Below are 72,089 nucleotides of genomic sequence, written 5' to 3'. Positions count from 1 at the left end.
GCTTGCTTAAGTAAAATAATGTAAATTATCAGCTGACATGACGGTGAGCAACTAAAAAAACTTAACTCAGTCAAATGATGAATTCCTTGAAAATGATCAACACAATGCATTTTGAACGTGATATGATAATGCGTGAAACACCACAGATTCGATTTGTTTTTATTTGATAATATAACAGTACAAAAACTAACACACGAATTGCACATTTTTTACCATTAAAAATGTAACAAAGTAATGACAGAGACACATACAGAGAAAAACAAAAAGATTTTACATAGCATCATAAATGCCTCGTATGCTTTCTGGAAACCCAGTGCTTGAGTCTCATCTGTATTTCTCAGCAAGAACAGCAGCAAACGCTGACAGGTACTTGTCCATGGCGGCGTGAGCCACCGGTGTGAATTCATCCCCCAAGTAACAGGCAAGGCTGACGAGCATACTGTGCGACAGCAGCTGCAGGAGAAACACAAAAGATTGGTAAAAAGTGAACAACATACTTACATAATTTATAGTATGTGTCAGTTTTCTGAAAATCATGAACCCACACACTGCCATTTGTCGTCCTCAGTGTGTTATTGTTAATATAGTGATGTAGTATTGTGTAATTTGCACAGAAAGCATGTCTGATAATTTTAAGTGCCAAACAATGCATTAAAAATATCGTCTCCTCCTCACCCTCTCGCCTCACAACGGCTAGTTTCACAGCTTGTAATTCCCCAAACATCCACAATTGTCATATATGTATAATACAATACCGTATACTTATACACATTGTCATTTTGTTCACTTATAATTTTTTTTTAACCATTTTTCAGATTTCCCGACTGGTTCACATACTGCCTTTTTGCACCCCATTTCAATATTCCTGGAGGAACCCATTTAATCAAATGTATTATTTATTTTAATTAGTGCTGTCAAAAGATTAAAAAAAACATTTTTCCATTTTTTTCCCTCCTCCATAAAACAAACTAGTTGATTTGTCATCTGAACAGGCTGGAAAAACAAAACAGCAGCAGACTTACAGTTAGTAAATCTGTTGTTTTCTTTTTAGTTCAGTTAAACTCTATTATAGAATTACTGAAAAAATCCCTACATACTAATAGGATTATCTTTTGCATGCAGAATTAAAATGCACAAATAAATACAATTTCATACATTGCAGTCACCTGTACGCCTTATAGCATACAACAAAGAAATTGCACAAGTATATATATTAACCCTGTAGCAAGTGCATCATATTTGATACATGAGTTTCTGGCAATTATTTTGTGGTTCAGGCTTTACTGGATTAGTAGATATACTTAATAGGAAAATCTGAATAACAAAAAACTGATTATCTCTGATTAAAAGATTAAAAGTAAATTTAAAAAAAATCCAATGCAAGAAGGGGATGGAAGGGCTGTAAATAGGTCTGAGGTGTTTAGGCACCTTAAAGTTTCCGGGGTCTACCCGAAGCTGGTAGGCGTGCAGAGTCTGCAGGGGAGCCAGGGTGACAGTTAGCTGACTGATGTCTTGGGCCCCCTCAGCTATAGCCAGGACTATCTTCTTCCCGTGAGAAAGCAGGTGGGAGGAGTTAGGACTGATGTCTAGATGGGAAAAATATGTCTTGGTGCCCGGATAAGAGGCAAACATCCTTAAGAAGGGAAAAGTGAAATTATTTCCATGCTGATATGATAGGAGCAACAGAGTAAGTGCTACATGTTGACTGTCTTTGGTCACCAACTATCATTTGTGTGAACTCGAGGCCCACAAGTTTCTAAAATGATCTCGGATCATTGCCAACACCTTGAAATCCCTATTAGAGATTTCAGGAATTATGGAACGCCAGGACTGCCATAATGAATTAATTAAATACACCATTAAATAATTAATTAAATGTGGCAATAATTAATTAAAATTGGAATTAATTAATTAAATAAATAGTTATGACACATGTAATTAATTAATTATTGACACATTTAATTAATTATTTATGTATTTCACGTTTTAATTAATTATTGACACATTTAATTAATTAATTATTGACATATTTAATTAATTATTTATGTATTTCACATTTTAATTAATTATTGACACATTTAATTAATTATTGACACATTTAATTAATTATTTAATGATATATTTATTTATTTCATTTTGGCAGTCTTGGCGCCTGGCTCTCATCATGAAATAATTTTATCTGTCAGCCTCACCCATCAAACTCAGGGGGCGGGGTTAACGCTGATCGAGTCAAAACCATTGCTTTGGCCTGGTGGCCATTGTTTCTAGCACACAACAACCGGCATGTGGAAGCTAACAGAACTGAGCTTTGAAAAACCCTGTTTGTGTGTTACCAAATACCGTTTTAATATTTTTTTAGCCGAGAATGTAGTGGTTTAATCTTCATGTGTCTGGTCGGTTTGTCAAGATACAGCCTCTTTGCAAAAGTGTTTCGATGATTTCGGAGATGTCTGCCCAGTCTCACGGCAAAGCGTGGGATAGACCCGCTCGCCTCGCAAGCAATCCCACCGACAAAGCTCAGGCCCCGGTACACAGCTGTAGTAACCCCCGCTGACTTCTTTTACTGAGGTTATATTTATCGGTGTTTTATTTCCTGATGTTCTTATGTGTCCTACGTGTTTCAGTCGCCAATTCTGAATTATAACTAACATTAAAAACATGTTTAAGGAGGAGAGAGAGCAAATAAATCTGTTTAACATCTGATCTTTGGGTTTTTGTTCAGTAATCAGCGTGACCTGTGTATAAACGCATAAAAGAGATAACGTTGGTGTTTCCGTCATGTAGTAACTGCTGGCTTTAACTGTACAAAGGTTGTTCGACACTATGAAACACATACAGACTTCATGATGTTCGGCTAATATTTTTATTGTGAATATTAATCATGCTGACCTCGCTCTGTACACCACGCAGCGAGGTCAGCATATCCACGATATCCTCAGCTCCATGAGTTAACACAAAGTTTCCCAGCTGACTATCTAACTGCCAACTATTCCAGAGACGTGAAAATATACAGCATAAAGAAAAGTGTAAGAGACTCAGCAGCAGATTAGAATAACAGTTATACATTTAATAAATCACCAAATGAATCCAAGAAACGAGCAAACCTGTTCCGACAATTTGAATTTGTATTCCCTCAGCTGCAGACTCGCTGCTGTTTAAATGTTTGAAAAGGAAGATTAGATATAAACAAACGTCAAACATAGACTCAGTCTGCCTTCACATTTGATATGAGGCCAGCACGTATAGTGGCCTCAGCAGGCTATTACTGAAATACACGTGCTATATCATAAACTATGATATAAACAGGGAGGTCCTATTAACATGTTTAGTTTTAAAGGACACCTTCCTGCCTTTAGTCTCATTCATGAGCAGTATTAGTTTTCTTCTAACATCCAGAAGTCTGCACAATGTGTTTCATAGTTTGTAACAAGCCTTTGACAGGTAAACATAACATGACCGAAAAAGCAAAAAAAAAAAAAAAAAAAAAAAAGAGAGAGAGAGAGAGAGAGAGAGAGTGTTGACATAAGAAGAGAAAATGCTCTCAATTATGGAGACAGGCAAATGGTTCATTTATGTTTGATGTGTGTTTATTCCTCCCTAAATATCGTCGGTGAAGTTTGCCATGCACGTCAGATTTTCCTGCGCATTTTTATACCTCTGCCAACAGAGAGAGAAAAAAAATCACATTCTAACAGACAGCTGGTGCTTAGAATACAGTTGAATAACTATTAAAAAAACAGATGATATTTAGATGATAGTTCAGTCTAACACATGTGCCAGTGAACCATTAAACGTCTGTGAAACTATGCAGTTATGAAACGTAACTTTAACCTCAGCCAAACCGATTTGCTCAGTTGTAAATAAAACAGCGAAGTAAACGTGACCCGACAGACAGAACCTGAGTGAATGAAGTCCAGCGTTTAACCACTGAGAGCTAAAACTCAGCTGAGGTTTCAAAGCTGTGTGCCGGTGATTGGACATCAGCCGCTGATAAAGCTGGCTCGCCTATAAAGTGCTCTGTAAGGAAACGAGCTCCAGCAGCTCTGCGCTCGGGGAAAACACTATATTTACTTATCTTGTGCAGAAAAATGCGCTGACATTGCGTTATATCGAGCACCGGCTGCCCAGTTAAACTGTGACTATCACCAGGTAACGTAGGCGTGTTTCTTGAATTAGCAGCAGGTGTTAAACAGCTGACAGATGAGGAGGAGGATGCATGCAGGTAAACTGAGGGTCTGCTGAGCTGATCGCTGGTTTCGTGAGAAAAATGTTAGCTCGTTCTTTATGTTACAGAAGCACAGAGACACAAGACCAGGCGGAAAGAGACGATCGTTCGGTGAAAATGAGAATCTGCGAATGCAACATGTGGAACACGGAGAGTGGAATATGTAAACAAACCGGTTAATGTACCCCCTCGGTGCACTCTGCATGCTAACTGTTAGCAGAGCTAGTGAAATCTCTGAAAACATCTGAGCACTTTTGCAAGCATGTTCTATGTTGACAACCTGACCAGACATACGTCGCGACATTCGCGGCTAAAACACTGTTAAAAGTGTAGCTGGTGACAGAAAAACGGGGTATTTTAAAACTACACCACCACCATTGCTGCCTGTGATTTGATCTGCATTCTGGGATAACTGGCTGCCCCAAGTCTACACAAGCAATCGATTATCTAGGATCGACCTGTTTTGACTTACTTTGCACGGCAACCAATCAAATGTTAGAGAAGCTGCATGGGCAGCGTTAACCCCGCCCCCTGAGTTTGATGGGTGAGGCTGACAGATAAAATTATTTCATGACGAGAGCCAGGCGTCAGGACTGCCAAAATGAAATAAATAAATATATCATTAAATAATTAATTAAATGTGTCAATAATTAATTAAATGTGTCAATAATTAATTAAAATGTGAAATACATAAATAATTAATTAAATGTGTCAATAATTAATTAATTAAATGTGTCAATAATTAATTAAAATGTGAAATACATAAATAATTAATTAAATGTGTCAATAATTAATTAATTAAATGTGTCAATAATTAATTAAAATGTGAAATACATAAATAATTAATTAAATGTGTCAATAATTAATTAATTAAATGTGTCAATAATTAATTAATTACATGTGTCATAACTATTTATTTAATTAATTAATTCCAATTTTAATTAATTATTGCCACATTTAATTAATTATTTAATGGTGTATTTAATTAATTCATTATGGCAGTCCTGGCGTTCCATATGTAGGAGCCTAAATCTTCATGCAAAACCATTTAAAGACAATGCAGTAAAGTATGAAGGTTACACAGGTAAGTCTCAACCTACCTAAGGAGTGCATCTGCTCCAATCTCTGCTGCCACAGGAGTCAGTCTTTCCCATATTTCCTTAATTAAGTCTTTTTCCTTCTTGGACAACATTGTGGCCTATCATACACAGAACCACTGTAGCCAAATATGCAAAGTGTTAGGTCTTTACAGCCAAAAAAACAAACAAGAAACTAATCAACCATTTTTTGCGCTGCATTAACCTGTTAACCTAAATGCTAAAAAAGAAGGATGAGTGAAAGAGCAAAAGTAATAGTTCCTACTGTCTGAAGAAAACAGCTTGTACTGGTTGACCTCTCAGCAGATGTGTTGTCTCTCTCTGCCTCTGTGTTATCAGACCGCAGCCAGGGCAGGGTGCGGGCGACACACCACCACACTATCTGCTACCGTATGTGCGTCACACTGCATATTTACCATATCATTGGTGGGGTAGAGCTCAAGGTGCAGCTGTAGTTGAGCCCCCCCCCCCCCCTTCATTGATGGTAGAATTCTTTTTCTTCAGCCTATTGTTAATAGTTTTTAATTTATAGGCATTTCAGCAGATTAGTTGCTGTATCTGCTTCAGGGCTTTTTGCTCCCATGTAATGAACAAAGACACACACGCACACTAAAAAGTAACATTTTAAAAAACTAAGACTGAATCATAAGTTTATTTTAATGAATATGTTCTCTAAACCTTAGCAACTATTAAAACAGAATTTAGTGCTTCTGTTAGCAACATTAAAATAAAGAAAATGAGTCAATACTAGTGTAATTTGGATGATAATCTTTTTTGTCTCAGCTGCTCTTATCTGCAGGTCCACAAGTTGCCGGTTACAGAACAGTGGGTGTGAGCCCAGCCCATAACGTTATGAACCACACTGCAGTGCACATAGAGATCACATACATATAAGCCAAGTTTTAATGCCTCTGCTGATCTTAACACAAGACGTGAAAATGAGCCAGTGTAAAACTACCTCACTGGACTCAGTGAGCCTTGTATGTAAGCTAATATTGTTTATTGGACTTGTTTCTGTTTCCAATTTGAAGCTTGAGTGAAGTTTAAACAAATAAATAAACAACAAATAAAGAAACTAAACGTTTCTTCTGGATACCAAAATTCAGAGTTGTAAACTTTGGATTTCTAGCAATGGTAAACTTACTGGGGAGCTGTTTTGCTCATTTCCAGATCCACGTTTTTTTTTTTTTTTTAACAGCTCGTCAGATCATCCACTGAAACAAGCTATTTTTTATTTTTAGCTCCTCTCCTTTTAAGCCACTCCTAATTCTCCTGATTGACTCTAGCTGTCCATAGCAGTTTTATATGGTGAACCAAAAAAACTCAGCAAGAGTGTCTTTTTGTTTGGGTAAATATACATTAAAAGTGATGTTTAATGCTGAAGAGTCACAGTTACTCAAGTGGCCCTTTAATATTTATAGTGATTAAATAACATTACATCAATAATAATTGGAAGAATAATAAGCTATAAAAAAAAAAACCCTTCTCATGTCAAAAGTCACATAAAACCTCTTATGTGGCTCAAAATTATTACCAAAGCTTAACATGGTAAATTAGAAATAACCTTTTTATTATGATTGTCGACTTGAATTTAGTGTTACACATATACTGTGCCAAAGTAAGTTAACGCACGAATTGAGCTGAATAGAAAAACAAAGAGATGAGATTAAAAAAGCCAGAATCGTTCAGTTTGAAAGAAACAACTCCAAACAATTACTCGCCTACATACACTGAACATCTATAGGAACATAGTTTTGATAATGGTCTCCTGTCAGTAGGTAAGCCCTACCACTGTTTGTAGCCACACTATAAATAATATCACAAATTCACAAAAATGAGAACATGCACAGATAATTAAAATAAAAGTAAATACATTAAAATGACACCACCATAGAGCAAGATATATGATTTCAAACAAGCACCAACAGTCTTCTGAGTCTTCAGGTGCCAAGTGTGAATCTGTCCACACCTACAAAGACCAAGCTTGTATTCTTAAAACAAGTATGCAGTTTTTTTGTTAGAGACATATATTCCAGTTATTGCTTCAAACTGACTGGCCATGAGGATTTAAAAAGCCTTTTAATGTAGAGTATGTGTCCTGTAGTGCTTAAGAAATGAATGGTACCATTATGTCCATAGGTGGACTGTTAGGTTTTCTAGAATGTGCTCTTTGTTGTTCACCATATTTGCTATTGATTAAAGCTGCCTGCTCCAGATGAGGCTTGAACTCAGAACTGCTTTCCAGTATATTAAGTCATTGGTACTGTGCACTAACTGATTGCCCCACTGGAGCACCAGACTGTGACTGAAGATTTCCTTAATGGTGTTGAAATTCTGTTAAGCTCTTTTAAATGAAAACGGAAGATTTTGAATGATTTTTATGAACGTTTACTTAAATCAAGTAGTGAGACTAACACAGATTAAATTGCTATTTATGGTCATGTAACATAATTTCCACACTGAAGAGTCCAGGTGAGGCTTGAACCCTCAACCTTAGTATTTCTTCATACATTACTGCCTTAGAAACACTGCACGCTGACTAGCTGCACCACTGGAGCTGAGTTGCAATATAAAGATTAAATCAATTATTAATTTTTGATAACTGTTGATTAAACCAACCAAATAGTTTTGCTGGCTTTTAATGGCACATGGCTGCCGTTTCCTGAGCCTAGTTCTGCTGGAGGTTTATGTGTAATAAATTATTTGTTTATTTCACAAAACAATAAAAGACCGCCCCAAAAGACCACCGCTTACCTAAATGACTTCAAACTCACTCACTTAGACTAGGATGAAAGAAAGATGAACACACATACAGAGATTCCTTTATTTACGAATAAAATGATTTCTCTACCTGCTGTAACAAAAAAAGCCAGCATCAGCAGGAGTACATGTTTCAGTGAGCAGTACAACACACAGAGAGCCCTTTATTTGTTAGAGAAATAATATTAATAATAAATAAGTTTGCTGCCTTCAAAACCAAATAAACCGAATAAGCTGTGGGATCCATCTAATGACAGTTCAATGAAGTCCAACAATATGAGGCAAAAAAACCCCAAACAAACCTGTATGCTGTTGACTTTATTTGTTGATTTACATTTGTTTGCCTTATATAAATTAGTAACCACTAACTCATTGGTGTGATTGTACAATTCCAGGTTGTACAACATCTGCATTTATGAATAATCAGGTCTTGGCAACACAGCAGTTTTCAATCCAGCAACAAGAAGCACAATCATTCCAACATGTTTCCAGACTGTGTGATTTGAATGTTTATAAACTGCATGTCAGCAGTAAAATAAATACAACCATACAGTTATGATTGTTTTACATTAGCTACTTATCTTTCACTCATCCTGTGTTAAATTGTACTCTAATGTTTTTTTTAAATCTCAACCTTTAAAATAATACTCAAAAAAGTTAACATATTTCCCTCTAACACTGATAAAAGTCTCCTAAAAGCACAGCACGAGTCTGTTCTGATTACCCAAGGTAATTATCCTCAAAGCTAGTTTGGTGCAGCTCCTCAACACAAGCAGTTTTTACAGACAGAAGCGGTTCTTTGTACTCCCACGTGATGTGCCACACAACAAACTGGAAATAGCTTTAAGTGACATGTGTGCACATGTTTATGGCTTCTTGTATTTGTGCTGTTACCTGAGTGTCTGTAAATGACCTTAAACCAGGATTTGGATGGTCGATACAGCATTTACGATCGCGGAGGTTCTGTCCCTCTCAGTATAGTGCTGAGAAAAAAGAACTTGGCAAATGATGTTTCCTGTTCTGGCCTCCAGCAGTAGAAGGAAGTGGCCTTTGAAGTGCTGCATGCAGCCAAGCAACTCACAACTAAACAGGCAGCAGGAGGAAACCTGCTCTCCAATACTCAGAAAAGACAAACTGCACACAGCTGTTTACCACACAACATCCCTTTTCAAACCTCAGCAAAGCTAAACAGTTTTGGCAATGGTTCTTTTTTTCAAGGAGACCGGTGTTTAGTGTGCAAATTTGTAAGCATGTTTATTTAAGCATAATTGAAACACTTTATTTAGCAACTGGTTCCCAATTCATTTTAACATCTTACATTTTCTTGTGTATAACTAGATGTAACCTAATTTTAAAAGCAACTTGAAAATACAATATATTCTACATTAGCTTCTTTCCTTTCCATCCATCCTTGAATAGTTCTTTAAGTTACTTTTGGACATTGTAATCCCTCAAATTTCCAAAGGTTCAATGGCTTCTTGCTTTGATTTTTTGTGTATGCATATTTCTAGTCATTATACCATTTCTGCAGGTTTAAATAACTGCCTTGCATTCTTTATTTTTTCATGTAACCTCCATTTCTACTGAAGTGAAAATTTATCCCTAACACACCCAGGAACACCTGGCCAGGCTTGCACAACCTGTGACCGCAAATATGATCCGTTTTCTAGGCTATGACCTGTGGGCAATATTGTTTCGCTTACAACAATCACATCGCCGTGTGAACTAAATGATGTGGGGGTTATGATGAGAGACAGTGGTCAGATGAACCTATTAAAGACTTTAGATGGCTTTGTATAGAAGAGGATGGTAAGAAGATCCAGGAGACCAAGACACTGACCCTGAAGGGGAGTCTGTTTTAGGGCGAATAAATCACTACTGCAGTACCTGTGCTGGAAGAGATCTCTGACCAAGAAGATAAAATTACTTTACTATATATATATATGACATGTTTGTTCCAGCATATATGTAGGACCCTTGGATAGATTTATCCTTGACATACAGAGAAATATGGATGTTTAAAACGCCAATATCTAAGATAAATAAAGAAAATGCCATTTAATGCATCAGCAATAGTAATAAAATTCATGCAGACATTATTTCATTTATGAAATGTGATAAACTTATAATTTTATTTCGTTTTTTTGCATTTGGTTAGTCTGTATTGATTCCCTCTTTTTAATTTGACCTGTTTTTTCATGCTTTGATTTGTTTTTTATTTTTTATGCATATGTTTTTGTAATATTTAACCTTGAAGTTACCCAAATTATTGTATTTTATTTTTGCATTTAATTGTGTTGTTGTTGTCGGTTTCAAGTCTTTGCATATATGTTGACTGAATCATTGAGCCAAAATATATGCAAAATAGATTTAAGGTATTTTCACTTCTTTACCTGGTGGCAAACAAAAAAGCCAAAGCCATTATCTTCATCTCTCCAAAACCTTGTTGAACTAATGCAATAACATATCGGTTATGTATTTCTGATCATGACAATTCTGCTCTTCAGTCATTACATTAGGTTTCACTAGCTTAACAGTACACAAATATTCCTGGGGTCTAGCGGGATCTTAAATATAGATTTCATGCATGTTTAGTGCTTCTGGAACATAATAAACTTTATTTCTTCACTTAGACCCTAATAATGAGGGATATGTCCAGTTGTTAAATATGCTTTCTTAGTTAACAATGTTTTGTCTCTTTTAACACTTCTAAATCCTACAATATGAGTACAATTTGCTCTTGGAATGATTTGAATTACTGGGACACTGGCGGCATTTGTAATTGTGAGCATTTTTCTTATTTTTCTACAGCTACTCTTAGTACCATTGATGTTAAGTTAGACTCTTTTTCTCTAATTGATCTTTCTGAGTTAACTTCAATAATTACTTCCTCCAAGCCATCAACGTGTCTTTTAGACCCCATTCCTACAAAACTGCTCAAAGAAGTCCTGCCATTAATTAATTCTTCGATCTTAAATATGATCAACCTATCTCTAATGATCGGCTATGTACCACAGGCCTTCAAGCTAGCTGTAGTTAAACCTTTACTCAAAAAGCCATCTCTAGACCCAGCAGTCTTAGCTAATTATAGGCCAATCTCCAACCTTCCTTTCATATCAAAAATCCTTGAAAGAGTAGTTGTCAAACAGCTAACTGATCATCTGCAGAGGAATGGTTTATTTGAAGAGTTTCAGTCAGGTTTCAGAGCTCATCACAGCACAGAAACAGCTTTAGTGAAGGTTACAAATGATCTTCTTATGGCCTCTGACAGTGGACTCATTCGATACTGTCGACCATAATATCCTATTAGAGCGATTAGAACATGCTGTAGGTGTTACAGGTACTGCACTGCAGTGGTTTGTATCATATCTATCTAATAGACTCCAGTTTGTGCATGTAAATGGAGAGTCCTCTTCACACACTGAGGTTAATTATGGAGTTCCACAGGGTTCAGTGCTAGGACCAATTCTGTTTACATTATACATGCTTCCCTTAGGCAGCATCATTAGAAGACATAGCATACATTTTCACTGCTATGCAGATGACACCCAGCTCTATCTGTCCATGAAGCCAGATAACACACACCAATTAGTTAAACTGCAGGAATGTCTTAAAGACATAAAGACCTGGATGGCCGCTAACTTTCTGCTTCTTAATTCAGATAAAACTGAGGTTATTGTACTCGGCCCTGAAACGCTTAGAAATATGGTATCTAACCAGATTCTTACTCTGGATGGCATTACCTTGGCCTCCAGTAACACTGTGAGGAACCTTGGAGTCATTTTTGACCAGGACATGTCCTTCAATGCACATATTAAACAAATATGTAAGACTGCGTTCTTCCATTTGCGCAACATCTCTAAAATTAGAAATATCCTGTCTCAGAGTGACGCTGAAAAACTAGTTCATGCATTTATTACTTCCAGGCTGGACTACTGTAATTCATTATTATCAGGATGTCCAAAAAACTCGCTGAAAAGCCTTCAGCTAATCCAAAATGCTGCAGCAAGAGTCCTGACAGGGACTAGAAAGAGAGAGCATATTTCTCCTGTTTTGGCTTCCCTTCATTGGCTTCCTGTTAAATCCAGAATTGAATTCAAAACCCTGCTCCTCACATACAAGGTCTTAAATAATCAGGCCCCATCTTATCTTAATGACCTTGTAGTACCATATCACCCTATTAGAGCACTTCGCTCTCGCTCTGCAGGCCTACTTGTTGTTCCTAGAGTATTTAAAAGTAGAATGGGAGGGAGAGCCTTCAGTTTTCAGGCCCCTCTTCTGTGGAACCAGCTTCCAGTTTGGATTCGGGAGACAGACACTATCTCTACTTTTAAGATTAGGCTTAAAACTTTCCTTTTTGCTAAAGCATATAGTTAGGGCTGGACCAGGTGACCCTGAATCCTCCCTTAGTTATGCTGCAATAGACATAGGCTGCAGGGGATTCCCATGATGCATTGAGTTTTTCCTTTCCAGTCACCTTTCTCACTCACTATGTATTAACAGACCTCTCTGCATTGAATCATATCTGTTATTAACCTCTGTCTCTCTTCCACAGCATGTCTTTTTTCTTATCTTCCTTCTCTCACCCCAACCGGTCGCAGCAGATGGCCGCCCCTCCCTGAGCCTGGTTCTGCCGGAGGTTTCTTCCTGTTAAAAGGGAGTTTTTCCTTCCCACTGTTGCCAAAGTGCTTGCTCATAGGGGGTCATATGATTGTTGGGTTTTTCTCTGTATCTATGAAGCGCCTTGAGGCGACTTATGTTGTGATTTGGCGCTATATAAATAAAATTGAATTGAATTGAATTATTATTCCTTGTAATGCTTTAAGGGCATTTCCTGATCATACACATACTTTTACTGCTGTGACATTTTTATAGGCTTTAAGAAATTGTAGGAGTTTTATATATCCTTCTCAATTAGTGTTCAAGGTGCTTTATAAAGGAATGTTGAGGAAAGTACTTTTTCATACATCACTTTGCTTCCAGATCCAAATTAGCAGAAATTTGGATTTCTGCTATATCGACCTTGCTCATGCTGTAACTGATGGAATGAGGGGTAGGACAGTGGCATGTTGGTTAGCACTGCTACCCTACAGCAAGAAGGTCCTGGGGTCAAATCCATTATCCTGCCTTTCTGTGTGGAGTTTGGCTCTTCTCTCCTGTGTCTGCATGGGTTCTCCGGCTTCCTCCTACAGTCCAAAAACATGCAGTTAGTGGGGTTAGGTTAACTGGTGATTCTAAACTGCCCATAAGTGTAAATAGTTATCTGTCTCCATGTGTTAGCCTGGTAACCTGTCCCAGAACCCTGCCTCTTGCCCTATGGCAACTAGGTTAAAATACTGCATATGACATTTACAGTGATTTCTGTATACTGTATTGGGATAAGGTCAAACTCATAGGAAAAGAAACAACAATACACTCTCAGATACTGTTTTATAATTTTTAGTTTTGGCTGACTGTGCTCACAATCTAAAAAGTTCAAGGAAAAATAAATGAAAGTAAATAGTGTTAAAGCAAACAACCTTTATTATTCAAGTAGGTAATTCTCACATAGATGTACAACTTTTAATTTAAACTGAAAAAAAACCCCGGCTTAAATAACTGTGAGACCAGATGGTATTTCTAATCTTCCCTGGCCTAAAAACCTTACAATTACAACTATGTAGATTACTCTTAGCCTGTTTTATCGCCTAGCCTGTAGTTGCTCGTTATCGCCGATAGACGCGCCCTCCAGTCGCCCTTAGGTCGGTCTGTCGGTCGGCGTCCATCCAGCGGTGGCGGCAGCAGCGGCAAAGTAGGCGGACCGGGTGAGAGACTACACATGAGCAGCTCAGTGGCTGACGGAGAATCCGGTGTACGCGCTATAGTACGGAAGCTTCAGCTGGCAGCTGTTTCACATTTTTATGGCACGTGAACACGGTACCGCCCTCACTAACATCTGGAGCTCGCGCTTAACAGGGAGACCACTCTTCCTTTTGGCCGCGTGATGAGGCAGGTAGAACTTATGTAGGGCAGTGAGCGTTTCACTGGCGGGGACCCCTCTGTGCTGTACTCGGCAGAAGGAACCGGCCTCATCTTGAAGGTAGGTGGGAATAACGTCGCCTGTCATAGCGGACATCGTCGCTGCTCAATGAATACACACCGTGTAGTATTTATAAGGCGGGAGCTGAGCTGTCAGCATCTCACTCGTGGTGCAGGTACGCTGTGTTTTAACTGCTTTGCAGCACACGGGCTCTCTGGGTGGGGTCTCCCGAGGCTCACACCAAACACCCATTGGTGGCACTGTGCGTTCATGCTTGTTGTGTGTGTGTGTGTACTAAGGGAGTTTAAGCCTTGTGAATTAAAACGCCACGCTGTTGTGTAGCAAATGTGTGTGACACATACCTTGGTCTGTCAAATGGGTGGAAGTCCAAGACATAAGGACCATTAGCGGGTCTAATGAGGTATGAAAGAGAGGAAGGGAAAGTCAGAATAAGGCAGACCTTGTTACCCACTGGCAAAATATCTCTGTATGTTGTCTACTCTTAAATGATATAGTAAGTCAAGGCAGGGTTGGATGATTCACACACACAAACAGACACACACGCTAGGGCACTTGCAGGTTTTTAAGAGTGATGAATTGATTTCAGAGTGCTGCAGGCTCGTCTGTTGCTGAGATGAAGGGGACTGCTAGAGTTGCTGGCTGCGCAGGAATCCCACAGAGACAATTAAACCACTGACCCGTGTCATCAAGGATTTGTTTTGCCTTCCTGTTCGGAAACGTGGTAGGGAGCTGAATTTTTGGGCCAGATGGCAGGAGCATACACTTGCACACACACTTGTAAAGCGCGCGCGCACACACACACACACACACACACACACACACACACACACACACACACACACACACACACACACACATCACCTGGCGCAGCTGTAAAAAAACTCCCTACTGAGGGACACAGCAGTTTTGGTCAGGGTTAAAACCTGCGATCTCAGTGATGACTTAATGGAGTGTGGCAAAAACAAATTCATTGCTCAGCTGTCACAAACACATGTTTCGTTAAGATTCTGTTCTTTCAGCTGTAACTGTGTTGTGTTGTATGTTAGTAGTACCTGATGTTACTAATAAGACAGGATGCAGGATGCTCTTTATTTTGGAGGGAAATGGATCTGGCAGTGAATTTGGACATACAATGAAGTATTTTATGAAAAATGTCTAGATTTATACCACTTCTAAACAAGTAAACCTGCTGTTTTCTATGATTTTCTGAACTGTTGATACAAGGCAGGCTGGATCGATGCTGCTGTGTTGTTTACACCAAACTCTGACACTACCATCCAAGTGCTGCAGCAGAAATCGTGACTTATCAGACCAACCAACGTTTTTTCAGGCATAACTTGCCCAATTATTGTGAATCTTATCCTCAGTTTTCCATTCTTAGCTGACAGGAGTGACATCTGGTGTGGTCTTCCGCTGCTGTAGCCCATCTACTTTAAGGTTCAGCATTTTGCGTGTTCAGAGATGCTCTTCTGCATGCCTCAGGTTAAAAGAGTGGTTATCTGACTTCCTGCTGTCTTCCTGTGAGCTCTGACCTCTGACATCAACAAGGCTGCTCACTGGATATTTTCACTTTTTCAGGCCATCATTGGTTCGATGGTTGTGCAGGAAAACCCCCGAAAGATCAGCAGTTTCTGAAATACTCAGACCGTCTGGCACTAAAGCCAACTAACTACCCTTCCTTCTCAATTCTTATGTTCAGTTTGAACTTCAGCTGGTCGTCTTGACCAAGTATGCCTTAATGCACTGAGATGGTGGCGTGTGATTGGCTGCTTGGATGTTTGAGTTGAACAGGCATACCAAAGAGAGTGGTTGGAGATTGTACATATCATTTGATCTTTAAAATATAATAATCAAAACAAACTAACATTTCTAAAGCGAAAAACATTCAATTTCTCACGTTAAAGGAAATATATGTGGGTGATTTTAAACTTTGCTTTAAATTGCTGTTATTACAGATCCTTTCATCACTCTACAACTCTGTTATAAATACACGTGGAAAAGCAGCTCATGGTGTCATAAATCACCTCTGCTGTGAAGTCCTGATTATGATGGTGGCCCTAAATTAGAACTGAAAGCGCCTAATATAACCTGATGACAAAAGTACGACAGAACACATGCACCCACAGCGCTAAACAGTAGGGCTGAACGATATATCGCATTTGCGATAATATCGCGACATGATCAAGTGCAATTTTCTAACCGCAAAGGCTGCGATTATACTCTGGACATGTCCAAATTCATGGGCTGCATCCTCCTGAGGCCGCATTTGTAGACCGATTACGTCACAGCGACGTGCCGAAGGCTGTCCAAATTACTACCATATCCCAGAATTCATAGCGCGGCCCAGCCAAACTCCAGTTTCCAGCAATGGCGGCCGCTACTAAGTTTTAAAATTACTCATACTAATCTTTCTGGGTCACAAAATAAACTTTTAACATATTTTCAGGCGAGAAAGTAGTTGTGTAAACATCAAATATCTGCTCGGTTTATCAAGATATCCCATATTTGCAAAAGTGCTTCGACGTTTTCAGAGGCGTCTGCTACCCACCAGCTCGACAGCTAGCCGGGAGCTCGAGGGTTACTGATGCGGCCGAGAACGGCACAACTCCCGGCACATCATTTTCAGATCACCGCGGAGTTTCGCTGCTCGGGTTAAACGTAATATATAAGTCACTTAGACAACCTAAAAATGTTATTGTTGGGCTTTTTTCAGTGTTTTGTTTGTTCGTGAGTAAATCGGTTTGGCTGAGATTAAAGTTATTAGATTAGATAAAATAAAACTTTATTAATCCCCCGGGTGGGTTCCTCCTTGGTTTTCACACAGCTGACTAAACGTCAAACAGAAAACTTATTAAACAGAAGTATGAGACAGTCGAGAATTTACACCAGTGTCTGGTTATATTTTAGATAGCAAGAAGCAGACGGCCGAGTTTATTAAACTCCACCGAGACAGCGGTGACGCTAATCAGAAGGCTAGACCGTCCAATTTCACGCCTTTAAATTTTAAAGGTGTGTTTGTGTGTGTGTTTATACAATTGCTATTATGTTTGCACTTTATGTGTAATGTTACTGACTGCAGAGATCAGTAAGATGTGTGTATTTTTTATTTATTAGTTTTATTTATTTAATATTATTTTTTAATTGAATGACTGTCTAGTAGTTCACAGATGTCGAAAAACTGAGTGTGGTAAAGCCACTGATTTTTTTTTATGTATATTTCTGCAATCTGCACATTGTACTGACTTTCATTTTAATGTTTACACCAGGGTTCCTTGTCAGCACTTTATGCTCAGATGTTTGTAAGCTAAAAATAAACTATTGTGTATGTTCAAATATACTGTTATGATTGAAGAAGTTAAATAAAAATGTCAGTCATCAATTCATGCATCACCTCATGTCATCATAACAGAGGTCTGTCTTCCAGGAAAGAACAGTTTAAAATTAATGTAATATAGTATTGGCCATACTATATGATGTATTGCTTGTCTTTGTTTAATAATACAGAAGACAAATACCTTAAAAAATAATCGCATATCGCATCGCAATCGCAATATTGGGGCAAAAAATCGCAATTAGATTATTTTCCATAATCGTTCAGCCCTACTAAACAGGAAGCCAACAGCATAACCTAGATGTAAAACGGTAGGCATCTGTAAAGCATGAAGACATTTCGCAGGTGTGTCTTTGTCTCTTGCCTGGGCGCACTGAGGTTGCCGCATCGAGCTTGTTTGAACAAGTTAGACATAAAAGCGACGGTGACAATAGCAGGTTTATTTCTGGGCCGCTGCTCTCACAAGTGAAATGCACCTTCATGTTTATACTGAGCCCTCTCCGCTGGGTGCACCAGGGTGGAAAACTGCGTTGGTTTTACAGGAGCCCTCAAGCATTTTCTACAACTCATTTTTCATGGCAGCTTGCCCAGGAGTGGATCATCTCTAGTGCCTACAAGCCATACTCTACATTTTTCATGTGATTTATGCAACTACTTGTTATCGGGCAACTAGTTCATTCATGTAGGATATGTCGGTAAATAGGTTTGCGCAAATTTGAATGGGAGGTGTCGTGGTTCCTTTGGTCGTCCGTTTTTTAAAAGGCATTTTTTCTAAAGGCGTGTTTTTACAAAAGGAGGTCAAATTGATCAAATAACTGCAAAAGAAGCAACATTCTCCCCAGCCTTAGTGGCAATTTCAGTTTAGAAGTATTTAAACAATGGTATACTGATGCTAAACTAACTCAGTGAAAGTGTAATCTTTGATGACTCCTAAACATCTCAAGAAACCCTCCAACTAAATGGTTGTGTTGGCGATTTGTGCCTGTCATTTCAGCTGGCTGCTGCAGGCATCCCTGGCCAGTCTGCAGTCTAAGTGGCAGACACACACAAACTCTTGACTTCTGATCAACAGTGGAGTTCTGGCTGATGGGGACCCACACCCAGTTTCACACCTTGGCTCAGGCGATTAGAGGATCATCAGGGGGTCCTTTTGTCCCTCTGTGGGGGGTTACTCCCACTAGGTTTATATCTGGGACTCTCCACCATTTGACCTTAGAACTGAAGAAGCTTCTTGGATGAGAGGTGAAACGTCTTCAAGCAACTTAAAGAAGTCCAGACGCTTTTCTTTGCAAGCTCCTTTGACAGTGGAGTTCAAGCTTTGTCTTGGCTGCTTTTATGTTTTGCTTTCACTTGTGGTTTGGTTAGGGTTTGGCACAAAACCTATTTGGTTATAGTTCAGGAAAACCCCCAGTTTGGGTTAACTACATGCAGTTTTTTCCACACAACATAAAAAAGAAAAAGCTGAGAAAAAGCAAAATATCAACAAAAATTGAATCAATACGTTTTTGAGTTTTGGCAGCTTGAATTTTCTTGTTCATCTACTTAAAATATTCCCGTGAGGTTAATCCATTCTTGTTTTTCCAGACTTATGATTGGCAGTGGGAGTGCACTAGGCTTTGACCTTTGGGTTTGTGTTTGCTCCTAGTTGCTGACAATATATGATGCAGTATTGTCACAATGCCTCACTCACGATACAATATTATTGAGATTTTTAACATTTTGCAATATGCTGAGTTTTGGAATATCTGTTCCATCTAGTGATTCATCCATTTTCTTCTACTCTCCAATTCAGAGTATCGTAGGGCTGGAGCCTATCCCAGCTGTCTGTTTTATCCAATGAGATAAAGTTATGTCACATCTGTTATTTTTTTTCTCCAAAATGAGGTGATTAAGTATTCCAACACTGTCACTAAAACCTGACGTAAATGTTGCCACATGCTGGAGTCAGTGTGTTATCAGATATCTGCAATTGAATAAGGTCAAGTTTGGTAGTTACATGCAGTCTGTTTCTGATAATACAGTAATTAACTGGGATAAACTGTCAAAAATCGCACATCTGTTGCTGTTTACGTAGACAGACATTCACATTTTCACACAGCAAACTTCCCGTTCTACAGGAATATAACCAGAATACAACCAGCTGGCCGGCTGTTGCAAATTTTATGTTTCTAATACTAGCTTTTTAACATTAAATTTTATTGTTAAGCCCATCAGTATAGTGCAATTATGTGAACAAGAAAGTTCAAGTTGTCAGAACTCTTGTCTAAATGTGTGTATATTTGTAAAATCAACAAAAACTATCACGAGTTGAGAAAACTCAAAAAGCTTTTGAATCGTACTGTCACAATATTTAGATTTTTTAAATAGTTAAGCTTTCTCAGCTTTGCACATAGAATCACAAGTGCACTCTGCAGTGCTTTTTAGATATTCTTTATCCAATCACAATTGTTGTACTAATATTGAATATTGTGTCATCCCCTGACTCTTATTTTGAAAGTTGAGTTGCTGCTAACCAGCTTCTCCGTGCCTTTTCTGTCATTTTTGACTTGGCTGCTGTTGTGGTAGTTCTTCATATTGTTCAGCTGCTTCTCCAGAAGCTCTTTTGTGTTGATGCAGTATCTTTACTCCACTGTCATGGAGATCAGCTAACAGATGGAAGGCCCTTTTAGGGAGAACCTTGAGTGTGTGCTGCTACGTCAGGCTCATGTTAGCTGCAGAGCAGAACAAGGTTTACTTTAAAAAGGTAGACTTAAAGTCTCCTCTCTCTGTGCCGGGGCAGCTGACGATCTCTGTTATTCTTGTGCACTTCCGTTTGTGTGCCTGCACGTGCACATGCAATTGCATACTGGCACTAACACTTGCCTCCATTGCCTTTCCTGCCCTTCCAGGATGCTGTTACATCTAAAAATGACAACAGCACAGCACATGATTTACATGCACGTGTACCACACAAATTACCTATGTGTTTTTCTGGAAGAGGAAAGTCTGAGGCATCAGCAGATTAGCTCAAATTCTGTAGTGAAGCCAGGTAAAAGGTGTGAATCCTCTAGCCATCTTTAACAAGTCCAACATGAGTTAACCCATACTTTTGGGTAGATAGTGTACACAGAGGAGTTGTCTGATTGTTTGGTAACTGTCTGGTGCTGGCTGCATAAAAAAGTTTGTTTGTGCAGAGGGGCAGCAGACCGCGGCTGCCTTTCATGGCTGGCAACAAATTCAGACCTTCAGCTGCAGCATGAATGATTAACAGTACGATGACATGACTTTCCTAAATGTGCACTAACAGGTAATGGTTAAATAGTTGAGTATGTGCAGCTTGTTTTACCCTGCATCCACCCCCCACCCCCCAAGAAACAAATGATCAAGATTTGAGCTGATCTGCACAGATCTGGACGGGGATTTCTCTAATCCTCTCTCTCCATTATTGTGTCTCTTCCTCTTTTTTCTTTTTTTCCTGTCACTACATGGTGCTTGCGCTTTCATTTTTTTTCCTCAGATAAGATCAGACAGGTGCTTTCAGTGCACCATGCAAGTAGTGACAGATAATAAAAAAAAAAGGTGTTCACATTCATATGTGTGTTATTTTTATTTACTGTAAGCAATAAATAGAGAGAAACCTCTGCACTCTGACATAAGTATGCATTTTTAGTTTGATTTTAATATTCTCTAAAGTTTCCTCGATCGTTCAAGTCTCGCGTAAAAATAAAAATCAGACTCCATAAATTCGATGAAGTACCGTGCAACAGATTGTTGTGGGTTCACTTATTTATACAGTGTAAGTGCGGACATGCAGGTCACGGAACAGTCATGAGTGGATCAGTGTGATAAGTGTGTGATGGGGTGATGACCGATGGGCAGATGTGCAGTCTTGCAGTTACTGTGAAACATTTGTTTCAGGATGAGTTGGGTAGGAGCTGCATGAACAGATTTCCCGAGTGTATGTTGAGTCTTTGAAGAGTAGACTTGCAGTGGGTGTGCAGTGATACTGGAGGGACAATACCTTACTTCAATATTAAAAGTGAAAGAGATGGCGCTCCAAGTATCCTGAATCAAATTTTTAGGAGAGTTCTGGAATGACAAAGGCTGCGGTTGCCTCGCCTCTGCCTCCAAAGAAGCAATAAACAGACAAACAGGGAAGGACGTGAGGCACATGTGCTTGTTAGCATAAATGCAGGTAAGTCTACTTATTGTTTTTCTTGGCTTACTAAATCTAAAATCTGAATTACCACGGCATTTGCTCAAGAGCTCTGGAATGCACCAGGGGTGTTGTTCATGTCAACACTATGGAACAAGCTTTGTTTTTTTCCCAGTAATAATCCTTTGTAATTCTACTCAAGCAGTTTTATTGGAAAAGTTAAGACTTTCTCTCCATTCATTTAGATAATAATTGCTCAGAGGTGCTACCAGAATGGTTGCCTAATGGTGAGACTTGCTTCTACATGGATTAAAATGAACAGCTAGCAGTGTACCCACTATGGAGGTCTTTCAGTTGGTACCAAAATTAAACCTGTGTTCTTTGTAATGGCCAACTGGGAAAATATAGTATTACAATATTAATCTTACCTAGTTATCCAGAATTCTTAGGCAGTATTAGTATTCCTAGCATGTTTCAGCTGTGTATCCAGTGTATTTTACTATTTAATCCTAACTTTAAGACAAATATTTTATCTGTTTATCCATCATTGTTGGCTAATTATTGCTCCACAGCTACTGCACTCTAACTGGAGACATACTTGCTAAATGACTTGTTGCAGGTGGTAATATCATAAAGCGTAGAGGATTGCTGGAACATCAAATCACTCCGGCCTCTTTGTGACTTTGGCGAGAATACTTTCACTCAGCATGAAAAGAAAATCAGTGAGAAAAGATCATCTTTATCTCGAAATTTAAAAAATAAAAGTCCGGATGAAAAGAAAGCTGCCTGTCAAAAAAGAATTTTAATCTGGCCATTATGTGGCCTCCAAACACTTCTTCAGTGTCTGTTTGATGACAATGCTTTCCCCCGGCCAGACTGCTTTATGAAAATCCTGAATAACTCCTCTGTGTTTCTTTGAAACCACAATTATGACCACCATTTTTCCTTCATATTCTTTTCAGAGCCAATTCTCTATCCCCCTCGGTATCTTACTCTAATGTGGCATCTGTGGGCAATTACCATTAACTTTTCATACAAGGCCAGCCAACAGAGGAAGCTGTTGTATTGGCGCTCACAGCATGGATTTGCTGGCAACGTAGAGAGACGGCAGGAAGGAGGAATAGTAGGAGGGTTAGACGGCTGCTGAGGAGGCCTATTCATGTCTCCAGGCGAGCCCACACTTGACTAGACACTTATTGTAGTGGTGACCTTCCTGTCACCATGCAGCTAACACAAAACAGCTTCATATGAGGCGCATGTGCTGTTTGTCCCCTTCCCTGCGAGTCAACCCTTCCCTTGGTCTCGTTTTTAGTCGTTATTAATATTTCTTTTCCTAGTTATTACATTCTCTCAATGCCCCAGTGTTTGGCTGGTTTAAAGCCCCTTTTAACAGTTATTGTATTATATTATTATTTAATTAATTAGTAACTTATTTATCGCAAGTGTGACAGTATTAGCCAGTTAAGGTCACTGACTTACAGTATATGAGTGTTCTTCTAAAGTCCTTTTGGCTTGAGTTCAAGGGTTCATTTGTTTTAGACAGATTTTGCTGTTCGATTAGTCTGCACCTGTGCAAGGCTCAGACTGGCCATCAACACCACATTTAAAGAAACATTTAAATTGTTATCTTGATGTGAGTGTTTGCAATCAATGGTGGTAAAAATTTATTGTGGAAATTCGTTTTTTCTTCCCTGAGCAGTCATTTTTTAATGCTTTGTTTAGTTTGTTACATGAAAATAGTGATTAGTTACTAATTACTAATTACTTCTCCAAGAAAAAAATCTTGTTACTTCACTGGTTAGCGGCAGGTTACTTAGTTACTTTTTAAAAACTTAAAACACAACCTGAATAAAGCACCAAACCTTTCAGCCCAATTCTATTTTTTCTGCATAATCCATCATGTAAAATTGAATGAAATGAAAAAAAAATCTCTTTTTAAAACTTGTTTTATTTGTTTTAATCTTTTAACTTCATGCACATTGCATCAAGCAAAGATTATATTATATGCGACTGGCTTGACCTGGAAGAAATTTGTTTAACATTTAAACCTATTGTCTACATATTCCAGCATATGAAATAAAATGTTTTGTGTCTTTCAAATAGATGAAAGTAAAACACAGCAAAAAACAAATAAAATCAAAGATTCAGCAGCACTAAGTCCTGTTGCCCTTAAGTCTATTTTCAGCTGTTGAGCTGGAGAGGAGCCAGTGGAGGTTTGCCCGGTGCCGGGGGTTTCTCTATGAATCTCACATTCCCGTGGCAGCGTGCTAGGTGCTTGCTCAGATTTGAAGTTTAATTTTTCGCTTTAGGAAGAAGTTTTCCTCCCACGCAGATTGTACAGCAGATGCTAACGTTTTTATCACTTTTTAACCAATCAAACTCAAAGTAATGTCAGTACCTCCAAGCTTTAAACGCTGCACGGTCGTACTCTCTCCCGCACTCCATATTATCTATTGTTGATCACACGCCACAGACGTCGCATGTGTCATGAGACACTCTCACAAAATCACAGTTTAGTAAAGCAGTAACGCAGTGTGCTTACGGGAAAGTAACAGTAATCTAATTACTTTTTTTGCAATAGTAATCCCTTACTTTACTCATTACTTGAAAAAGTAAACGGATTACAGTAACGCGTTACTTGTAATGCGTTACTTCCCATCTCTGGTTATGTATAACTCTTATCTTTGCCTTTGACATTAAATGAGGGTTAAATCTTGTGTTTTCTGGCTATTTCAGCTAGAACGCAGTGCTCTAACCCAGGTTAACCATTAGACTCAGAGTTATTTGGCGTAAGTCAGTCTTTGGTTTTACATGAATTCCCCTTGCCCGCCCCAGAAGAGGGCATGGTGATTGGTCGGCTAGTCCTGTTTTTAGCTGAAAGGGAAGTCCTAAAAGCGCCCAGAATCAACCTTATAAAGTGCTCCTTTTATTTATTATTGAGGATCTAATGATCACTGATTCTAAGATGCCATGAAACATAAAACCCATCGTCAGTCTCAGTCTGCTCTCCCGGGGCTGTTACTGTGTAGTCTCTTTCACTCTGTTTTGGCTTCTGTCTCTCTTACCCTCTGTCACTGACTTTTTGTTCAGTATTTTCTTCCTTTCTTTTTGTCTCTTCTTCCCTCACGTTATTGTTCAGTCTGGTGTTGCCACCTTATAACAGACCAGGATGGTAGGCGGGGGAACCAGTCTTCCGTTCTTGCTGGCAAAACTCTGCACCATCATCTCAAGTCCCATACCAGGCACAGGGGCTGTAAACTGCTGCGCTCTCTCCAGCTGCATTTTTGGCAGCGATATATGCTATGAAGCTATGAGGTGTTGGAACATTTAAAGTGATGAATGGCAATGCTGCAGGCTAATTCTTACAGAGAGGTTTTCCATCGAGTCTTTTGTGTTGAATTATCTGCAGTTGCCAATAATTACCTACTGTTTAAACTAATAATGATACCATCAATTAATCCGGAAAGATTATACGTAAAACTATAAAAGATGGATTCAGTGCTTTGAGCGAAATGAAGAGAAGTGCTTTTAGCCTTTAAGCTTGCAATGTTTTTGATAGCCACCAGGGGGACGATAGCTGTGGTTACAAGTCTGTGGAAAGTTTACAGGACAAGTGGGCCTCGGACTTGAGACTGACGAGTCAAATGCCGACTGATGTGTTGTCTGACAGTGTGATCCATATCCGCTTGTCACATCCAGTTTCAGTACACAAAGATGGCGATTGCCACACGAATGCTTCATTTGCTTAATGTGTAAATAACGTCCTAATAGTGCAGTGTAATTCAAAGCTTGATCGTATCTGCATTGCTCAGGAAATTCAGTTACAGGCTTCTCAATGCTCTGACAAGATGAACATGTGAAGGATTTCATGCACCGAAACGAAACTCTGTAACTAAAAGGCAGAAACAGGTAAACGGATGCAGATGTTTGGCATAGCAGACAGACAGACGTGTACATGGATGCATACACATACACAACAAACAGCTTGTTTATGTTGTTTGGACATGCAGATGACTGTTTTCGTTTCAGAGGGATATTTTGTGTGTTCTGTGTCCATCTCCTCTCCACACAGTATCACACTGTTTGTTCTCTGCTTTGCACTGGATTTCCTTTGGGTTTTTTATGCTCTTTGACTTGGTGCAGCATGTCTTTGTTTTTCTTTCTTACCCATCTTTCATCTTCTCCCAACATGACATAAAAACCATTTTCTCTCCATCTGTTTTTCTGTTTTTCCTCTCCTCTCTGCCTTGATGCATTCCAGGTCATCTCAAGTCAAGAGGCAGCGTGAGGTCGCGTCCCATTATCACGTTATAACGTCCTTGGAGAACTTTTCCCAGCCTTAATGAATGCATCCTTGCAACTTTTGCCACTTTTTTTTACTGGCATCACTGTCACAGTTTGATGTGTTATGAACTGTTTGCTTCCCAGCAATGGTTACCTTGAGGTTCGACGCGATCGCTAGCTCTGCACAGATAAAAAGGCTTGTCTTCCTATGCAGACTGCTTCATCAGAATTGTGTGGGTGTGAATTAAAGTGCAGCGGGTCGGATTTTGAATGCACGCACGTCTGCGTGCCTTTCCTGCTTGTCAGTCTGAAACTGCTTCCCCACGGGCCACGTGTCAATCTACAGTGTGGAAACACTTGATGCCGTTAGTCTGTGCCAATCCTTTAATCTCTTAATGACATTCATAGGAGACATTTTTTTTCCTTTGTGAAACACATCTGAGACTTTTGGATTATGCAAAACTAAGAGTGCAGGAAGTGTAGGTGTCGATTTTTTACTTCCCGCTTCTGCCCCAATTAAATCCATCCTGCTTCGATAGCTCACTAGTTGAGAGACATGATTGTACTAAGAGGCAGATTTGACCTCTGACCTGCTCTCATTGTTTGGGCTTCTGTTTATCTTTGTATAGCTAAGCAGCTTTTTTATGCCGTTGCCCTCTGCATTAAGGCAAAAGGACATTCTAGCAATTCTGCCAAGCATATTTGTAAGCAGATAAACTTTGCATTTAGATTTTAGAGTGCATAAATTATTAGAAAGTAATGATAAAATCTGGTTCTTGGAGTAAAAGGGAACATTTCTCTGCTTGCCTACAGGAGACTCATGGGTTACTCTCCATATATGTAAGTTTTTTTCCTTACAGCATAAAAGGCTTTTGTTGCAAACTGGTGGTCTGTAAATAAAACTGAATAAAAAGTGTCTTTTTTTTTTTAGCCTTTACTGGGTGATAGTACCTCTAACCCATTGTTAAGGGAGAGCAATAAAGCTTTACTAGAGATAATAAAACTTGCCCCTATTACATTTATTAATATGTGTCAAACCACAATATCAAATTGAATTTTTTAAAGATTTCGCATCTCTTGTAGTCAATATTATTCCCTGTCAGTTTTTCAGTTTCACAAGAATAAAAATCTGCTTTTTAGTAACACATTCCTTGGAAAAGTTGATCATCGTATATCTAGTCTGATGTTGATCGGTCACGGTTCTCACACTTATCATACTGCAGCTGACAAATTAGAGTAGAAGTAGGCTGCAAGGTACTTTCCAGGAATGTGAGGCATTTCCTAGCCTACAGTGTAGCTGTGAAAGGCAGACAGGATGAACACGGCACATTTCTGTTTATTTTAATTCTGCTTCTGATTGTACCAGTGTCCTCAAGGCAAAGTTTCAAAAGTTTATAAAATCAATTGACATTTTATTCTTTTTTGTGACATTTGAAACATCAAACTGCTGTAAACAAGCGATTCTGTCAATAAGAAGCCTTGCAGCTTCATTTAATAATTCAAAATTGTTTTACAAAGTGTGCAACCAGATCACGTTTGACTAAAGCAGTTTTATGGCACAGAGGGAGGTTGCTTATAGAGGAAGGTGAGGGCTGTGGTTTTCTTCTAAAATAGATGAGGAGCTCTTGAGAGTTTTTGTCATGGCAGATGGTGCAAAGATTCAAAAGCAGATGGAAAAATTGCTTGAAAAACGTTCATCTTCTGTGAATGAGAAAACCAAGCATCACTAAGGAATGGGATGCAAGGTGTCAAAGACGTCTTTGTGACAGGTTTAGACTACAGTGTGGTCTTAATCAGCCTGTCTCTTTTATAAATTATTCCAGTGTGTTGTGTTTGACAGTGGGATGTGTTTATGTACACACATACAGTAGCCTTAAGTAGCAGCGTCACTTGCGTGTGGGTTTCTTTTTGGTGGTTTTGTGTGTGTGTGTCTAAGTGGGTGGGATATGTTCCCGCACCCCTGTGCGCTGATCTGCACAGCGGCTGATTAACTAATGAATTGCTCACTGTCGTGTAATCTTCGGTAAGAAGATAAAAGACAGACGCCGCAGGACAATCAAAGCAGTGTTTAGACAGATGGTTTGAACTCATTAAGACCCCCCACTGTGAGTCTGTCAGCGCGTTTTGCAGCACAATCAAACTTGTAAGTGAACAATCTACAGATTGATGTTAAACAGGCAATCAGTGGTGGGCTTTCTTGTAAGAATGCATAGAAACTTACCGATTTACCAGTCTGTTAGCTTTTTACCAATCTATTAGTATTGGAATTTATATTGGCCAATGAATGAACATTTAAAAGATAGACATCGGAGGGATACTGTAAATAAGTAAACAAATAACTACATATGACAAATGTTAGGAAATCTGTTTATGTTTCATGTATCTGAAAGAAAAAAGATATGTTGGCCGATATATCGGGAATCTTTTTTTTAAATCACCAAATAATGGTATGAATATCAGTCGACATCCTCACTTTCCTTCCTGTGTCTGGGACATAGAATTTTATAATTGATAAATAGCTGAATTCATCTGATCGTGAGTCCAGATAATTCAGTTCAGTGCAGCTGAATACTCTGAACACTGATGTCTCTGAGGAGCTGCTTTACAGTCTTGTTCTGTTTTACAATGTTTTTATTTTGTCAAATTTGAGTCTCATTTATTTGGGTTGAGCCTAATTATAACTAACCTGGGCAAAATCATTTTGTCATCCAGCGCATTTAATAAGCAGGCTGCAGAAAGAAAAAGCAAAAATAGTATCAACGAGAGGAGGTGGCTGCTTGGATTATGGCACAAAGACTGATGGTAATATAAACTGTTATGTTCATATTATTCGTTTATTTGTTCTTTTTCAAACATATTGCATGTTTCGGATATGCAGCTGAGAACACGATTTAGCAATGAGTCCAACTTAGACTTCTGTGGTGAATAATCTTTTCTGGCCAGCGTTCGGCCTCAGAGTGGCTGCCAAAATGTTAAATAAGGCTGCGTCTTATAACCAGGAGTTGGGGTATAGACACAAAAGTTAAAGTCTCCTCTTAATAATGTCTAAAGATCTAAATTAATTTTATACATGTTATTGTAAATCTTTTATTCAGCACAGTACTTTTATGTTTTTACAGTAAGAAACCCTCTAAAAGAAGCATTTAATGCTGCCAAATTTAGAAAGTCAGGAAGTCCAAAAGTCAACATACAATTTTAATTAATGTTTTTGGCAAGGAAAGACGTGACTGCTCTTCTCTTTTATTTGTCATTCATCATTTCTTGTTTTTACTTACTGACATGACCGAAATTCTGTTTCTGTAGCGGCAGATGTTTAATCATTTATTAGTGTTTGTTTAGAGGTAGTAGCAGATTAGAGAAACACACGCATGCACTCATCATCTAAACTCTGCAAACAGAAAGGAAATGACCTACTGTGTTATGACTAACATCTGGCACAGATGAGAGCCCAGAGCAAATGTAGTCCCTTTGTAGGGGGTTGGGATTGAGGGTAGGATGATAGAAGCACGCAAGATAATTCAATGCAATTCAATTTTCATGCATTGTTACATAACCATAACAAATAATTAAAAGAACTGAGATGCACAGTTGTGGGAAGTCTCTGGGAGAAGGGTTTTTGTGTGCAAAAGGATCTGTAGGAACAGATGAATGCAATGAAATGGCAGTAAATCAGAAAAGCGGTGCCCTGCGAAGAAAAACTACTTTAACACTGAAGTTGAAATGGGCCCAGTGGTGCTGTTTGGCAGGTTGTAGTGCCTATTAGAACAGAGCAGTGCCAATGTAATAAAGTTCAAACCCTCCTGGGCTGTCTGAGTTTTAATCTTATGCTGAGTCCAAGCCAGTCAACTTGGAACTGCACTGATAATTGTCAGTTTTATAACACATTCTTGCTGGAGAGCAAAGGAAACACCAGGGCTCTTTACTAAATATACCATATATCCTTCAAATGAAAATAAACATATGACCTGAAATTTAACAGTTGTCTGGCATTATTATTAGAAAGAACTGCACAAATAAAATCCAAGTAACAACTTCACTAACACTCAGTGGATACAGTAGTAGGTACAGCTTGCTTTTGCCCTCAGATCTGCCTTAATCCTTCGTGGCATCCATCAGTGATTTTGGTCCATATTGACATGATAACATCACACGGTTGCTGCAGATTTGCTGGCTGCACACTCAGGTTATGAATCTCCCATTACACCACATACCAGAAGTGCTCTGTTGGATTTAGAGCTGGTGACTGTGGAGGCTGTTTAGGTACGGTGAACTCATCGTTATGTTCAAGAAACCAGTTTGAGTTGATTTGAGGAATGTGACATACTATGTGATCTTGATGGATACCATGTGGTCATAAAGGGATGAGCATGGTCAGCAACAATACTCTGGTAGGCTGTGATGTTTAAATGGTGCTCAGTTGGTACTAAGGGGCCCAGCATTTGCCAAAAACATATCTCTTACACCATTACATCACCACCCTGAAGCAAGCTAGAAGGCAGGATGGATCCATGTCCTCATGTTGTTCACGCCAAATCCTTGACCCACCATCAGAATATTGCAGCAGGAATCAAGACACATCAAACCAGGCAATGCTTTTACAATCTTGTCCAACTGGTAGCAGTTGGTGAGCTGGTACAAACTGTAGCCTCAGTTTCCTGTTCTTAGCTGACAGGTACGCAGTGTGGTCTTCTGCTGCTGTAGCCCATTTGCTTCAAGTTCAGTATACTGTGCATTCAAAGATGCTCTTCTGCACATCTTGGTTTGTAACGAACTGTTATTTGAGTTGCTATTGCTTTGCTATCAAAGGCAACAGTAATGCAAAAGATTAGTCTGGGCAATCTGTCAAAAGTCAGTATATTAAGGTTGCAATGAAACTGGCTTCAGCCAGCTGAAAAACTTTTATTGGTTTTCCACAATTCAAAATATGTAAAAATAAAATTATGCTGGTATTAAGGCATGGCCACACCATGCAAGTGTATTTAAATCAAGTGGAATCATTGGGATTTGTGGATTTGCTTCCAGCAATGAAACCAAAGCACAGAAATTTAGCCAGACATCATTGATCTTTGAGGGAAAGCGAGCCAAGGGTTTTAAAATGAAGAAAACATTTCTCTCTGAGAACATGAATTGTTACAAAAAGTAGAAGACAGTGCCTGGAGTCACTGATACAGAGACGCATTGACGTCTTGTGTCGTGGGACTCTAGCTAAGCTAAGCCTGCTTACTTCCCAGAACTCTAGAAGCCTTTTTTGCTCTTCTCTGACTTCTTGCTGAATGAAATTCTGTACAATCACAGATAAAATGCCAGGGGTGCTAAATGTGCTACCGGAGAGAAAATAGAAAAGAAGCTCATATGGATCCTGCCAATGGAAACAATGAAAAGTAACACTAAAACCAACCCAGTGCCCAGAGATTATACTGGACAGCAGGAAACAGTAGATGCCTGGGTGTTTTAATTGACTGTTTTTTGCCTGGCTGGCAGGAGCAGCAGCAGCTGGGCTGGCAGGTACGCTAGTTTACCAAGTGTCACATTGTCACAGAGTTTTTAAAGCTAAATATTCTAAAGATGCATGGATTAAGTTAACTGTGTTACTCGGTCTTTGCATGAAAGAAGTTGATGTAATACAGCACTTTGATTTAAATATAGCTAGATATTCAATATCCAGAATTCTTTTAGCCATCCTACCAAAGCACCCAAACAATTTTTGTGCAGTACACTGAATATTAAAAAGCAGAGTAAATGAAAGTCTTGCACCCTCAAAGAGGAGCCAAAAAGAAAGAAAAAGAACAAAGAAGGCAAGAGATTTAGAGAATAAAAGGTAGACAGTGCAGAGAGCAGATTGTGGCCTGCTTAACATGATGAGCCACTGAATATCAAAGCTTACTGACATGCAGTCACGGTAGCTTTACATGGTACAGTTACTGGTTGCAGCCTCAAAGACCAGAATGGTAAATGAACTGGTTCTTATATAGCGCTTTTCTACTCTTCTGAGCACTCAAAGCACTTTACACAACTTGTGCATTCACCCGATGCTTTCTAGCTAAATAACACGCATTCACACTCCGATTGATGCATTAGAGACTAATCTGGGGTTAGTATCTCGCCCAATGATATTTGGCATGCAGACTAGGGGAAGCCAGGAGTTGAACCACCAACCTTCCGATCAGTAGATGACCTGCTCTGCCGCCTGAGCTACAGCCACCCCAAAGGCAAAGGATCAGGGAGCAGTGTCAGGACAAGTCCTGCTTCGGTGCCAAAGAGATGCCTTTGTTTTATTCTGTCTCGACACGTCAGCAAATGTCACTCCATGTAAAGCAGATCCAATTACGCTACCATTCTGCTGCAGTCCCCTGAAAGCACAGCAGGCTGTGCACAGAAGTTCATATTTCCTTTGAGGTAACACTTTGACATGACAACATTGGAGTTTTGATGGCAAATTGAAGCCAAAATAAGAACTTAAAAGCCTTTAAACGTTCTTTTTTGCTATCATAAAAAGTATGCTACTTCATCCAGAGCAAGTAGTCAGTCTTAATGCTTTCAAAAGGAGAGGATAATTTTCAGAACTGAAATATGAAGGCTCTTTACTGGCAAGTTGGATTATGTGATGACACTATCTTTTGCTTTTTTGCTCAATTTGACTCACTGATATCAGTGACACAACATCCTGCTCACGACACTATCACAGCATCACCTCCATCGAATCGTGGGCAGTACAAGCTTCTGTGGCTGAACAGCAGGGCGATGTCATGTGGCATACAGCACGGGGATTACATAACCTAATCTGCCTGTCATGAAAAATCCAACTAGAGGAAAAAAAGAGGAGAGAGATCAAGATTATGGAATAACAAATGGCGAATGTTACAAAACCAGATAAAAAATGGGGATATTGTTTTTGGACCGCTTTGCACCTTCTAGCAGAGACCTACAAAGACCTGATGCGGGGGGCTGAGGCGAGCGCTGTGTAGTACATGCATGTGAGTGAATTTTGACCTTACTTGAAAAGTGCATATCAGAGTGCCTGAGTTCATGTTGCCGTGCACACACAATATCACCACTACAAAATAAGCAAAGGATGTGGTGAAGCAAAGGATTTTAGTGAAGCCTTCTATTTGCAGGGGTGTGTTTATAAAAGAACGCGCAGACTCCTTCATGTGACCGCAGAGGCACCAAAACACTGACACAGGCAGCTGAGAGGCGAAAAGAACGGAATCCAACTTTTGTTTGATATTTTACTTTGTGACCAAAAATTGCGTTGGCCCAGTGCATGAATGCACTCTACATCTACATGTGCATTCTCAACTTACAAAGAAGAATTCTAAAATACTTTATTAGATAATCTGAGTTCAAAGCCACATTGTAATTACATCTGTTTGATCACCTTGAAAATTGGCAGTAGCACGCTAGTGTTTACTGTATACTGTACTGTCCCAGAGTTTCTTGTAATTTTTAAAAAGTGGTCCTGAGCAACTGTTCTGCAGGCTTTCTAAAGGCCTTTCAGTCTTTCATCAGCACTTATTTTCAGTCCAGTCCTTGTACCGGACCTTTTCAGAGGAATGTTTTGTTTGTAAAACCACTTAACACTGACCTACGAATCATTCAATCATGAAAAAGAACCCAACTCAAAGGAGGAGAGAGTGTTGTGTCTACACATAACAGACAACATAGCAAAGAACCCATTTTAAACTGAATCACTTTGCTAGCAGCCAGTTGAAAAAACACACGTTTTCTTTCGTTGAATCTATAAAAAATGTTTGACAGACGTAAAACAGTATTTTTGCACCAATAAACCGTACATTTTTACAAAAAGCCTAAAACTTGGTCTAATCTGAGCATGCTGTTCAGTGTTTCCTTGAAAAGTTTGAGGAAACTAGACAAGTGGAGGACAAGAGAAGAAGTGGCAGGCCTAAATGCTATTTACAGCAGATGAACAGTACATGAAAGTCATGACTTAAAGAAATAGGAAATAATCCAACAAAGACCTGACACAGGACCTTAGAGATGCATCTGGCCTTTTGGTTCATCAGTCTGTCTCAGTGAAGAGTGGCTGTCAAGAAGCCATTATTCTTAAGGAAAGGAAACAGGGAGAAAAGACAGAGATGTGCCAAATTACACAAGAACTGGATTTAAAATCAGTTGCCTTAGGTCAGGGGTGTCAAACTGAAATACACAGTGGGCCAAAATTCAAAACTGGATCAAAGTCGCGGGCTAACATTAATATTCATTGAAAAAAATCTTCCTCCAAATATAAGAATGAATCTTTTCTTATGGACTCAAACAAGTTTTGCTGAAAAACTGAGTATGGAACAAGCAAAGCTTAATACTAAGCAATATATATAACTTATATAAACGTATATATATAACTTAATATTGCACACATGCAAAATCGAAATTCCAATTAAATAACACATCAGTGGAATTCATTTCTTAAATAAAAATTGTATTTGCAGCCAAAACACCAACAGAGCATTCTGGGAATTGTAGTATTAGCAGTACATGAACTGTATAATACCAGCAGGCCAGCTCTAATAGTAATTTTGTATGGCTTCGCGGGCCAGATGTAATTAGGCTACGGGCCAAATTTGGCCCGCAGGCCAGAGTTTGACACCTATGCCTTAGGTCTTTTTTAGGTCTAAATTTTTTGCTTCGGATTCTCATCTAGGTCAGGAAAGAGGTCAAATAACAGCCATCTGTAAAACACACTGGAGGCTCTTTCATGGGTTGAGGCTGCATTTCAGACAGCAGTGTTGAAGATCTTCTCAAAATAGATGGAATTACTGATCCAGAAAGATTGAAGTATTGTTGTATGTTTAGCCAGTATGACAATGATCCCAAACACGCTGCCAATACAGTAAAAATTTCCATTTCTGGATAGAAAACCACACAATGGATTTTTGTTAGTGTTTTAGCATGTTAGTAGGTATTTATAACAGGGTCTTTAAAGTGTAAATTCCAGTCACATTAATTTTGGGCCTTAAAGTGTCTGAAAACCTCCACATTCTGAAGTTTTTTTTTATACATTTGTTAATTATCTTTTTTTGGAAGGGGCGGGGTATTATTGACCATGCAGTAACAAAACTATAAATTAAAACCAACATGTTGCCAGTAGCCACTAATGGAAACTACAGCGTGTATAAAACACCCAGCTTGTGTTTTGTTTTGCAGTGTGAGGTGTCTGCTAATGCGACATACCCACTCATAAGTGAACATGTTAGGTGTTAAAGCTGTACAGTTGCGCAGGAAGTCAGAAAAACATCGGTTGCCATAACACACCAACAGCAGTACCGAAAATCCCACTCCAGTGAAACCCACTCTGCATTAGCAGCATCACTCCTGTAACTCCAGACAGTGCTTGGAGCTACGCTGACATTAAAGTGGTGGTGCTCTGGACTAATTCTGGCTCTGTGATTCTCATTCATATCCCTCATCCTTTTCTTCTGCCAATATGGATGTGAAATAAGTCTTAAAAAGCATTTATAATCATCTTAAACAGGTCATTAAGAAATCTTGCTGGACTAAAGACAAAGCGCAAAGAGCAAGCTGATGAGGGTGTGATTAGTTTTGCAGACTTTAAATGCAAAACAAAGTATTGGATAAGGTGAAAATTAAGCCTAACGATTTACCTCGAGAGAGAAACATCTGTGCAAAATTTCATGGCAGTCTAGACAGCTCATGCAAAACCACAAATATAAACCTCATGGTGGCGGCTGAGCAATCGGGGGGATCGTCAAAGTCAGTAGACTTATCCCCTGGGAACCATGAATGTCTGCACAAAATATTTGGCAGTCTAATGCAATATTGAGATACATTATTTGATAAGGGATGACGCTGCCGCTCCTTCAGTCTTATGTTCTGCTGTCACTAACGGTTTGTGTTGATATTTAACATGAATATTTATAGTGTAGGCTGAGTATTAGAGAACAATACAGTTAAGGTTGAAGCAATCTAACAGAAGGTACGATTATTCTGTCAGGACTGACGTTTTTACCACCTAGACAAATGATTGTGGTGAACCCTTCCACTTTTCACTTAAATCTGTCACAACCCCTCCAAAATAAACTGTGCTTAGCAGAAATGAGTTTGTTTTAGCCAAACCAAACCTCTCAGACTCCACCAACCTGAATAGCTCCAGCATATAATACAGCTAAACATACTGTCTACAACAAAGAACATGCACAACTCACGCTCCTTGTTGTGTCACTACTCCTACTACCATCTGCAGCTGAGTAATCACGCTTTATTTGTGCAAACGCCCACCCTATACTGACAACATCGAGTTCACACCTGCTCTGTAGGCACTGCCATGTAAAGATCACTATCAAAATAGACATGGCCTTTTCGCCTGAGAGCAGATACACAAGAAAATCGGATTTTACTGAAAAATACACTCTCGAAATGACAAGCCAAGTTATCCAAAAAAGAGATTCCTTCGCGTTTTTGCTGCAACTCTATAGGTTTGTGTGCAGGAGTTCTTGGGCTTTGGAAGTACATGCCGTCCTGTCTGGATTCGTTTGCATCAAGAAGTACTCCTGCTGCCGCCTTTGATTTTCTGGCCAGAAGTCTGAATATCAGCTCCGGGATCACCTATGATGGAAGAGATTATTGTTGACTTTATGGCAAAAGAGGAGAGCCTGTAATTTCACTCACTGCCACGAATCACAGAACAATTCGCAGCAGAAACCTCGGCGGTGGTCGCTCATTACTTCTCACTAGAGCCCCATGCAGATGTCCTATTATGCAGTAATAGTCCCCTTCACTCATGCATAAGGACTTCCACTTGGCACAGGCTGTAACTGTGATCTGAGAAAGACTTCTCAAAATGAGCTGAAATGCAGACATCCTGCAGGGGCTCCAGTGGTGCAATCGGTCAGCGCGCGGTACTTATAAGACAGTAACCTGCAGAGCGATGCCGAGGTTGTGAGTTCGAGCCTCACCTGGAGCAGTGAAGTTTTAGGCTCTTCGGTTTATGAGATTTAAGCCAGACCGTGTGTGTGCGTGCGTGGGAGGGTAGAGTAGTGCTAAGTTGATGACAACTTTAACCCCACAAACACACTGCTGGCTTTTGATAGCTACACAATACTTTGTCTGATATTCTTTAAGCAATGAGCACAAAGTAGTTTAAAAATTACTCTAAAGACGGTGCTTGACTCTTCAGCACAGCAAGAACTTTTCACAATATATCACATATAGAACATCAATTACACCAACACAGATAATTAATCAGATAATTCACATATGCCAGTAGGTCAGGATCGTTTTTAGAGTAGAGTAACTAAATAAACAGTGAGACAGTAAACAGACAAAATGTGCACACATCATCAAGCAGCAGCAGCTTTGAGAAACAAATGACAGTTTTGGTTCTGCACATTATTAAAAAGTTCCAGAGCAAACATTCACAAACTGAGGAAATGTCTCATGAATTCCCATACAGCTGCTGTGGAAACAGATAAACAGGAAAACCCCTTTTCACTCTCTGAATGCCTTCAAAGTCATAAACCAGTGAGCAACTGAGATCAGTGGAAGCTTCGGCCTTTTATTTTCTTTTTTTTATCTTTCCGTCTGCTGGTGTGGCTCAGCTTGGGTCAAATTTTCTGTCTGATGCTGTCTGTTAACGGGCGGCCTGCAGTGCAACAGCATCCATTTCTCTCCACACAAGTGGCGTGCTTGTGTTTTATCTGAGCACAAGCCTTCCATGTGAGCAGCTTAGTGCCACCTTGTGGTTGTGAAACATAGCTGCACCAACGTGCCTCCAAAACTCCAGGGGAGGAGTAAGTACTGGTAGATCTTAGTTTGCAGATAAATGCTGAGTATCCTGTGGGAATGGAGAAAATATTAACTGGTGTTTGGGAAAAATTTAAGCTCAGCTGAAATAATGTGTCATGTGTTTGCATTAAGTTATCTAAATGTGCTGCAGTGCTGCTTGTAAGACGGCAAACAGCAGAGTAATGCTAAGTTTGTGAGTTTGAGCCTTACCTGGAGCAAAGGAGCAAACTGAAGCTATCAGTGTTGAGGAGTTAAACTTCAGGACACCGGAGGCGGAACGGTGCAGCTTGCTTGTGGCCAGAATAAGAAAATAGTGGGCCGCTGCTCCTAATAATATCAGCATGTTTATTTCAGTCAGTAATTCAGTTGACACAATCATCTGAAAGAAGATCATATAGTAGATCTGCTCAACTGTGGTTCAGTGTCACTCCACACTGTGATTCAGTTTGTTAGGAAAAGACTTCAAGTTGTTGGCAGACTAGTGGCTCATAATTTGGATTATTCAGGAATTTGCCTCAGTACTGTGTCTGTGCGAGGTCACATCACGTGGATTACAGCTGTTTATTGTTAGCACGCTCTGTCTACTGTCTGCGATTAATCGACCAAGCTGGTCACTTTGGATTTTTTGGCTTGTGACAGTTCGGTAATTTGTCTGAGCACTTTTTCCAAAAACCCATTTCCTTCTCTGTTTGTGTTGCCCAGCTGGCAGGTGTCAGGAGAGGCAGCGAGCATGGATGAGCCGAGCAGCAGGAACAGCAGCCTGCAGAGGAAGAAGCCACCATGGCTGAAACTGGACATCCCAACCATCCAGCTGACACCGGATGACACGCCAGCGCCCAACCAGGTGAAGGCACAGGACTCAAAAGCATGTCTGGAGTAAAAGCAAGATAAGAGGTGTAAAATTCTGACTACAAGCACATGTTATACTGGAAAAAAATCAATGTTTTTGAGCGCTTTCAACAACATCTGGCGGTCTTTCACCTGGTGGCAACCAGTGTTGGTCAAGTTACTTGAAAAAAGTAATCAGTGACTAATTACTGATTACTTCCCCCCAAAAGTAATCCCGTTACTTTACTGATTACTTATTTTCATAAGTAATTAATTACTTAGTTACTTAGTTACTTTTTAAAAACACGATTTACAACCTGAAGAGGTGATAAAGCGATAGATCTTTCAGCCCAATTCTACTTTTTCTACATAATCCATCATACAAAATGTAATCAAATGGAAAAGTCTCTTTTTTTAAAACTTGTTTTATTAGTTTTAATCTTTTAACTTTATGCATCAAGCAAAAATTAAATTATATGCAACATTCTCTGACTGGAAGAAATTTGTTTAACATTTAAAACTATTTTCTGCACATTCCAGCACATAAAATAAAATATTTTGTGTGTTTACACTCAGTCTTTCAAATACAGTGGGGCAAAAAAGTATTTAGTCAGCCACCGATTGTGCAAGTTCCCCCACTTAAAATGATGACAGAGGTCAGTAATTTGCACCAGAGGTACACTTCAACTGTGAGAGACAGAATGTGAAAAAAAAATCCATGAATTCACATGGTAGGATTTGTAAAGAATTTATTCGTAAATCAGGGTGGAAAATAAGTATTTGGTCACCTCAAACAAGGAAAATCTCTGGCTCTCACAAGACCTGTAACGTCTTCTGTAAGAAGCTTTTCTGTCCCCCACTCGTTACCTGTATGAATGGTACCTGTTTGAACTCATCATCTGTATAAAAGACACCTGTCCACAGCCTCAAACAGTCAGACTCCAAACTCCGCCATGGCCAAGACCAAAGAGCTTTCGAAGGACACCAGGAAAAGTATTGTAGACCTGCACTAGACTGGGAAGAGTGAATCTACAATAGGCAAGCAGCTTGGTGTGAAAAAATCAACTGTGGGAGCAATCATCAGAAAATGGAAGACATACAAGACCACTGATAATCTCCCTCGATCTGGGGCTCCACGCAAGATCTCATCCCGTGGGGTCAAAATGATCATGAGAACGGTGAGCAAAGATCCCAGAACCACACGGGGGGACCTGGTGAATGACCTGCAGAGAGCTGGGACCAAAGTAACAAAGGTCACCATCAGTAACACACTACAACGGCAGGGAATCAAATCCCGCAGTGCCAGACGTGTTCCGCTGCTGAAGCCAGTGCATGTCCAGGCCCGTCTGAAGTTTGCCAGAGAGCACATGGATGATACAGCAGAGGATTGGGAGAATGTCATGTGGTCAGATGAAACCAAAGTAGAACTTTTTGGTATAAACTTAACTCGTCGTGTTTGGAGGAAGAAGAATACTGAGTTGCATCCCAAGAACACCATACCTACTGTGAAGCATGGGGGTGGAAACATCATGCTATGGGGCTGTTTTTCTGCCAAGGGGACAGGACGACTGATCCGTGTTAAGGACAGAATGAATGGGGCCATGTATCGTGAGATTTTGAGCCAAAACCTCCTTCCATCAGTGAGAACTTTGAAGATGAAACGAGGCTGGGTCTTCCAACATGACAATGATCCAAAACACACCGCCCGGGCAACAAAGGAGTGGCTCCGTAAGAAGCATTTGAAAGTCCTGGAGTGGCCTAGCCAGTCTCCAGACCTCAACCCCATAGAAAATCTGTGGCGGGAGTTGAAAGTCCGTGTTGCTCAGCGACAGCCCCAAAACATCACTGCTCTCGAGAAGATCTGCATGGAGGAATGGGCCAAAATACCAGCTACTGTGTGTGCAAACCTGGTAAAGACCTATAGTAAACGTTTGACCTCTGTTATTGCCAACAAAGGTTATGTTACAAAGTATTGAGTTGTATTTTTGTTATTGACCAAATACTTATTTTCCACCCTAATTTACGAATAAATTCTTTACAAATCCTACCATGTGAATTCATGGATTTTTTTTTCACATTCTGTCTCTCACAGTTGAAGTGTACCTCTGGTGCAAATTACTGACCTCTGTCATCATTTTAGGTGGGGGAACTTGCACAATCGGTGGCTGACTAAATACTTTTTTGCCCCACTGTAGATGAAAGTAAAACACAGCAGAAAATAAATAAAGTCAAAGACTAGCGGTCCTGTTGCTCTATTTTCACCTGTAAACCAGGAGTGGGGTAGGTGGAGGTTTACCCTGGTGCAGGTGTGCCGCGGTCAGTTGAAGAATCCGCGAGTTTCTCTGTGAATTTCCCATTACGTCGTTGAGCACTCGGTGCTTGCTTTTAGGGGGTTTTTTTCGCTGTAAAAGGAAGTTTTCTTCCCACGCACAACGGACGCTAATGTTTTTGTCACTTTTTATGGAATCAAACTCAAAGTAAGGTCAGTACTTCCACGCTTTAAACGCTGCACGCTCATACTCTCTCCGCACTCGATATATGATCCATTGTTGATCTGCACACAGCTGTTGTCACAAACGTCGCACTTGCTTACGTCACTGTCATGAGACACTCTAGCAAAAAAATCACGGTTTTAGTAACGCAGTAACGCAGCGTGCCTACGGGAAGTAACAGCAATCTAATTACCGTTTTTTTGCAATAGTAATCCCTTACTTTACTTGTTACTTGAAAAAAGTAATCAGATTACAGTAACGCGTTACTTGTAACACGTTACTGCCCATCTCTGGTGGCAACTCAGTAAATTCCATCAAATGAAGAAGACCGTAGCACTGAAAACTCTAACCCTAGCGGATTGCTTCTTCTGTGTGGAATTAGCTTGTTCCTTGACATGCAGTCACTCATTCCCAGTGGTACAGAGCATGATTGTATCATTTGTGTGTGTGTTTATGTGTGTTTACGTTACAGCCAGTGAGGCGCCTGCGCAGCGTCAGCATGCCAGGGGAAAACCCTCAGACCTGCATTGCTGCCTTGGAAACCTCCAACAACTACCTCAGACCTCCTGCGGAGAGATTGCCCTCCATCACTCAGTCCATTAAAAGGTTAGACACACACACACACACACACACACACACACACACACACACACACACACACACACACACACAGGGGTATATAAAGAGAACTCCTCTGTCCTCTCTTCCTATTTTCTCCAGCTGCTAATTTCCTCTTTCTGCTTCTGCAAGCAAAATCCATAATTCTAATAATTCCTCAACTAAACTATTAGATGCTTTTGCTTCCTTTCAATTAATCCTGCTCTCTTTTTTCTCTTTCCCCCCCTTTTACTTTGGCCTTGCTTTTTTCTTTTTTCTTTCCCTCTTTGTCTCCCTTCAAACCTCTTACTCCGATGTGAACGTAGTGAGAAAAGGGTGCACTTTGAACGCATCAACACCGTTCCCCCAAAGGGCCAGAGGAGCCCCAGGAGGGTGTCAACCATCCGAAGGCGGTCCTGTATCCCCAAGATACTGACCCGGCGGCGTTCATCTATACCAAAACAAATCATCAGGTACATGAGAGGTGAAGTAGGGGGCCAGGATAACAGCGAGTAGAAGCTGTTAGTTGATTTTTTTTGACTAGTGGTAGATTATTGGGTTTCAGCAAGCTCCAGGGATGCCAGCATGGACTTAGTTAGTTGAAACATCTTGTCATGTGAGTCTTGACTCAGACTTTCAGGTGAAAAGCTACTGCTTAACCCGTTGCAACACAAATTCTATCCTTTAAACTACTCACCTGATCTAAAACAGGACCTGAAAATGGGCTTTCAGCACAGGTTCGATTTCCTAAATCCCAAAGACAAAGCCCAAAAGGAAGTAAAGGACTCCAGTTCTCTGTCACTCCACTTGATTTGCAGTATGCTGAAAGGTTAATATGGGTTTATTTTTTTTGTCCAGTGATGCTAAAAACATGTTTGTTGCTTAATGTCTAATCCAGCCTTAACATTGAGTAAAACAGCTAAACTGAGACTGAAAGCTGGTGGACTAACATACAGACATCAAATAACTACTGAGTCTTCAAAACAGATGCTATTTGCTTGTAAGATCACACCTTTAACTCCAAAGGTGACATATCTGTGTTGTGTTTGTGCTTTATCTTTAAAACATGTTGAAATTCTCAGTAAAAATGGAGCTGATTTGTGAAGCATTTACACGCTATATTGAAAATAATAGAAATAAATTAAAAAATGATTTTCTTTTGAAATGTTCGTGTAAGATTTGATACATTTTATGATGATGACATGTTTATCACCCAGAACGCTTCATGTCATATTTATATTTACATTATATTATGGCAGTCATCATTTATGAATGCAAAAATGCTATTTTATGTCTGTCAAAATTGTTTTACTTTTGGCATTTTTCTTTGATTCAGCCAAAGAAATTGGAACAAATTATGTGTTCCTGACTTAGAAGGCTGTTAGTAAGTGTCCAAAGATACAGTTTACAATGGGTTACTGCTAAGTTGTCTGTTACATGTAGAAACAACACTGGTCCATCCTTTGAGGTACGTGCCTGTTTTATGCTTGAATGATTCATAGGTCAGTGTTAAGTGGCTTTACAAACAAAAATATTATTCATCTGAAAATGGTCAGATACAAGGATGGGACTGAAAGAAGCCAATGAAAGAGCCTGAGAAAGCCCAGAGAAGAACACTTTAAAAAGTGATAGGAAAAGTCAGTCTCCTTGGAAGCAAAACATAAAGAAATGAGGGGTGACTCATGAGTTTTGCTCAGTACTGTATGACAGTACTAAACTGGCCTGCCTGCAGTAACTGATACATTATTAAATATGACAGCGTTGAGCGGCTGAAACTGCGTGTCAAGCAATAACTGTGCAAACGTGTTTTTCAAAACTAACTTTGGTTCACACTTGATGCAACACAAAGAAAAACACATTACTGTCCCAACGTCTTTTCCAAAAAACATTAAGATGTACAAGTTTCAGCATTTAATGTGTTGTCTTTGTTATGTTTTCAGTTGACATGGTGGTTTAAAAGATTTTCAAACTCATTGGTCACATTTTCTTCATGCCACAGCTGCGAGGGTTTGTTGGTGTCAGTCCAGGTCATACACAGGACCACATGGTTTGTAGGAGACAACATAACACAAACGCTCATTCTGGCTATCTTATGTGCGTCATACCACTTCAAAGCGGCTGCTTAAACAGAATTAAATTAATGTAAACGTTTGAAGACGGAGCCGCAACTCAAACCTACAGATACTCTTCAAAAGAGAGTGTCCTAATGTTCTAATTTCATCTTGCAGAAATGTATTAGCTTTTTATTTGCATTTGTGGAAGAAGCACAGGACGCGTTTGATGTTCGTGAGAGAATTAATGCGATTGTATGTGACTCGTGGAGGTTAGCTGAGGTCCCTCCTCCGCAAGAGTTCACGAATCCATGCTAAATCTTTACTATTCAAACAAAGCACGTCTCTGAGTGTGATTTGTTGTGTGCACGCGGGGTATCTTGGAGGACACCCTGATGTTTGTTTATCGTTTCTCCCTCCTAATGCCCATGATGATCTTTCTTCTCTCCCTCCTTCTAACGTTCCATTTCCTGTGGTATGTTAGAGGGAGAACTGGTGTTTACATTCACTCCTGCAAAACAAGGCAGAGACACAGGCCGGCAGAGGGAGAGGGGACTCACTGATAGAGATCGTTGGGGGCTGTTGATGTGGGGAAAATGTTCAGTTTGACGAGGACCAGCATCGCTGTCTTTTTTGCCCAGTAGGTCACATCCTTTCATGTGAGCTCTTAAGGAGGGACGTCTCCAGACAAATTAACGCTCTTTGTTGGGTATGGAAATTTAGGCTGTGTGTGCTGGTGACACAAGTTCAGAAAACAAAGATCCACCCACTCATTGTGTGTTATATAGTCCAGCTGGATGAAATTGGAAGCGCTCTGTGGATTTCTTTTCACGTCATGATGTGGACATCAGCCTCCCGTCTGACTGAGGAGTTTAGCACTGGATTCTCTCAAACTTTGATTAACCAGGAGAGCACAGTAGAAGAAAGGGATGTTCAGCAGACTCCAGACATGTGCTGATCCTCCGCTCTTTGCTTAGCGGTGACGTAGAGCTGGCCTGGATATCAGGAAATCCCCTTATGGAACATTGTATGTGGGATTTGTGAAGGATCAGTTTGTATTTGGCAGATTGAGGTTTATTAGGAGTCAGGGGCTAAGCGGGGACAGTACTGGCGATGGAGATCACTCAGCTCCAGAGTCCCCAGCCCAATCAGGAATGAGCCATACCCTAAAGCCCTCTTGGAGATCTCAGGACAGGTGAGTGCGCTGAGGCAAACTGGAGCAGAGCAAAACATCTGGCTCAGCATGAGATGCTTTGGAAAGTCAGTGACATGCTGGCCTTTTAAAAAATGGTGTTGACAACCAGCTTTCAATGGATGGACAAATAAATCCCTGATGACCTTTCAGCATATTGTGGTTCACAAGTATTAGAGGGAACTAGAGTGCTGCACACGTTTTTCAGGCTTTAGAAAATGTAACTCATGAGAGAGACTCTGGACTTCTCAGACTAGGGCAGATGAACCATTTACCGACCTCACAGCACAATGTTGTACTTTGTAGTTATGTATTAAAAAACTCATTCATATTGTTTCTAGAAAACATAAAAGTTGAAAAGTAAATATTAAATTATAGGAAAAATGTAAACCAACATAAAGTCGTACATAGGAAAACAACTTGAATGAGTTTGCCGTGAATTACAATGCGTTCTTAAAATAATGTCTATTTTGACTTTAATAGTAATTTTATCAGTGGTCACACTTGCTGCCTCCACATGTGGCTATGAATGAATGAGACTGGGCATGTGCAAACTGAACCAGCAGTAGTCTAATTGTTTTATAGCTACCTGGATTTTTTGTGTAGTGTTTGTTTGGATTGTGCAAAGCTTTACCCTTCTGCCTTTTCTTCTCCCTGATGCCCAAAATGCCGTGTGAGCCCATAATTACGTCGACTGTTGTTTCATGTGTACCAGCCTTACCTGGAGGATGTGGAGACTAATGCACGCGTGTTAAAATTGCTTTAATCTTCTGCGATGTGTGGTTGTTTCGTGCTGTCGTCAAGCAGTCTGAATGTTTTGTTCGCGTTTTGTGTGGGTGACTAAGAAAAAGAAAAGAAAGAAAAAGACGTGCTCGCTTGCTCGTGCGTGTGCCCAAAAAGAAAAAGAACTGCTTTTCTAAACAAACAACTGTCACTGAGCCTGAAATGAGCCCATTTCTGAAATTTGGCCTTGTTGTTTCACCAGGATTTAATATTGTTTATGAGGTTTGTGTGATTGCTAGCTGCATTTAAGGAAACAAACATTTTGTAACTGTGCAAAAGTTTTTGAGAAGTCTGGATCTCCTGTCCTCCTTATTTCTCTCTCTCTAATCCCGCTGTTTACGTCTCCGTTCTTGCTCAAGGCATCCAGTCTAAATCCTACCGTTGTTTTGTTTTTGTTCCAAACCTGTTTCCTCTTTTTAAGAGATCCCTCTCTGGAGGGACAGTAATCAGGGCTGCGCCACCCCCACCCTGTCCTTGTGCAGCCTTAAAAGGCTTCCCCAGCTGGCGTTTTTCTTGATGATGAGGGCTGAGTGTTTATTACTAAACGTTCTGCTCTCTAAACAGCCTCCCCCTCCTCCCACTGATCGGTTAACACGCAGCCTGATGTGCGGACACAGTTCTTGGAAAAAGGGGGACCTGAATGCACATTTATCGAACTGAAATGTAATAAACAAAGACCCATATTGTGTCATCTACTCTGGGAATATGAGGCAACATCTGCTTCTTTTCTGCCAGCAGAGGGCTGTAAATTATATAAGGAAACAAGACAGTGTATTTCATCCAGGCTCTCAAAGCTGGGTTCAAACTTGCACACATTAGACAGAGATAAAAGTACAAGAAGAGCATCTTAGATGTTATAATATAAAAGTGTTGTTTTCTTGACTTTTTAAAATCATGGCCCGTATTTCATCCTGATTCATTATTAAGTTCTTGTGCTAAGATGAACCTGATTCATTTCTGACACACTACCACTACATCAAAAAAAGTATATGCTTTCACTAAGCAGAGTGTGTCCTCTCCCCCAGGGGTACGGCTGACTGGTTTGGGGTGAGTAAAGACAGCGACAGCACCCAGCGATGGAGGAGGAAGAGCCTGCAGCACTGCAGTCATCTGTACGGGGGTCTGAAGACGCAGGTGATGAGGGAGATGGAGCTTCACAGCCAAGACAATCTCTCCCTTGCCAGCACTGAGACCCCTCCTCCCCTCTACCTCCCACCCCTCCACCCCAGTCATCACCACTATGGCATGCAGAGGGTAGGCCTGCGCCAATATGGGGGGGGGGGCGCATGTTAGAGGGATGGAGACGTAGATGGGCACCTTTTCTTTCGTCACATTTCTCCCCCACCTCTCTCCTCCTGTTCTTCATGTCACATCTTGAAAATCGGGGTCGCTTTAGCGCCTTGCTTTGTTCGCTTTCGTAGGGTTCAATTGATGGGGTCTTAACAGAGAAAGAACTTTTTATTGACGATTTGTTTGACTAACCGCAAAAACAACAAGCCACTGAAAGTCACAATAATGAGTGCAGCACTGATATTAATTATACAGTTACAGATGACGGTTTTTCCAAGTAGCATTTTTAAACACATTAGACGTCTTTAGAAAGCATCAATTATTTCTGTTGTTACACAAAAATATAATTATTTCAGAAAAAAATAAAAATTACCAGGGTTAATATCATCAGTCCCAAGTTAAAACTGCAAAACTTTGAGCCGTCACTTTAGAAAGCATCAGCCCAAAAGTCAAAGAAGTCATTTTAGAGCTGAGAAAAAGAATTATTGAGAGAATGAGGTGGATATAGAAAGTTATCACAGCATTTCAAAGTTATAAGAACTGAAAAATCATCAAGAAATGTCTTCCTTCTCTCACCCCAACTGGTCCCGGCAGATGGCCCCGCCCCTCCCTGAGCCTGGTTCTGTCTGAGGTTTCTTCCTGTTAAAAGGGAGTTTTTCCTTCCCACTGTCGCCAAAGTGCTTGCTCATAAGGAGTCATATGATTGTTGGGTTTTTCTCTGTATCTATTATTGTACGATCTACTGTACAATATAAAGCACATTGAGGCGACTGTTGTTGTGATTTGGCTATATAAAGAAAATTGAATTGAATTGAATGAATTGAGTCACACAGTACACAGTAATACTAATGTAAGCATTCAAAATAAATCTAGGATGCTGGAAAAGCTGTGTTGAAATTCCTTGCTCTGTTAAATGCTTAAAAATTAAATTTTCATGGCGGGGGAGGGGAGGGGCTAATAATTCTGTACTCCTTTCATTGTGAATTCTGTGTAGCTAATAGCATGTCAGCGTAGCCCGCTAAGTGCTAGTAGCCTAAAAAGCCCTTGGTTTAGCAAATTTATCTGAAACTTTGCCCTTAATTTTAGTATAAAAGATCATATCAGACGTAAAACATAAAGCACATGTGAAGTAAAATCTACTTACCCCCTTTTACATCAATTTAACCCTAATATCGATGTGTATGTGCATCCCTGTTGCCTCTTCTGTTCTGTCGTGTCAATCGAGCTTAAAAGAAAAAGGTTGTGGTGAACCGACACACTTGTGCGACGCGTTGTGTTTGTGTGCAGATCGTAGACCCCCTGGCTCGGGGTCGTGCCTTCCGCAATGTGGAAGAAGTAGATGGCTTGAGCGCCCTGCAAACTCCCATGACGCCCGGCACAGCTTCCCTCTGCTCATTTTCCAGCTCACGCTCTGCCCTCAATCGTCTCCCACGACGACGCAAGCGAGAATCTGTCGCCGTCATGAGTCTCAAGGCGGCGGCGGCGCTAATGAAGGTGTATATTTGTTGTTTATTCCAGAATTCCTACCTAAGACGGTCTTGCTGTCTTTGAATTCTTCTACACTGCTGCCTGTCAAGATAGTCATGCATGTTCCTCCTTCCTGGTATTAAAAGCTCATGCAACAGATTCTAGTAAGATAGCCCATAAAAGGACTTTGATTTACATTAAGTTATTTCTTATTTGTCCCAGAAAAAATACACTTACCATAATGATTTGGCAGGTTTTTTTTCTGTACACAAGCATGTTGTGTAAAACAGGAGATTTGCGTGTCCTGTTGGGGATTAAAGTCAGGCGCTATACTTTACAGCAGTGTGCACGTGACTGTCCTTGTGTGAACCACGAGCTACAGAACACATATGTAAAGCAATTATGCTGCTGTTCAGAGTGTGTGTGTGTGTGGTGGGGGGGGATTACTGGGGGTTTTACCAGCAGATGATCCGTGACAACACCAGTGAATGCTCAGTTATCTGCTGCTTTGTTTTCAGAGCACTCTGGAAGAGCTGAGCTCATATAGGTGCAAACCCGCAGAGGCCACATCGCATCATTAAGATACGCGGTCTCACTCTTTTGCATCAGTGCTTAGGTTTAGTTACCAAAAACTACTTGGGGAAGATTTAGGAAAAGTTTCACTACTGTGTTGTTCTCTTTTTGCTTGTGTTTTTTTTCCAGCAGGTGATCAAACTGATCCTTTGTATCTTCTCTCTCTGTCTCTCTTCTCCTCTGTTTTTCTTTCCCTCTCCTTCTGTTGAGCTTCTTCCCAACTTCTCTTTTCTTAAAAGTAAAATAAATAAATAATGCAGATCGAACAAGCAATGACAATCAAGTAGACCAGTATGGGAAACGGCATAATGATCCACTTGGGAAAGTAAATCTGTTGGGCATTTTTCTGGTTGCAACGGTGACAGACAGGCCAAAAAACATGATACTTAGATATTTCATTTAAGTGTGACGCCGAGGGGTTCATAGGTGAGCAGGTTAGAGCTTTTTCACTATTACCATGAACCCAGTGAGCCACCTTGTGGCTCTCATTTCGCAATGATAAAGTAATACCTTTATTATTAAGGTGCTTTTGTCGATGTGATTTAGAAAATTTCCTCCATCTTTGTTTGAAATGTCCTGTTTATGATCGTTTCTCAGGGCCGGACGTTAGGCGAGAGCACCGCTGGGCGGCGGCGCAGACGGAGTTTCATGCCTCCTAGTTTCTTCGAAGATGACACTGCGGATTTCCCCGATGACCTAGATACTTCTTTCTTCACCAGAGTGAGCAGTGGACACACTCTCTCAAAGCGACTTTTAGTCACTGTGACATTCATTTGAATTCACAGATTGATAAAGCTTGCATTTTTTCGTTCAGGATAAGAACTTCCTGCAGCATAATTTTCAGTTCTGCAATCTTCTGAATGCGATAGCCCGCAGAGGCTTCATGTAGCAAAAACATGTGTGCTTATTTCTGTGAAATAAATTAAAAATACTGTCTACGATGTATTTATGAGATGAGTCTTTGCAGGAAGGCCTGCAGGATGAGTTGTCCAGCTATGCTGACGAGGTTTTTGAGACTCCGTCGGAGGCTGCCCTCAAACAGCTAGATGAGAGTGAGCTCACGGGAAGCGCTCTGGATAGGAACGAACTAGAGAGGAGTCATCTCATGATGTAGGTCTCCACTGTATCCTTCACATGCACACAAAAAAATGAAAGGAGCTGCAATCCCTTAGAATGCTTCCTCCTCCCCGATTCAGGCCTTTAGAGCGAGGGTGGCGGAAGGCAAAATCCGGCTCTGCGGTCCAACCCAAAGTCCGCCTGAAACAGGAGGTGGTGAGCGTCAACAGCCATCAGCAGCGAGGGCAAAGAATCGTGGTTCCGGTTAAGAAGCTTTTTGCCAGAGAGAAGAGGCCGTACGGGCTGGGCATAGTCGGACGTCTCACTAACCGGTCGTATCGCAAACGCATAGACAGCTACGTCAAGCGGCAGATTGAAGACATGGATGATCACAGGTGAGACGGGATGTGGCTGTTTAGAAATGTTTAAATGCAAAAAGTAAACAATGCATTAAAAATGCTTCCCTCTCCAGGCCTTTTTTTACCTACTGGATCACCTGCGTCCACCTGCTCATTACCATTCTGGCTGTCACCATTTACGGTATTGCCCCTATCGGCTTCTCGCAACACGAAACTGTCGACTCGGTAAGTAAAGTGTTCGACTTTTATAAGGGTTTAATGCTGCTTTGTTACAAATTTTTGAATATTGAGATTTTTATTTTTTATTATTTTTTTATTTTTGAGGTGCTGAGGAACAAGGGGGTTTATGAAAACGTGAAGTTTGTGCAACAGCAAAACTTCTGGGTGGGTCCGAGCTCTGTAAGTACTTCCAGTCTTTTATCCACCGCCTTTCACACTACTAAAAATCGCAGGCGAGTTTGAATCTCAGTGACCTCTGCCTCAAGGTCAGAGGTCAGAAGTCGAGTTTTCTAAAAATCTTGTGAATGCGATAATTAAAGAACAAAGTGATGTAGAATTGAAAGAGGCTGTACGCCCTCTTTAACCATAAGTGTGTATAATCTGCTCATGTATTCATGAACACTTGTTGTATTAGCTACTAATACACACAAATATCATATAAATATAATGTATAAATAGTACAATAAAGCAATGGAAAAATGGTTAAGTGTTAGTTTAAAGTTAAATGATTCAAACGCATGTCGAAATTAAATGCATGTATGATTTTTGACTAAATAAAGGAATAAATGGTTAAAATATACATTTTCTGTTGTAGTAGTATTTAAACACACCAGGTTCCATATTTAAATTAATCACACAATCTTCAGTTGAAATGAATGCGCAAATGTATTTGTTTGTTTCCTGTGGCTGGTGTCTTGAAAGACTTATTTGACAGAGGTGTTAGGATCTACATGGACATTTTTCTTTTCAAATTGTCACGTCATCTCTTCTTCGCCACAGGAAGCGCTGATTCACCTGGGAGCCAAGTTTTCCCCGTGCATGCGTCAGGATGAAGAGATCCACAAGCTGATCCAGGAGAAGCGAGCACTAGAGAGAGAATCGGGCTGCTGTGTGAGGAATGATCGCTCCGGCTGCCTGCAGACTCTACAGGAGGAGTGTTCGGTCAGTCACACCAGCTTAGATTTGAAAGAGTCTCAGCACCAACCATGACCTGTTTATTTCAGGCACACTATGATTTTATTGAAACTTGTGCTCAGAAAATGATACCTTACTGATGGGCAGGTCACCTACCAATTGGAAGGTTGATGGTTTGATCCCTGTCTGCTCCAGTCTGCATGCCAAATATCTTTGGGCAAGATATTAACCCCAAGTTGCTCTCTGATGCTGTTGGAGTGTGTATGCATGTTAGGTAGAAAACAGTGAATGAAGCATGTTGTGTAAAGCACTTTCAGTACTCAGATAGTGCTATACAAGAACCAGTCCATTGACGTATAGTGTCAGTGCATTCTGAATATACATGGCATGTCTTTGCTCTGCAGAGCACACTGGCAGTGTGGGTGAAGTGGCCTCAGCACCCCAGTGCTCCTTCTTTGAACAGTGAGCTCCGGCAACATGGTGCCGTTTGCCATCAGGACCCCAGGTAACATGATTATCATTCTTCAGCTTTAATAGAAAACAATTTTGGATGAAGGACTCATAACTTAAGACAAGAGCAACAGTCTGCCGGACAGACTTTGTTTTTATCCATGTGTGGGCTGAGCTGTTGGAGCCGACTTACCCTGCTGGAAGACGTCAGTGTTCACTCTTATTTCTTGTACTTTTGATTTTGCAGAATCTGTCTGGAGCCAGCCTCTGTTTCACCGCATGAGTGGCCGGATGACATCACTTCTTGGCCTGTAAGCGCACTAACATGTTATCAGTCTAACCTCACAACATCCACAGGGTTAGATTAAGGGTTTGGTTTTATTTAAAACAAATGCTAAACAGGCCACTGTTCGGAAACTAGGAGATACATTTCCACTGAAGTCTTTAAGCATTTTTCAGTGTTACAGCTAAAATTCGTAACCAAAGCCAAACCCTACCCCTAACTCCAGATGGGCCAAGTGTTCATCTGATACTATTATTTATCAACGAGTAGATACATGGATCAGGTAGTATCAGATAGCAATGATTCTGTTTCTAAGCCAGTCATATACCAAAAGGCTAAGATGTCTGATTATACAACTGTAGCTCAGTACAACTGTACTGCAAGAGAGTCTCTAAAGACTAATGTAATATTGCATTTAAGTGGTTTGGTTCAAGTCAATGTGAGGCAAACAGTTGTCTCCTTGTTCTCCTTGTGTGTGTGTGTGTGTGTGTGTGTGTGGGTTTTTTTTTTCTAAACTGTTGTAACTGTAATCCGATGAGAAACTTTCACTGTGGTTTTGATTTGTAGGTTTGCACAAGGTTCAACTCGGGGAATCACACTAACCTCCCCCACATTGATTGCACCATCACAGGCCGGCCCTGCTGCATCGGAACCAAAGGACGGTGAGGATCGGGATCACTTATTTACAACACGTGCTCAGTAACAGCGTCAAACATTAACAGTATCTTTATAAATGTGTTTGAATAAAAGATTAGTACACTGATCTCTACTTAAAAACCTGAATTCGTGTTGCAGGTGTGAAATAACTTCTAGAGAGTACTGTGATTTTATGCATGGCTACTTCCATGAGGAGGCTACGCTCTGCTCACAGGTAGGACAAACAGCACACACACACCTTTTTTAACTGCATGTTTAAAAACAGTGGCCTGTGTAAATTTGCTCCTTTAAGTGAGAGCCTGGTGATTTAAAACATTGTTGCTCCAGGTGAGGCTCGAACTCACAACCTCGGCATTGCTCTGCAGGTTACTGTCGTATAAGTACCGCGCGCTGACCGATTGCGCCACTGGAGCCTGCAGCACACAGTGCAACAGAATGGACTGTGGACTGCATTCACCTCTGGCACGTTCCACCACAAGGTGGCAGCAGAGCATCACTGACTGTTGTAGCCGTAACCCTGACTGATTGTATTGTTGTTTTCATTTGTGTCAGGTGGCCTGCATGGACGATGTCTGCGGTTTGCTGCCTTTCCTCAACCCAGAGGTCCCTGATCAGTTCTCTCGGCTCTGGTTGTCCCTGTTTCTTCATGCTGGGTGACTGCACTCTTCCTTTCTCCCTTCAGTATTTAAAGCAGCCATGAAGATGTTAAATTATGGGAAAAACTTAGTTGCCTGAATACTTCAGTGAAAATGTGCATGCATTTGTGGAATGTTAAGGATAACTGGTTGCTTGTCCCTGCAGAATTCTGCACTGCTTGGTTTCGGTGTTGTTCCAGATGACGGTGCTGAGGGATATAGAGAAGTTGGCTGGCTGGCTCAGAATCTCTATTATCTACATGCTCAGTGGCATCACTGGCAACCTGGCCTCTGCCATCTTCCTGCCCTATAGAGCAGAGGTACAAGCTGATGTTGATGTTGCCAAAAAATATCATAGTTATACATTGTTTTCATTTAGTCGATCTGTGTGCGATCTATAGGTGCCTGTCTTTTTCTTCCCAGGTGGGTCCTGCTGGCAGCCAGTTCGGCATCCTGGCTTGTCTTTTTGTGGAGCTGTTTCAGAGCTGGCAGATCCTCGAGCGACCGTGGCGAGCGTTTGCTAAGCTGTTGGCCATCTCTGTGTTCTTCTTCTCTTTCGGTTTGCTTCCCTGGATCGACAACTTTGCCCACATCTGTGGTTTCGTTTCCGGATTCTTCCTGTCCTTCGCCTTCCTCCCATACATCAGGTAAGTGACTATTGCTCTGTGTGCTTTTCTATCCAGGCTTTACTGCATTGGCAGTACATTCGAGGCCATTTTAATGCTAAGAAATGAAGCAGCTGCTAATCAGATGCTTTCTAGATGGTATTACATGGTAGGTCAAAATGTGACCGCACTTTTATGTGTGTTCAGTCCAGCTCTTGTGTAGCTCTTGTGTAATCTAGCATACCTCAGTGTTGTCTGATGGAGTAGAGGGATTAACTGAAGGGCCAGATGCATCTCTTAAACACTTTCATCTACTGTTTATCTGCTTCTACTACTTCTCCTTTCCTCTTTTCTTTTATCTTTTCTATGTTTTTTAAGACAGGCTGCTAGTAACAAAGTGCCTAAAGATACAGTTTAAAACAGATTCTGAATACGAGTGAAAAAGCAGTAAGTGTCCAAAGAAAAGCTGTGAAAGACCTTCAGAAAGCCTGGAGGACTACTGCTGAAGGAAGGTCTGACTCCTTGGAAGCAAAATATAAAGAAATGAAAGGAACGGTTCACATGTTGTGGAAATTGAAGAGACTGAAAACTGTTGCCACTACTTTATATTTAAAGCTAAATTAAGCTGGCGCTAGTTAGCTTAGCTTAGCATTCACTTGACTTACCTCTAGATTCTTTATTCTTTCCTTTGACTGAACGTTTCCTCAGTCTATATGCAGTGTTTTCATTCCCTTCATCACTTTCATGATTTAAGAGGTTTGATGCAAAACAATGACCGTTCTCTGAGGGAAGTAATGATGTCACTGTTGTTTTGTTGTTGTTGTTTTTTCACCCACCAGCTTCGGCCGTTCCGATATGTACCGAAAGCGAGTCCAAATCTGCGTCTTCCTGCTGATCTTCCTGGGTCTGTTCTCCGCTCTGGCCGTTCTCTTCTACATCTACCCCGTGAAGTGCGACTGGTGCGAGTACCTCACCTGCATCCCCATCACAGACAAGTTCTGCGAGAAGTACGACCTAAACGCACATCTCCTCTGACTGTTAGTCCTTGGAGTCCAAGCTGATGTCCACTGATAAGATTAGGATGTGTGAAATGGTGCTTGGCAGCACTTACGACTGATAAAACCATCAGTATTTCTAGATTTTGTACGGACTGGTGAATTCCAGATGTATTTTTTCAATATACAAAACAACATGCATGAAAGCCTTCAATATGCATGAAAACAAGGAGAACAATGGACTAATAACTGATCTGTGTGTGACTGATCTTGTCCTGGGCTATTCAATGTCCACTTGCACTGGCCAGTAACAGTACACCTTAGTGGCCACATGGAAGTTTTATTTGGTACTTTTTACCCAGCAGTCACAGCTTCCTGGACGCTCTGCCGTGAACTCTAAGGACACAAGGCTCTAAATTCATCAGCGTGCCTTACTGATACAGCACAGCCTCTGACTTTAATGTCTGTGGAAACTGCTTTCAGACACAAATCATGTCAAATATGTTTTTTACTTCAGTATTTGGAGGCTGGAATGCCATTTTGTTTATTTGTTTACCACTCTGGAAACCACAGCCTTTAAAGCACTCCAGTCACAAATGGATGTTCTGTTTTTTTAATATTCACCTCTTTTTTTTATATATATATGTTTACAAAAAACAACAACAAAAACAAAAACAGGTGGGTTCATGCGCTCAATCGTAGAAAGCTGTTAAAAGGTGAATTTGTGTATGTGTGTGTGTTTTATTAAAAGTGGTGGCGTTTTAGCTACCTGGCAATGAACACAAGAGGACAAAATCCGTGACTGTGTGTTGTCTGTTCTCAGATAGCCAGAGATTGATGCTTAAACTCACAACCTCAGCATTGCTTCATAAGTTAGTACTCTCTACCAGACTGCACCACTGGAGCCCACTGTGTCTGTGGTTTTTGAGTTTGTGAATTGTCATGAATGACTGTGACTCGCACAGATCTTTTTTTTTAGATGTGTCCTTGATCCAACACAGCTGATTTAAATGGCTAAATGACCTCCTCAACATGTCTTGAAGTTCTCCAGAGGCCTGTTATGAACTAATCATTTGATTCAGGTGTGTTGACCCAGGGTGCGATCTAAAACCTGCAGGACTCCAGCCGTTGAAGCCTGGAGTTCCCCGCCCCTATTTTAGACCATGGTCGACAACCAGGGGCAGAACTGGCCTGGGAAAGACTCCAATCTGGTCCGCTGAATGGACTTGGAAAAGCTGCATTTTTTGGACTTTTAAATTATTTGAAAACATTTTACAACTTTTTCTGATAACAACACCCCATCCCCACCACCACAGCTGCTCATATTGCACCACAGTAATCAAGTAATAGATAAACAATAACATAACAAAAACGTTCCTGTTTTTTCACTACTGACTATATAAATGTATATTTATTTACAACAAATCCACAAAAAAGGACATTTTCTGTGAGTTAACACAGAAACTTTGTTTTATAATTACAGGACAGTCTGGCCAGTGAGCTACCAGATCATTTTCTGTCATTTTACACATTTATTTCTTAACTTTGAAGTTGTGTTTTTAATACATTAACATCATTAATCACTCCTTGAAATGGAGAATCCATTATAATACACAGAATTCAAAAACACGTACACTTTTTGTTTCAGTGAATATAGATATTTTACTTTACGTTACTGCTAACAGAAGTGATTCTTTTTAAAATTCTGAGTATGGTATATCATAATGAAATTGGCATATAAACTGACCTTTTCGGTTTGTCAGATAATCAGTAACCCTCTCTTGGGCACGCAGAAAGAATCAAATCAGATGTGACGCCTCGTGAGTGCAATAACGTAAGCCGACAATGATGATAGTGCCCTTTTACACTGAAACTATAAACACCATTAAATACTGATGGCTAATTTCTTAACACTGGTCAGAGCCCAGAGCCGGACAAATAGAAGTCTTGCTGCGTTTGGGGAACGGCCAATAGATGGCAACCCGAGACCAATAACTTACAGGTTGGGTGAAACATGACCGCCGCTGAGGGTGCGAAGCTCAAATTACAGCAATGCTGTTGTGGTGTTTTCGGGGATTTGAATGTCATTAATTCAAGCAGAAGGTTTATTAGCGTGCAGAGCGCTTATTGCGGCCCCTGATGCTCACCGCGTGTTGCACCGATGGGTTTGTTGACGCCGGCGCTTTCTTCCTCCTCTCTTTGAGCGTGCACGGACACACGCACACGCTGGCGTTTGCATGCACATACACACGTGTGATTGCTCTGGCATTCATTAAGTCTTGTCTGTAATTGACTCTAAATAAGTGCGCACTTATGCTAGAGAGGAGCTAAGAGGACAACACTGATCTGCATACACAATGGAGCAGAAGTCGTCTTTGTACGACTAGCTGGAGTTGACTTTGGTGTTGTGATAATTGTTGTCCTACTCTCTTTTATTATTAATATGCAACTGGGCCAGGAATGCAGGATTAACAATTAATTGACAATTAATTAATTAATCTAAAAATCTCATATTTGATCAAAATCTGGCTTGATTAGATGCTTTAAGACAGTTCTGCAAGCATGAAAGAAAAAACAGTAACGCTTCATAATACAGCCTGTGCAAGGGTGTAATTCCCCAGTAATTAAATGGACTTTAAATTGAATTGTAATTATAAGAAACAAACAAATAATAATTATATATGAATGCATAAAAAGAAAGAAAGACAGATAAATTTAAAAAAGAAAAGTTCCCCACTCCTTACAGCTTGAGGGCCCTGAGCTGTATCTTTACTGTTCCTATGACTGCGCTCTTCTGGACCGAGATCTTGGATGTTCCTGGGATCTGGAGACACTGGCCCAGTTTGGGGTTTCTGCCCCGACTGCTGCGATTACCACTGGGACCACTGTTGCCTTCACCCTCCACCCTATTTCCCCAGCTTCTCCTGTTCCTTCTTCCTGATATTGCTGTCACTTTCTATCACTATCACTTGGTTTGTCCGTCTGTATCTAGAAGTTCCACAGGATCTTTGCTTGGTTATGGTCAACCACCACTCCCATTTTCCCCTATACTATGCCAGCCACTTGGTTCTGGTGTTCCATGTATGCCCTGCCTGCTAGCCTCTTGCTCCCTGCTGTTATGTGCTGGATTGTCTCAGGGGTATCTTTGCACACCCTGTACCTGGGGACCTGCCTGCTGTGGTGTCCTGGTTCCTCAACAACTGAGCCGGTATGGCTTCAGTTATGTGTCTCTCAATCATACCCCAAAGTAAGCTTGAGTAGCATGAAGGACCTAGCCAGGGGACACTTACTGGACGTTTGCCATGGTCAGGATTCAAACCCCAAACCTTTTGTTCCAAAGGCTGTTTTTTTGTTTGTTGTTTTGTAATCACCAGCAGATTGTGTTTTGTTTTTTTTAAATGAATTTGATTATACGTTGATCAAGTCGAGACTGCCAGTAACCGAGTTGAGATTTTTATACGTAGCATTTAAGTGAAATAAAACTTGAGCACTATAAAAAAATCACTGCACTGCTTTGTTTGCACAATTTCTACAGTTGGAACTGTCTGGACTCTTTGGACAGCATGGTGGCACAGTGGATGGATAAATGGGTAACACTGTTCCCTCACACGAAGAAGGCGCCGAGTTCAACCTCCTTTTTCTCTGTGGGCTTATTTAAATTTCATAAACTAAAACTTTGTGGTGATTTGTGATTTTATACTATAAGAAGTCTCCTATGATCTCCTTTTTCTGTGTTGTGTATATGCTGTATGGCTGAGCAACTAACAGTGACAAGTTAATGACCCTGCGTACAATTCCTGAAAAATAATCTCATTCTGTCATCTACTGGCTGCTTGGTGTAATTAAGGCAGCACCCAAAGCCATTACACCCCCCCCCCCGCCCAACAACAACCACCACCCTGCCCACCTCCCCATCCCAACCTCACCACTCAGACTCCTCAGAGGAAATTATCTCTCCCTTCTCACAACCCCCCCCCCCAAAACACGCACACACACTTCTGCACTGATCCCTTCTCCAATCCAACCCCTGTCACGTCCACCTCCTCCTCATGCTCATTTCATGCCTCCCTTTTTCCATCACTCATTCATCATTTGGTTTTTCTAGTCCATCCATCCATTTTGCACACCCCCACCCCTGAAACTCTCCATCAAGGCTCCCATAGAGATGGTAATGTAACATGAAGAGGGTGGTATCTGCGACCCATTGATCAGCATCAAACGAGACACATTTAGATACCCCTTCGGTGCTCCCTGAACCTCCCCCCACCTCCTTGTGTAGTGTCGTAATGGTTGGTTGGTTTTTCGGGCCTGATAGGAGTAAATTAAACTTATGTCACTTGCAGGTATGATAGATAGATAGATAGATAGATAGATAGATAGATAGATAGATAGATAGATAGATGGATGTAACTATTGCGTGGAAAGATGGAAAGGTGACCCTGAAATGGGACCCTGACAGCTGGCCAACAGGTGGCAACTGACAGACCCTCTCTCTTCATTGTGCCTGGAACACATAATAATACACACAGACTCCTCCGACTCAGCACCCTGGCCATCAGGTGAAGGAGGCTACTAAGTGGGCAAGGGAGGGGTGGCTGTATTTATATGTGTGTGTGTGTGTGTGTGTGTGTGTGTGTGTGTGTGTGTGTGAGTGAGAGAGAGAGAGAGAGAGAGAGAGAGAGAAGGGGGAGGTGTACCTGTACCGCAGGGCTTGCACACACCTGGCTGATGATCCCACCTATGTCAGAGCTGATGGAGAGTAATGTTATAGCACCCTCCCCCAACATGGTCCCATACACCACCTGGACTAATGCTGAAAAACCTTCTCCCTCTAGTGTGTGTGTGTGTGTGTGTGTGTGTATTCACTATAAATCTTTATCTAGTAGCTGCTTAATCTGCGAGCTTCACAAACATCAAGCATGTGCAGGTTATAAGACAATCTCTGCTCTCTGAAACTGTAAGATGTGTATCCACAGTGACATTTTTGTACTAATGTTCCAGCTTGTCTACAGGGAGTGCAGAATTATTAGGCAAATGAGTATTTTGTCCACATCATCCTCTTCATGCATGTTGTCTTACTCCAAGATGTATAGGCTCGAAAGCCTACTACCAATTAAGCATATTAGGTGATGTGCATCTCTGTAATGAGAAGGGGTGTGGTCTAATGACATCAACACCCTATATCAGGTGTGCATAATTATTAGGCAACTTCCTTTCCTTTGGCAAAATGGGTCAAAAGAAGGACTTGACAGGCTCAGAAAAGTCAAATAGTGAGATATCTTGCAGAGGGATGCAGCAGTCTCAAAATTGCAAAGCTTCTGAAGCGTGATCATCGAACAATCAAGCGTTTCATTCAAAATAGTCAACAGGGTCGCAAGAAGCGTGTGGAAAAACCAAGGCGCAAAATAACTGCCCATGAACTGAGAAAAGTCAAGCGTGCAGCTGCCAAGATGCCACTTGCCACCAGTTTGGCCATATTTCAGAGCTGCAACATCACTGGAGTGCCCAAAAGCACAAGGTGTGCAATACTCAGAGACATGGCCAAGGTAAGAAAGGCTGAAAGACGACCACCACTGAACAAGACACACAAGCTGAAACGTCAAGACTGGGCCAAGAAATATCTCAAGACTGGTTTTTCTAAGGTTTTATGGACTGATGAAATGAGAGTGAGTCTTGATAGGCCAGATGGATGGGCCCGTGGCTGGATTGGTAAAGGGCAGAGAGCTCCAGTCCGACTCAGACGCCAGCAAGGTGGAGGTGGAGTACTGGTTTGGGCTGGTATCATCAAAGATGAGCTTGTGGGGCCTTTTCGGGTTGAGGATGGAGTCAAGCTCAACTCCCAGTCCTACTGCCAGTTTCTGGAAGACACCTTCTTCAAGCAGTGGTACAGGAAGAAGTCTGCATCCTTCAAGAAAAACATGATTTTCATGCAGGACAGTGCTCCATCACACGCGTCCAAGTACTCCACAGCGTGGCTGGCAAGAAAGGGTATAAAAGAAGAAAAACTAATGACATGGCCTCCTTGTTCACCTGATCTGAACCCCATTGAGAACCTGTGGTCCATCATCAAATGTGAGATTTACAAGGAGGGAAAACAGTACACCTCTCTGAACAGTGTCTGGGAGGCTGTGGTTGCTGCTGCACGCAATGTTGATGGTGAACAGATCAAAACACTGACAGAATCCATGGATGGCAGGCTTTTGAGTGTCCTTGCAAAGAAAGGTGGCTATATTGGTCGCTGATTTGTTTTTGTTTTGTTTTTGAATGTCAGAAATGTATATTTGTGAATGTGGAGATGTTATATTGGTTTCACTGGTAAAAATAAATAATTGAAATGGGTATATATTTGTTTTTTGTTACGTTGCCTACTAATTATGCACAGTAATAGTCACCTGCACACACAGATATCCCCCTAAAATAGCTAAAACTAAAAACAAACTACAAACTACTTCCAAAAACATTCAGCTTTGATATTAATGAGTTTTTTGGGTTCATTGAGAACATGGTTGTTGCTCAATAATAAAATTATTCCTCAATAATACAACTTGCCTAATAATTCTGCACTCCCTGTATTTGCAACTATAGCTGTAGCTCATTTGCATTTCTTTAAAGCTTGGATCCATTATGGCTCAGTCACACCAGAGCAAAAATAAGATAGCAACCTCCTTGCAACTAGAAAAAAACTGATGATTGCTTGATGATTGGCAACACGCTGCGGTCTGTCAGCCTACGCTGCTAAGTGCAACTCATATGCAGCGTGTCTCTTTGCAATAGGTTGCCATCTGGTTGCATTTTGGTTACATTTCTACATAAAAGCTAGGTTGCAGAGCACCTATGTGATGTCACTAATCTTGTGAATATTTGAATTTCTGCTTCAAATCAATGAGGTTCTGAATGGACTCTGAATATGAGTTAGTTCATACAAATTTCTGTGCCTGCTCTTTGCCAATTTATCACATTTAATTGCCGTATCATCACAGACTGCATATAATTGCTGACTTGACCCCATTCAGTTGCAAACTCATAGCAGGCTGATAGCAAATTATTGTTTTATTGCCATCTTGATACACTCAAGATGAGGGTGGCAACTGACTGCGAGTGGTCACAGACCTGGTTCATGTTTTCCAAACAACAAGTCATGCACATATATGTGCGTGCGTGTGTCTGTGTGTGTGTCTTGTTTCATGTTTTCCATGAAATTGTGGGCTGGGTTTGACATTAGTTTCTTAATGGACTTTGTTATATGCAACATTATCTTGTTGATACTTGTGCCAAATAATATCAAAGTGGTGCAACACCGTCCACACACACACACACACACACACACACACACACACACACACACACACACACACACACACACACACACACACACACGTCTCTGTCGTCTCCAGAGGACAATCCTCCCCTTCTATGCCATGTGTCCTCCAGCCGCCCTGAAGACTTGCTCTTATCCTGCACTCATGGGCTCACAGTCACTAATTACACACACACTCACATACACACACAAACAAACAAACACTCACACATAGGTGCACCGACATGCACGTACCTCATTAGCGATCACTCTGACAATGCTCTCTCCCTGAATGCCCTCTCAGACTCTCTCCGATGGTTAGTAATTCTCTTTCTTCCCCTCGCTCTGCGTGTCCATGTTTATGTGACCACCCACCCCCTCCTTCCTGTGCTCCCCCCTGTGTGTAGGTTACGTCTCACTGGATTCATTTTCATGGAATTGTTATGAGATGTTCACACAGTACACACGGGAGGAGGGGAAAGAGAAGAGAACGTTCAAAAGCAAAATAGAAAAGCGTGCTAAAATTAACCGTGCACTAAGTGGGCTGACATGAAGTCATCAGTGGGTGCTCCTCAAGGAACTGTATTAGGACCCCTATTATTTAGGTTATATGTTGTAATATTCCACAACTGAACTGTGACAAAAAAATAACAATAACACCGACACTGTAACACACATTGCATCAGAGGAATTACATTACATATACACAGCTACATTCTGAACCAAACATCATTTGTAACCCGATGATGCTTTCTATCCACACTGTGAAGAAAGTTATAACAAATTTCTAGTAACAATATCCCCTTGTAGTAGGCTGCAGCATTATTAAACTTTTCTTTTCCACTCATGTTTATAGAGTAACTGATATACTAGTAGCATATACCAAATGCCTCTGAACAGCAAGTCCCTTCCCCAAAATGAAAGCAAAGCTCAAAGCGTGTTAAGAGAGCGTGGTCATCTGCAAGGGCACACTCTTGCAAATTTAAAGAAAGTGATTTAGGGATGCATCTCTAGTTTGTTGCAGCACACCCCTATAGTGCTGAGCAGCTGTAAATGGAGTCCAGACTTCATGTGCCAACATTGGTTTTGATGCTTTAGATAGGTAAGTGGTGCATTGTCGTTCTAAAGCAACAAACAATTGCTTGGAATTGTTAGTCTGCTTACCGACTGATTCCGCTTATTGGTTCTTGCACCCAACATCCAACCCAGTTGTCTTCTGCAGACTCTGACGCAAATTTTAAATGTGCAGCAACTATTTCACTGCATCTGTCCATAAGTGCAAAAACTACTTAGACAGACATGGTTTACACAGTTGAGTTAACAGCTGTGAAGCAACAGTGAGAATGGCTATGGAAAGGTTAACATAGCAGCTTGACCTGTTCTGTCCTGGTTTAAATATTAACAAGACAATAGGAATGATTTTCCTCAAAGCCAATGTGCAGCCCATTAACACTGATTTTTCATCAGTAAATAAAATAGTACATTTGTAAAATAAAATTTAGAGAAATTCAGTACTAACATCAGTGTATTACATATAGGATGGATGCTATGGAAGCAATAATTATACCATCAGTCCCTTTTCAAACTAATCTTAAAAGCTATAAATAAAAGGATGGATCTATATCATCATATTCAATTCACCTATTTAATATATTTGTTCTTCTTACTAAAAAATCCCTCTAATAGTTCATACAAACTTTTCATTAAACTGCAGTTTGGAATCAACGCGGAACACCAGAGCTGCAAGAAAGAAAACCAGCCAATCTGTGACTCAGCTGTTTAACCACGTCCTCTTCTTTTTCCTGATTTTGCTTTTTATGCAAAGATTTGTGCTTGTGTTTGCCAAACAAAACAAAAACAAAAACAATGCTGAAGTGTGTATACATGTAAAGTGCTGTTCTGTCATTGTGCCGTTAAATTTGATCTGCCCAGCAATTGTAAACTGAAATTTGTAGTATTACGCCAACAATAGACTGTGTACAAACGAGGTGAAGGGTGGTCAGGGTGGCGTGGGTGGAGTAAAGCATCAGGGGTGATTTGTGACAGAAGCATAGCAGCAAGAGTGAAAGAGAAGGTTTATAAGATGGTATATTAGAGGGACAACTCGGGTTGAGTGGTTTGGAGACTAAATTACACTGTAAAGAAAAATTGTAATATAAAAGTAGTTTACTGTGTATTTTACAGTTTTGTACTGTTCTTTTAGAATAACATTAAATTCACATAAATAGACTGTGATCTTACATTTCAAATGTAAATTAACGTAAAATCACTGTAAATGTAATAAAACATAATTATCTTGTTTTTTAAATGTATTTGTCTGTACATATGCATAGATTGTTAAAATACATTCACAAATGCATCATAATTTCACAAATATGTGTCAGTTATTTGAAAGATTGAACTGCTAAATTCAAATGTAATGCTAGAGTTGGCAGTTTGCCTTATAATCAGAAGGTTGCTGGTTCGAGCCCTGGCTTGGACACTCTCGGTCGTTGTGTCCTTGGGCAAGACACTTCACCTACCACCTACTGGTGATGGCCAGAGGGGAATTGTAAAGTGCCTTTAGGGTCTCATAAAGCGCTATATGAATGCAATCCGTTATTATTTAAACCAACTGTTAACTGTATATTTCTGTACATTTAAGTACCATATTATTATTCATATTGCCGCATTCATTGACCTTGTTTATAGGTAATTTCATTGTTTAATCACATTAAATTGTTCCTAATTTAATGTTTAAAAGCACTTGAAAAAGGCAAAATCCAATGGAAAATTAGGGCAACAAACTGTATTGTCATTACTGAAAATAACCATATTTTCATGGGAAAGTTATTTTCTGTTATTTTCTGGTGTTATTTTGGTGCCCCAGCTGCCGGAATATTACTGTTTTTAGGGTGTATTTTTTTATGGTGTAGAGGGGCAAAGCTGAGATGGTTTGGACATGTGCAGAGGAGGGATAGTGGATATACTGGACAAAGGATAGTCAATATAGAGAAAATGGGAAGACCTCAGAGGAAGTTGAGGGATGTAGTGGAGGAAGACATGTGGACGGTTGGTGTGATAGATGAGGATGCTAGGGATAAGGTGAAATTGAGGAAGAAGACCTGCAGTATCCAGAACAAAGACATAATGGTCCACCACTGGTTTTAAGTTTATTTTAGGAAACATAACCTCCACTAAGAAAAGAGGAGGCATCCATGGCAACAGATATGATAATGGTAGAGGATTAAAAGCTGAATTGGAAGTGGGTTGCAAAGCGGCCTGCACAGGTGCTGTAACTGCTATGAGATTTGCCAGACATATGTACAGAAGGGTATCAGCTGAGCCTTCAGCTGATGTGGGCAGGAACTGAGATCAGCTGACATGGTAGGATTGCTGCTTAGCTTCACACTATGGTTTACCTAAACTAACCAAATGCTCAATTTCTGGAAAATTTGAATAAATGAATGAATAGGGGAGCTACTAGATCCCTGTCTTGGATATAAAAAGTAAATCTATTTCTAAATAGTGCCCCAGACTTTAACACAGTACCTTAAAGTTATTGCAGAGATATCATTACTATATCATTACTATCTAGTATGTCGCAGGCTTGAATGATGTGGCAGTGCCAAGTAGCCACTAAAGCACTGCGTAGTTCTGTGAGGTGAATAAGAATGGCAACAGCCTGTCACATTTCCACTAATATACGCAGTCATTACAGACATCAGGAATGTGGCTCTCCCACATCGCACTTCTCTTATTGTTCTTAATGAAACGGTTTGGTTACCCCGCTCGTTTCGTTCTGTTCCAATTGGTTAGCACTGGGTCAATAGCTGTGCAAGGCTAAGAGGAAGGGGCCATTGTGTCCAGTGTAAGACAAGCAGGAATAATCATTGAACAAGGCAAGCCTGGACCTGCCCGGACTGAGGAGCAGCTGCTGGCTGTTACCAGTCAGTCACGATGGTGTTATGGGGCCATTACGACTCAGTATATGTGAAGGATATGGACACGTGGTGAAAGTAAAACCAGTGCCGCTGGTATTCTTGATCCAAACAAAACTTGAGCATTTTAATTGTTTCGTTCTCTAAGTGACTGCTTTGCAAACATTTTGCACACAAAGCACGCCATCATCATACCTGCGCAAAAAACCATCTGTACCATCTGACATGTCCTCAGTTCTTCTTTTGATTGTGGTACTTGAAGGAACTGAGCACATCACAGTCCATCACTTGGGCTTGAGGCCACTTGTTCACATCCTATGCCCTTCCCGATTTCTTAATTTTTGGCATATTTGTCACACTTACATGTTTCAGATCATCAAGCGAGTTTTAATATTAATCAAACATAACCAGAGTAAATACAAAATGCAGTTTTTGAATGATGATTTTTTTTTTATTAAGTCATTTACTACACCTGTACCTGTCAACAAATAAAGTTTTCACAGGGGGGATAAGACAGGGCTAATTTTAGCAGTGTATAGCTTACATTTATGAAATTTGACAGAAATTACATCCTCATTGAACTACTGATGCTATTCTTCCCAGAAATGGACATCCAAGCAATTTCACTCCATGGTCAAACTGCAACAAACCCAAGAGCTACATCTCTACATCTCAGGCTCTGCAGGCCTCAGTTAGTATGTTAAATGTTAAAGATAACAGCACAATTAGAAAAAGACCAAACAAGTAGGACTTGTTTGGAAGGGTTGCCAGGAGAAAGCTTCTCCTCTTAAAAGAGAACATGGCAGCATGGTTTAAGCTTGCAAAGTTGCACCCGAATGAAATACAAGGCTTCTGGAACAATGGACTAAGAATACCAAAGCGGAGATTTCCGATTATAATGCACAGTGAAGAACAGCCACAGCACATCAGCACAAAAACGTCACATCAGCTGTGAAGGAGCGATGATTTGTAGCCACAGCACCTAGAGTCACTGAGTCAACCGTGAACTCTGTATGCTGAAAATATTCTACAGTCTGATGTGAGACGATGTGTGCAACAGCTAAAACTTGGTTGAAATTAGATCATACAACAGATCAATGGTCCCAAGCTCAGCAGTAAATCTACTACAGAGTGGCGGAAAAAGAAAAGAATAAAGGTGCTGAAATGACCCAGTCAAAGTCCAGACCTCAACCTGACTGAAATGCTGTAGCAGGATTTAACGTTTGCCACATGACAGATTAATAACATCACATAAAATGCTTTTTGGCTCAGTTTCTATTCCATTAATAAAGACACAATGTAATATCATGTCGTTTTTCACCTCTGGTTGTATTCACCCATTTTAGTTTCTTTTAAGCAGCAGATTATTTGTTTTTTTTAATGTAAAACTTCACTTCAGTTTTTGGGTTTTTGTTTTTGTTTTGTTTTTTTTATAGCAGGACGACCACAAAACTGGATCAGATACTGTATGTTTATCTCCGTTACAAATTTATGCAAAGAAAATGCATTCAGCTTCCAATGATCACAATCCAAATCAACCTCAATCCCAATTTTAGTTCTTGAAATGTCTTAACATCCCATCGCTCTTATTCCTCATCTACTCCCATTATCTCTCCACAGAGCAACAAATCAGAGCCTCTCCTTTCGGAGATACAATTTGACAGGCAATTCAGCATCTCATGAATATTTTTGGCACAGCTTCATGAACTCATCCATAAGATGAGTTCAGACCAAACACTATCACCAGCCATGCTGCTTTAATCTTTAAAACTCCCTTGCTTTGTATTTCTGACACTTGCTTGAAAATTCTAACATTGATGAGCTATAGTATTGATTGGTTTTATTCTTCGTTACTTTGTTACTGTATACCAGGATCTTGTAATCGGCTAACTGGCCTCTGACAGCTCAGAGGATTCAGTCTAGAGACAAAAGTGACACTTCCTGGGTCAAATTGGTGGAAAATTCCACATCCGACCTGGTGCCTCCAATTGATCACAACTTCTGCGACAACTTCTGTCGTCCCTCTAAAAAGGATTAAGGTAAAATCAATGACAATCTCTTTCCTCTCATTGCTTATTTGTAGGCATTTGTGCTCTGTTTCTTTATAGGTGTTTGGCTGTGTGAGGTCAGTGAACACACACAGTCAAACACACACACACTGATACACAAGGAGTACTTGTCAGCTGTTTTATCTTAAACACTGCAATCTGTTGACTGTGGGTCACCTGCGTCAATAACGGTTGGATGCAACTCTTCCTCCAGATAAGTGCCTTGTTCTTTCTTTTCTCAGCTCTTTCTCTCTCTAGAGAGATAATCCCAGATTTGTAACAGGAAAAAAAATGCCAGTAAGTGTGGCTGGCTCATATATCACAGCTTTTGTGTTACAGCTGGCTGTGTATTTGTTCTCATAAGAATTACTGGTGTATATCGTACATTTCCCGGCTGTAGGCTGCCATTATCTTTCATTTCTGACAGGCTGTGTGGCATCGCTGGGGCAAGCTGGGACTTGCACAGCCAGCCCTCCCAAGGTCTAAGGCATGCACACACATAATCATATATGCACACACACACACACACACACACACACACACACACACACACACACACACACACACACACACACACACACACACACACACACACACACACAAAACACAGCTTGCCCAATCAAATGGAGACCTTGCAAAAGCCCCACAAGTAAATTACTGATTTTGGAGCAAATGCAGCTCTTCAGATGGGGAGCAATCATACATGGCTTCTGCTAAAGAGGCTACAGTTGCCTGCTAACCCATATGACCTCCAAGTATCACCAAGGAGAGCGGGCAACATTTTATGACTGTGTTTCTTATAATTTGGCAATCATCTGCACAAAACAGAATGACCTCCAGAATCAGTGGGTACATTACAGTTTCAAACGTCCTCATATTAGACTGTCAGGCTGCATTTTTAAGGCAAGCTGGATTTTGAATTGACTTCTTTTCTGCAGCTGTAACTCATTTTGCTCAGAGCATTTTAGGAAAGATTTGTAAAAATGACCTAAAGCATTGACACTAGCCGTTCACCCATGGTGCCCAGTAATACAAGCCCCTAAAAAATAAGAATAATAGACTTACATTTGTCTAATGCATAGATGTGAGTGTGAGACAGTGACAAATGTGTAATTAAAAAGATAACGTGACAGGAAAATATTTATTTGAGTTTTAAATTTTTTTTTCAAAAACCCACAATTTTCCTCTTCCCAGTGCAGGAACTGAAATCACACGACTGTGCTACAGGTGTGCAGGAACAAAAAGGTAAGTTTTACTGAAATGTTACATCAACACATTACTATGTAATGCGTCTATACGTGGTAATACTGGTCAAGATGGCAATACAATGGCAACAAGATCACAAAATGTGAAAAATCAGCAAACATGCACAGAGATTCATTGCTTTTATGTAGGAATACAACAGGAATTCAAGCAGTTAGCAACCAGCTGAGTAGAGTTCCCTGCTGCAAAAAAATTGTTGCAAAAAAGTTGCAGTCAAGTTTGTGTTTAAAGACTAGACTGTGATTATTTGCAAACCTTGTAAATCTGAGAGACTGCAGTCATTCTGGCCATGATCATTTAGAGCCAGGTTGCCTTCCAACAGGTGACTCATGTAATCAAACTGCGATTGAAGAAGTTGCTCACCGCAGCTACCAAATAATTTGGTGCAGTCACCAAGCAACAGTAAGTAAATTATAGTTTTCAACAAATCTTGAATAGTAAGTAAGCAAGTAAAACTTTAGGCAATGCTAATATAATAGTATATATTTTTTTAAAAACGTATACATGGTAAGCAAAAGAACGTAAGGATACAGTAGTCATATGCAAGTTTGTAATGAGTCTAAATTGATGAAAGGGTACAAAGAAATTATGTTTTAGTGTGCATTGTAGCTGTTTAACTTCATTAAGAGGGGGCTTTGAGGCCTCTTTTTACCTGACTTGAGGGACCAAGTTTTTGTCCATATTTTCCTTACTCAGCAAAAACAAATAAATGGTTATATACTATTATAAATGGCAACTCCATCTGTCGCTTTACTGTCTTTAAAAGTTGGTAATGAGTTCAAATTTCCCTGAAAGTCAGAAGATAAATTAATGTGTACATGAAAAGTAGACATCATTTAGCTAGTTAGCTAATCTTAGCTAATCTTAGCTTATCCTTTAAAACAAGATTAGCTAATATTTTTGGACTTTCTCTGACATTTCAAGTTAGATGTGAAAGGTCACATAGTTAAAAAGGTAACCCCAGTACTTGTTATACAGCATAATTAAGGTTTCTCAGAGTAAATTAGCACATAAGCTCACATGAGCACGTCTCATCTTGAAACAATCTGGTCATACACTATTTCCTTTGTTCCTCCTTTTCAAAGTAAACACTTGACAGTTTGTCCTTAACAGTTTTCCTGTCCATTCAGTCTGCAGCTCTATACTGTTGGGCACATAAAGCTGAACGCCTCCTTTTTACCCCTGACAAAGCCAAGTATTTAAACCCAATTGCTCTACCACCCTGCCTCCCTTCCCTGATAGTATAGCCGACAGACAGAACAAGTGTGGTTTCGACCATTTACAGGGGGGCCTGGTTGGTCTTGCCAGGGTCTTTATAGCCTGAGTCGAGTTATGGGATTGAATGGGCTCCTGCCAGTAGCGGTGGTCGGGCTATACATGGGAGAGGGTCTCTGCAGGCAACTATTGTCATGGTAAACGGGGGTTTGAATGGAAAAGGATGAGCAGGACACACACATAAAACAGAGGAAAACATGAGGAGGAGAAGGAGGGAGCGGAGACAAAACACACGACCACCTTAGAGATGACACATGTGAGCAAGCAGAAAGGTCTCGTTTCCCGTATTTAATTTGGTTACTCCCCTACGCCCACACTAAACTTGACAAATCTTCCGTCTTTAATCAAAAGCTTTAAAAATCCAGGCTTCAAGATTTCGCTATTATTTCTAGGAGGAAGGATCTCGAAAATGTCCTCGAGCTGAAGTCAACGAATGACATCTGCAGTGCCAGTAATTGCAAGGCTGTCGATTAGGTGCAAATTTACAAATTTGTGCGTTAGGTCTCATCTCAGACACATGAAATGATCTTCATTTGATTGAACGTTAAATATGTATCTATTGGGGGGTTTTCAGGCTTTTTGCCTTTGATTTTGCACTGCATTGCAAAAAGGAGCTGCTAATGTGTAATCAGTATATAGACACAAAAAATCTTATCAAAACAACTGAAAACAATATATTAAGCACGACTGCTGGTGCCAATGATGCTCGATAGTTCTCTGTTCATGCAACATTTTCAATTCCTATTTGAACTGTGAACAGGAGAGGACAATAACAGGGTGTATAACAGCCGCGTCGAGTAACATGAGGACGCCCTGCTGCTTAATAACTGTGTATTAATTTGTCGTTAAGATTAGAAAATAGTGCATGTCAAAGTTTTTGGAATGGGGACGTCATTGAAGCATTCATCAACTGCCTGCTTGCAGCAGGGAGGGCAGAAAAAGGGTTAAAAAGCGCCCGACTGCCTGATAATCCTCCAGCGTTAAAAGCCCTTCAGAAAGACGTGACGTGTGCGAAGTAATCAGTAAAAGATTCAAGTGTGCCAGAGACTGTGTACACACACACACACACACACACACACACACACACACACACACACACACACACACACACAGAAGCACATACACCATCAAATGGACAAAAAGGGAGGGAAAAGTCTGAGGCTGAGGAGGGAAGAAAAAGAGAACAAACACTCCTCCTTCTCACTGT

General features: G+C 40.4%; 2 protein-coding genes and 2 non-coding genes across 4 annotated transcripts; 2 read left to right on the top strand and 2 right to left on the bottom strand.

The window, feature by feature from the left end:
- Window positions 1–318: 318 nt before the first annotated feature.
- Window positions 319–5,638, bottom strand: LOC146626356 (hemoglobin subunit alpha-D-like). Its single transcript, XM_085360477.1, has 4 exons — window positions 5,588–5,638; window positions 5,326–5,441; window positions 1,429–1,633; window positions 319–453 (listed from the first exon to the last, which is right to left on the bottom strand). The coding sequence occupies exons 2-4, from the start codon at window positions 5,415–5,417 to the stop codon at window positions 325–327; spliced, it is 426 nt and encodes a 141-aa protein (XP_085216603.1). The 5' UTR covers window positions 5,418–5,441; window positions 5,588–5,638; the 3' UTR covers window positions 319–324.
- Window positions 5,639–14,147: 8,509 nt separating this feature from the next.
- rhbdf1b (rhomboid 5 homolog 1b (Drosophila)) lies at window positions 14,148–55,119 on the top strand. Its single transcript, XM_085360475.1, has 20 exons — window positions 14,148–14,161; window positions 38,335–38,476; window positions 41,425–41,558; window positions 41,876–42,022; window positions 46,601–46,829; window positions 48,153–48,359; window positions 49,503–49,625; window positions 49,873–50,015; window positions 50,102–50,356; window positions 50,434–50,545; window positions 50,645–50,719; window positions 51,320–51,481; window positions 51,859–51,959; window positions 52,152–52,215; window positions 52,755–52,849; window positions 52,983–53,058; window positions 53,397–53,497; window positions 53,646–53,799; window positions 53,903–54,126; window positions 54,924–55,119. The coding sequence occupies exons 2-20, from the start codon at window positions 38,363–38,365 to the stop codon at window positions 55,117–55,119; spliced, it is 2,712 nt and encodes a 903-aa protein (XP_085216601.1). The 5' UTR covers window positions 14,148–14,161; window positions 38,335–38,362.
- On the top strand, window positions 36,718–36,811 carry trnai-uau (transfer RNA isoleucine (anticodon UAU)). The gene is made up of 2 exons: window positions 36,718–36,755; window positions 36,776–36,811. It is a non-coding gene; the product is annotated as a tRNA-Ile (tRNA).
- Window positions 53,164–53,257, bottom strand: trnai-uau (transfer RNA isoleucine (anticodon UAU)). The gene is made up of 2 exons: window positions 53,220–53,257; window positions 53,164–53,199 (listed from the first exon to the last, which is right to left on the bottom strand). It is a non-coding gene; the product is annotated as a tRNA-Ile (tRNA).
- Window positions 55,120–72,089: the final 16,970 nt, after the last annotated feature.

The sequence above is a fragment of the Diplotaxodon limnothrissa genome, linkage group LG8 (assembly GCF_057381915.1).
Source record: "Diplotaxodon limnothrissa isolate DT_005_m linkage group LG8, D_limnothrissa_male_GT1.1, whole genome shotgun sequence".
NCBI lineage: Eukaryota > Metazoa > Chordata > Actinopteri > Cichliformes > Cichlidae > Diplotaxodon > Diplotaxodon limnothrissa.
Note: the sequence above shows the minus strand (reverse complement) of the source record. Positions and strands in the feature narration are given on the sequence as shown.

Bases quoted from the DNA above. Each gene is read 5' to 3' on its own strand.
- rhbdf1b (XM_085360475.1), top strand. From the start codon at position 38,363: ATGGATGAGCCGAGCAGCAGGAACAGCAGCCTGCAGAGGAAGAAGCCA. The intron at 50,357-50,433 runs GTGAGACGGGAT...TTCCCTCTCCAG, and splicing joins GAAGACATGGATGATCACAG to GCCTTTTTTTACCTACTGGA. The intron at 50,546-50,644 runs GTAAGTAAAGTG...TTTATTTTTGAG, and splicing joins AACACGAAACTGTCGACTCG to GTGCTGAGGAACAAGGGGGT.
- LOC146626356 (XM_085360477.1), bottom strand. From the start codon at position 5,417: ATGTTGTCCAAGAAGGAAAAAGACTTAATTAAGGAAATATGGGAAAGA. The intron at 1,634-5,325 runs GTAGGTTGAGAC...TCCCTTCTTAAG, and splicing joins GGAGCAGATGCACTCCTTAG to GATGTTTGCCTCTTATCCGG. The intron at 454-1,428 runs GTGCCTAAACAC...TTTCTCCTGCAG, and splicing joins TAGACCCCGGAAACTTTAAG to CTGCTGTCGCACAGTATGCT.